Source organism: Lactuca virosa, chromosome 2 (genome assembly GCF_052849685.1).
Source record: "Lactuca virosa cultivar CGN04683 chromosome 2, Lactuca_virosa_CGN04683_v6, whole genome shotgun sequence".
Lineage (NCBI taxonomy): Eukaryota > Viridiplantae > Streptophyta > Magnoliopsida > Asterales > Asteraceae > Lactuca > Lactuca virosa.
Window position 1 is genome coordinate 232690967 of NC_136427.1, and position 70809 is coordinate 232761775.

A 70809-nucleotide genomic window follows, 5' to 3' on the forward strand; every position below is an offset into this window, starting at 1 on the left:
CTTTTCAACACCTTATCCAAGTAGATACTCTGACTAAGTCCAATTAGTCTTTTACTCCTTTCTCTTAATATCCTTATCCCTAGGATATAGGCAGCTTCCCCTAGGTCCTTCATAGCAAAGCACTTCCCAAGCCAGGACTTAACCTCCTGCAAGGTTGGGATGTCATTTCCTATAAGTAGTATGTCATCTACATACAGTACCAAGAAGCTAACTATACTCCCACTAGCTCTTACATACACGCAAGACTCATCTTCACTTCTCAAGAAGCCAAACTCTTTGACCTTCTCATCGAAACAAAGATTCCAGCTACGAGATGCTTGTTTTAATCCATAAATGGATTTCTCAAGCTTGCACACTCTATTAGGGTATTCTGCACTTACAAAACCCTCTGGCTGATTCATGTACACATCCTCAGCCAACTTTCCATTAAGAAAAGCGGTTTTGACATCCATTTGCCATATTTCATAATCATGAAATGCAGCAATGGCCAGCATGACCCTAATAGACTTAATCTTTGCTACCGGTGAGAAGGTTTCATCATAATCAATACCCTGAGTCTGAGTAAAACCCTTCGCAACCAGTCGAGCCTTATAAGTGTGCACTTTCCCATCCATGTCGGTCTTCTTCTTGAAGATCCATTTGCACCCGACTGTTTTACGGCCTGGTACATTGTCAACCAAGTTCCAAACTTGATTGTCATACATGGACTGTATCTCGCTGTCCATAGCCTCCTTCCATTTAGCAGACTCCGGGCCTGCCATGGCTTCCTTAACACTGTTAGGTTCATCCAGATTTACCAGTGAACTGTCACTGATAAATGTATCACCTTCCGTAGTAATATGAAATCCATAATAAAACTCAGGTGTGTTCCTAACCCTTGTGGAACGCCTCGGAGGTACAGACTCATCAGCTGGATCAACAGGAGTTTCCTCCTCGGGTTGATTGCTAGTATTTGAGGTTCCTTCACCAATTGACTCTTGAATTTCTTCAAGGTCAATTTGCCTCCCACTGTCTCCTTGGCTTATAAATTCTCTCTCTCGAAAGACTCCTCTCCTAGCCACAAAGACCACATTCTCACTGGGTCTATAGAAGAGGTAACCAAAGGATTTTTGTGGATAACCGATGAAAATACACCTTTCACTTCGAGGTTCGAGCTTGTCATGAGTCTCACGCCTCACGAAAGCCTCGCAACCCCAAATCTTGATGTGGTCCAAATTGGGAACTTTCCCAGTCCACATCTCATGAGGTGTTTTGGCAACCTTCTTTGTAGGGACTAGATTAAGGATGTGGGCAGCAGTCTCTAAGGCATACCCCCAAAAAGAGATTGGTAGCGAAGCTCGACTCATCATAGAGCGAACCATGTCCAACAAAGTTCGATTACGCCTCTCAGCCACACCATTCAGCTGTGGTGTCCTGGGAGGTGTCAATTGTGAGACAATCCCACACTCCTTGAGATAGTCGAGGAACTCAGTACTAAGATACTCACCACCTCGATCGGATCGAAGCATCTTAATGTTCCTGCCCAATTGATTTTCTACTTCCTGTTTAAACTCTTTAAACCTTTCAAAAGTTTCTGACTTATGTTTGATTAAGTAGACATAACCATATCTACTAAAATCATCAATAAAAGTCACATAATAGTGATTAGCATCCCTTGTGGCGGTTTTGAATGGTCCACATACATCAGTATGTATAAGGTCCAACAAACCCTCACCCCTTGCACAAGTACCAGTGAAGGGTGATTTTGTCATTTTTCCAAGTAGACAAGACTCACAACTATCATCCGACTTGAGGTCGAACGACTCCAAAACTCCATCCTTTTGGAGCTGGCCTATGCGTTTCTTGCTTACATGTCCAAGACGACAATGCCACAAAGATGCTTTATCCAAGCTAGTAGAAGAATCAATACCCAATACATTATTCCCTAAATTATCTACAACTGATACAACTTCATACACACCATCACAAGGTAATGCTTTAAAATAAAGAATATTATTAAAGAAAGCATTAATACTACCAACTTCATTATCAAAAGAAAAGGTAAAACCTTGTTTATACAAAGCATGAAAGGAAATAATATTCCTCGCCATTTCAGACAAGTAAACACATTTATTCAAATCTAACTTTAACTCACTATCTAGCAACAAAGTATAAACTCCAATCTTTGTAACAGGTGTAACCTTCTTGTTCCCCATGATTAAGTTTATCTTTCCGTGCTCCACGTCCTCACTTCTTCTTAGGCCCTGCAAGTCACAACATATATGAATACCACAACCTGTATCAAGCACCCAAGAATTAGAATATGGTGAGTTATTAGACAATATAGTGTAAGTACCTGCATGGGATGGTTTCACTTTTCCATCCTTGACATCCTGCAAGTACTTTGGGCAGTTTCGCTTCCAGTGCCCCTTATTTTGACAGTAGAAGCATTCAGCATCCTTAGGGATGGCAGAAGGAGTGATAGAACCACCTTTGGTTCCAGATGAGGAGCCTTCAAGGGACTTTCCCTTGGTACCCTTCGAAGGGTGCTTCCTCTTCTTCCCTTTGCCTTGCCCGATAGCCAAAACAGGGGTAGTAGTAGGAGTAGGAGTAGCAACTGACTTACTTTTAAGACCACTTTCGGCAGTCTTCAGAAGTCCTTGAAGCTTACTGAGTGTGACTTCCTCCTTGTTCATGTGGTATGTCATACGAAATTGATCATAACACGAGGGCAAGGAGTGCAAAATGATATCAATTGCCAACTCTTCAGGGAAGTTCACATTCAGTTTCATTAGACGGTCCACATACCTTTGCAATTTCTGCATGTGGCTCGTGATTGGTTCGCTATCCTTCATACGGGTAGTGATCATGGAGGAGATTATTTCATACCGCTCTTGACGAGCACTCTGATGGTACCTTTCCATCAGATCCTGATGCATCTCAAAAGGGTAATAGTCCTCATAAGACTTTTGGAGTTCAGCTGTCATGGTGGCCATCATGATGCATGCCACCTTGGTGGCATCTCTTTCATGTGCCTGATACTCAGCGACCTCCTCAGGAGTAGCAGTGGACTCATCAAGCTCCTTTAGCTCCTTATCGAGGACATATTCCTTGTCCTCGTAGCAAGTGACCATCCTGATGTTCCGGATCCAATCCATGAAGTTGGAACCATCAAAGATGACCCTCCCACAAAGGTTCATGAGGGAAAAGGAGCCAGTAGGGTTAGAGCCCGAAGCATTGTTGTTGGAAGACATCTGAAAAGAAGAAAACGAGTTTAGATTAGATATATGTCGAATCCTTAATAATACACCCAAATGTAATATTAAGGCTAGGATCCAACACAATATATTATAACTTAGAAGAGGGATGCCGTAATCTAAGCTATAACATATTTGAAGGTAGGTGAATGACGATTCACCAATTTCCACCATGAAAACGAAATGAATTACTAGGTTTAATTGGTTTTTGAAATTCCTAGATTCTTTTGAGATTCATTGAACTTTTCAATGGCATGTTTCAATCTCGATTGTGCCCTTCAAGTTTTGTGACTGGGATGCCGAGGATCACAAAACAAGGTGTGAATAACCATGCAAATTCACTTGGTACCCTTAATATTATCACCTAATCAATGTGTCGGTTAACCACACACGCTCCACCGATCTATGATAAACATTAAGTCACCCTTCGTGATCCTTACTAGTCCAAGTTAGTGTGCCGGTTAACCACACACGCTCCACCAACGACTTGGTAAGGTACAAAGTGTGAATTCCATGGGTTAGCACCATATTCACATTTTCCTAAAGTAACTAAGATTGGGAATTTATAAAAGGTTTAGTTACTTTATAATATTCATTATACTTTTAATGAGAATTTATAAGTCCTTGTCCTACCCGTTCGGCTAACGACCCTCCACCAGTCAAGCAAGCGGTGGGTGAGAGTGGACACCCATTAAGTTGCCATTTTATAGGCAACAACCTTATACCCACCTTATAGACTGGCTTCGTGAATGAGGCGTACTAGCGGTAAGACGACTTTGATCTTATACATATATATATAATAATTAACTATTTATAAATAATATAAGGGTTAAATTTTAACTTTTAAAACTCTAAGGGTTTGGAATTAAAGTATATTAAAGTGTGTGTAACTTTACAAATTCCAAAACTTGAGGACAAGTTTTGAAACTATTCAAAACTTTTCATTTCATAACTTATGAATTAAAGGTTCATAAAAATGAAGACTCTTCATTTCCATGTAACTTATGTGTTTTAAGTGTGTGTTTAAAAGAAGTGACCTTTGGATATCCATAACTTGAGGACAAATTATGGACTCCATTAAAACACATAAATGATCAAGAATTAATCCTAAACAATTCAGCAAATAATTCCTATCATCTTCTAAATTCATAAGAACATGAACATGATCATCAAAGTTTCAAGAATTATATGAACACATACAAAGCATGAAATTTTGATATAAGCTATTGTAAATGGATTAGAACAACCATTACACCAACTAAAACAAGTTTTAAAACACCAAAACAGTTTAGGGTAATGTTTCTAGTCCATTTCCAGCAGCAAAAGTCGAAAATCTGCATTCTGAGGCTCCTACTCGTCGAGTGCACGAACCTACTCGGCGAGTAGGATGAGTTTACACATGAACTCGGCGAGTCCCCCCATGGACTCGTCTAGTTCATCAGTCAGACAGCAAAAAATCGACTTTTTATCACTATTTTGCATCAAGTATCAAACAAACAAGCCTAGGCTCTGATACCACTGTTGGGTTTTGAGCATTCTAACACTTCCTAAGTGTACATGCAACCCTAATAAACCTTGGATTTATGTTTGTCTAAGGTACATGCAAAATATTAATTTCCAAGGTTTATAACCTATCTAGCATGGCATGGGGTACTTTTAAACATAAAAGAACTAGATGAATTACATACCTTTTGTTGATTGTTGATTCCTTGGAGTTTGAGAGCCAAGCACCAATAATGTGAATGCCTCAAATGAAAATCACAAATCACCACAAACTTGGAAAATGTATGAGAGAGTATACTAACTCTTAGATTTCGGCCACCACTATTACACACACACTTCGGGTGTTTTTCATGCAACATAAGCTTGTTTATATAGTGTACATGGTTAGGGTGAAACCCTAATAACCCATGTCTTTTCCTCTTCCAAGGATCCATGGGTTAAAAGCTCCATGGATCATCCATGGACTTCCATATAAGCTTAGCCCATTAACAAATGAGCATTAGCCCACACCATATAAATATAATAGCCCATGATTTAATTAGTCTTCCTTTTAATCACTAAATCAATTCATAATTGATTCAAGATTAAAACTAATTAAATAACATGACTATATATTAATATATTATAACTTATAATATATTAATAAATCGTAAGTATACAATTCTCATAAAATTATCCATAAATAGTTTGGGTGAAGTGCAACCCAAATGGACCATGCCGGGTCGGGTCAAGTATATACCAAATAAGTTATGGACTTAGACACCTTATCCAACAGAGTTCGCCAAGTTGGCTTGACAGTTCTTGCATCTCCGCAGGAGCCAACCTATAGGGTGATTTGGCAATGGGCGTGGCTCCCGGCACCAGGTCAATTCGGAACTCGACTTGTCTTTCTGGGGGTATCCCCGGAAGGTCTTCAGGAAAGACATTCGGGAAGTCGCAAGCCACTGGGATGTCTCGAATATTGACCTCTTCCTTGGACTTATCCACTATGTGTGCCAGAAATGCCAAGTCCTTCTTTTGTAGATACTTCCGTGCCTTAATGCACGAGATAAGACGAAGGTTCGTACTGGGTTTGTCCCCGTATATAATTAGGGTTTCGTGGTTAGGGAGATGAAGGCGAACGGCCTTCTCGCAACACATAATTTCGGCATGATGGGGGCTCAACCAGTCCATGCCGACAATCACATCAAAACTCCTAATAGTTACATGCATCAAGTTTATTTGAAAGGCATGTTTATTTAAAGTTAGGGTACATCCTACATAGATTTCCCCAGCTGATTCTGTTTTCCCATTAGCCATTTCCACCGTAAATGTTTCATTAATCTTTTGGGGTTGTTGTTTTAGCAAGTGTTTAAATTTGTTACTCACAAAGCTTCGCTCTGCCCCGGTATCAAACATGATGCATGCATATGAGTGGTTAAGGAGAAACGTACCGGTGACGACAGCGGGATCCTGAACCGCTTCTCCTTGACCAATAGTCAGCACTCTTCCTGCTGCTCATGTCGCCTGGTTGTTTGCATTGGGACAATTCCGCCTGAAATGTCCGGTCTTCCCGCACCCATAACAGGTATAACCGGCCCCATCCTTTGTGTTGTTGTTGTTGTTGTTGTTGTTGGGCATATGGTTTTGTCGAAGCTGGGTCCTACAATACTTTGTTGTATGGCCCTTCCGGTTGCATCTTGTGCACATCATCTCTCTGCATTCCCTGTGGTGATGGTAGTTACATTTGTTACACTTGGGAAGATTCCCTGTGTACTGTTTCGGAGCATTCGGCGTGGATGAGACTGGAGCATGTGGTGCTGTGGTAGCTTGGGTTGCTGCATGGACAGTTACTGTCTGTTGCTTCTTAGATGATTCTGAGTTCTGTTTACCTCTTCTCTTGTTGTTCTTCCCTTTCTTATTCTCTTCTTCCTTCTTAACATCCGCTTCCACAATCTTAACACTCTTGTTGCTGCCATGATCATAGAGTTTCTTGGCTAATCTTTTGGCGCTATCAAACGTCTCAGGGTTTGCCGCAATGACATTCCCTTGGATAGGTGCAGTCAATCCCCAGATGAACCTCTCAATATTTTTCCCTTCTGAGGTGATCATACCCGGACACAGAAGGGATAGCTCGCTAAACCTGGATATGTATGCGTCGATATTGGAGTTCTGAACTGTCAAGTTCCACAATTCTTGTTCCATCTTTTGTATCTCGCCTCTAGGGCAGTACTCTGCCAACATCATTTCCTTCAGTTCTTCCCAGGGCATTGCGTTTGCTACTGGAAGGGTCATGGCTTCGATGTGACCGTTCCACCATGAAAGAGCTTGATCAACAAAGGTACATGCTGCGAACTTGACCTTGCACCCATCTGGACACCCGCAAATTTCAAAAACGGATTCAATTTTCTCAATCCACCTCTTTATGGCTATGACACCTCCCGTTCCATTAAAGGTTCGTGGCTTGGCGTTGGTAAAGTCTTTGTAAGAGCATGTCTTGGTAGGCCCTTGATTTATTCCGTTGTTTGAACTTCCAGCCCCCTGCCCGTTTCCTCCGCCATTGTTCCCTAGGTGGATTTACACCATGGCTGCTGTGACTGCAGCAGATACAGCTGCTTGAAACGCCGCTGAGTTGACTTCCGGTGGTGTCGGTGGTTGGTTATTTTCGCGGTTTGGTCTCTGCGGCATCTTGCTGTTACGGAACAGAAAGATGTTGAGTATGTATTGTTTTTAAGTTGAGAATTTCGTGAATCGATTTTTGTATCTAATTGTTTCCATATATTCACACCAAACAATAATAGTATAAAACACATAGCAGGTCACAACATCACCATAAAACACATAATATTTTTCACTAATAATATCCGCACTTTGATACATGAAAAATTTGCTCGAAAGAGCATACATAGAGGTACAAGTTCGACAGCATAACGACTCTATGAGTAGTGTAATCACTTAAACATGGAGTCGGTAGTACATAATATAGCGAACATAAGAGAACATAGCACTAGTAGGGTAGTCTACTGGTCCGAAGTGCTCTGAGATGCGTCGGGTGGTGGGGCTGATGATGTGGATGCGCCCTGAAGACGCGCCACCTGTCGTTCTGTGGCTCGTAGTCGATCCTCCCACATTGCTTGACGTACATGAAAGTTATGGATTACTTCTTGGGTTTCTCACTCCGCCCGGGCCACTGCGGCTCGCATTTGATTCAGTTGCTAGGCCGTGTCCTGGGCCAGGTCACCAGTGTTCCGTAACCGTCTCACCATGACAGGAAGTGCTCGGTCAGCCGGTCCTCCCTCCCTCAAGTCATAGAACTGGCGAGCCATGCCAAACGGGGGTCGTTGTCCCTGTTGTCTGCTCCATCTCCAAATGTCGATACCCCAAGGAGGGGTAGGGCCGTTAGGGCCCATTCGGTGAGCTGGCACCCTCACTGGGTATGGGGGGGTTGATGACTACAGACTCAGTGTCCGAATCATCACTGTTGTCGCCACCCGACTCTTCCTCTTCAATGTCTGCCACAGGTTCTGCAGGTCCCTCCTCGATTTCCTCCTCCGGTTCCTCTTCTTCCATGGGATCCTCTTCAGGCTCCTCGTCGGATTCCTCTAGCCATCCGTTATTCCCCTGATTGGGGAAATACGTATCTCCAGGGAGATGGAACCCAGCCATACTGTCTGCAGGGGGGTATATCAATAAACTATTATTAATCCTAAAATATTTTTAGTTGTTATAAAAATTGGGTTGATGCATTCTTCTTGTTTAACAAGGGGGGGTATGCCTTTGGATTACTGACCCTCACGATCGTTCCAGGGCATGTGATAGTTGTACTACGAAGAAATGTAGTTGATCAGGCTACATTCATCCCTAATACAACTGTGAACAGCCCTGGCTTAACTGGGATGTCAGGTTCTCCCAATCATCTTCTTTGATTTGTTATTATGTTCATTTTTCTAAGTCACACAAGTAAGAGTGTTTATTAGCACATTTTATTTGTTTTGTTCAGAGTTATTTAGTCCATTGCTGGGTTTATAGTTGCATATATTGAGTGTGGTTAGATATGTCAGTTCACTATAAACAGAGCTCTGATACCAACCTGTCACACCCCCGAACCAGACGGCGGAAACGTCCGAGGGCTCGCGTGACTTAAATTGAAATATCATCACAATGAATATACATGAAACACAACATATTCATCACCAAACATTACATAGTACAACTGGAATTGTTTACATCAAGTACATGGTTTACATTACATGATCCCAAAATATAAAGTGTTTGGTGATTAGCAACTACAAAAGAAACTTTCAACACACTGGATGCTTCCTTGTTCTAACGACTACCGAAGAATACAAGTTATTTTGAAAACGGTCAGCATATATAATGTTGGTGAGTTCATAAGTATGTTTGATGTAAAATAGTTTATGTCGTTCGTAAAACCCAGAAAATCCGATATTTTCTGTAATAAGACTTTTCATGAAAATGTTGTGATGATCTTGTAAGTATATGCGTGAATGATTTCAAAACGTGTATAAATGATAAGTTTTGCATTATAGTTTTTGAAAGTACCAGTGAGTAAGATTGGTTTCCCCGGAAAACTCGATGTTTTCCGATAAAAAGTTATGATTGTTTTGTATTATTGTATCGTCACAGCGAATGAATATGATTTCCCTTGATTACTTAAATGGTATCAGATTTCTATGTGAGTCGTTATAACCATGCATGACAATGACTAGTTCGTCTGTCTTGGCATTCTATTGAACACCAGAAATGATCTTAAGATTTTGTCACCCTAGACTGACCGAGTCTAACTGTAGCGAACAGCTTAGGTGTGGGGGAGTCACCCCCGTATAGATATATACACAAACTCTCGCTCTCCCTCCAGGAGACTTTGATTACAACTACAGACTACGACCGACACCTATTGGTGTCACCCGTTGTTACTCACTTAATCCACATGAATTTGATTAACCTTGATTAATGACCTGATTTTAGTTTACTTGAAGAGAAGGTAGCCTAACAGACGAGGAGAAGAGGACTACTAGGCCCTACTAATTACGTATGTTATTTAAGGCTGTCGAGTATACGAAAGGGGCGTTGGCCCATTTCGCATAAGATTTATTTGGACCTTACTAGCAATGCTAATGGGCCACTCAGGCCCAATAGCATGTAAAAGCCATTGAGGGTCCCTTAAGCATTTAATTGGGTCACAGGAGGCCCAATAACATGTATTATTTATGTTGGCCCCAAAAGTCATGTTAATGTGTCACGAAGGCCCAATAAGCATGATTAGAATCTCTCAAGCCCAACAATTAAAATGTTTACTTGTTTTGTATAGTATTAGTGTTGCGAAGTTGTTTAATCGATATGTCGTAAAAATCACCAATTTGTTTTATAACGATTCATAGATTTATAAAAATAATTATTTTTCTATTTAAAACCCATAAGTTATAAAGTTTCGTATATTTTGACCAAATTATTTTATTATTAACATAATTGACCAAAAATATTTGTTTGACCTATTCAGCCCCTTATTTTGGTAAAGTTGGCAATTTTTAGCCCTTTTTATGAAAAATGACATATTAGGTCCTTGAACTCTTTTTCTTGACATTTTTGGCCTAAACACTTAATTAAATAATGTTTTAAGCCCAAAATTTTATTTTGGACAGTTTCAGCCCCTTAGTTAAAAGATTTGCATTTAAATCCACACTTTTCGTAATTTTTACAATTTTTACCCAAAATCCAAAATCTTTGCATTTTTAGTCCTTTTTGATAAATAAGACCATTTTAACCCCTGAAATAGGTTTATTTACGTTTATAGCCCCTGTTTTGAGAAAACTTTCCATTTCAGCCCCTTGAAGTTGATTTTTCGCATTTTTGGGCCTAAATAGCCGAAAAGCCCAAATTTTAGCCCATTAGGCTAAAATTTACATTTTTAGTCCTTTAAAAAGCCTACTATTTATAAAAACTCTTATTTTGGCTGTTTTGACCTTTTGATCCTTGTAGAAATCGTGAATGACATCTTTTTCCCCATCTTTTGTTTATTTATCAAAAATAGTCCAATAACAAATTTTTATGTTGTAGTGTGTTATTTTAAAGCTTGTATAGTAGTTTATCTTGACATGTTAAGTGAAATATGACCTAGATCACATATTTTTCCTTCTTGAACTATAGATCTCGAAATATCTTTCATTATTAGCACATATTTACCACAAAAACACAAGAAATCACACATAACATACAAATACACATAGATCTTCACATTTTACTTGTATTCTCCCCCATAAATCATATGAAAACCGAAAATAGAGGGGTATGAACTCACCTTTGCTTGTTGTTGTCGGTTTTGAAGAAAGAAATGGAAGAGTTTTGGTCCTAGTAAGCCTTCTTGGGTGGATCTCGAACTTAGTATGTTTCTAGGAGTATGATCATGAATTTAAGGTGGTAAGAAGAGTGAATGAGTGTAGAAAGGAAATATGTTTGCAAGATCTTACCACTAGAGTGTAGCTTGAAGTGATTTTTGGATGAAATCTCCTTGAAATGCTTTTAATTCTTGAAAAGTCTTGATGAGAGGGAAGGGATGTTCTTGAATGTTTTACTTAGAGAGAGTATGAAATGTTTTGCGTGTGTGTGTGTTGATTCTCGGCCGCAAGTATTAAGAAGAAGGAGAAGAGAGAGATGAATGCATGGGAACATGAGATTTGTCTTGGATGTATGTTGGATAATCCCATAATTAACCCCTAAACAACAATGAGGTGTCATGCGCATTTATTCATTTCTTTGCTCTTTTTTTTATTTCCTACTTGGGCCGAGAGAGAGAAGGAAGAGAATGGCTTGGCCCTTTTATGCTTGAGTCCATAATATGAGGCCCAATTTGATGGTTTTCGGCCCATTGGGCCTTTAGAGTAGATCACGACCCAATTTTTGTATAAGAGAATGGTTTTGAGTCCATTTAAGCTAATTGGATTAGTTATGGCCCAATAAGGCCCATTAAAGATAAACTAGTCCATTTTAGGCTTATAAGGCCCAAAAAGGTTAAGTCTCATGAGAGTGGGTCCAATGAGAGTCCATTTTAGAGTTCTAAGCCCAAAATAGTCAAATTGGAAGTTTATTGGCCCATTAGGCCCAATAAGGAAATCCTAGTCCATATAGGACTTAAACCGGGATTTCTAGGGTTTCCAACTTTTTATAGACTATTTGAGCGTTTGTATGGAGTGTTTAATGGAATTTTGTTGTCATTGAATAAACATCATACACGCTTTCAAGTTTTAGTTACAATGTTATCCTTGTTAATTGTTTATAAAGCATCAAAATTCCTAGTTGTGACATGTTGGGAGTTGGACGTCTCATTTGGACAAACCCTTTCAGATCTAGGCTGCTAGGGAGATCTTTTGGCATAAATGTGCCAACTTTATGGTCCCAAGGGCTCCATACATCCATTAGGCCTTTCTTCTAGCTTATTTTGAGCTTTTGAGCTTCTTCTACTCTTGCATAAGAGTAAAGTTGGAGACTTTACTCATCAATACAACCTTAAGGGACCAGATCTGCAATTTGAAGCCTTATCTTGTTGATTAAGTGGCTTAATAGATTAAGTGGGTTTGCTGACTGAAGAACTCGACGAGTTCATAGGAGAACTCGGCGAGTTGGGTTGGGATTGTCCCGATTCTGATGAAAATGAGGGGAAAACTCGACGGGTTGAAGGGAACTCGGCGAGTTGGATCGATTATTCGCGATTATGTGGTTTGTTGAGAACTCGGCGAGTTGAAGGACCAACTCGACGAGTGAGGTCACCTGGACCGTTGTCTTTGGCGTTGACTTTGACTTTTGACTTATGCTTTTGACCAAGTTTGTCCCAAGGGGTGTTTGAGGTAACCTGAATTGTATTCGAGTAAAATATGGGATTAGGATAAGACCCATATGGGATTGGGCCAAATTTAGAAAATTGGGCCATTAGTGGGACTTTATGGATCTTTTGGTTTTGGGCCTCAGTTTCGGTGTATGTTGGGTTCGGGGTAAAATGGTCATTTTACCCCAAGTATGGATTATGGATTATAGCGTGGGACCCAATTGTTAATTGGGTGTGTTATTGGTTTTGATAGCTCGGAAGCCGGCATGGCAGCAACTAAGGACTTTCTTTCGAGGAGTTTCTACATTCGAGGCGAGTTTTCCTCATTGTACTTATGGGTCGAATGCACCAATGCTGACCCTTTTGGATTGTTATCCTGGTTTATCGTATGCTTGTATGATGTAATGATATGTTAGATCGATATCCGGGTAGATAGGATGTTGCCATGCTGTCATGATCTGTTAAATTTGTATCTTGGTAGATAGGATGATGCTATGCTTAGTGATCTGTAAAATCTGCCTGTTTGTCTGTTGACTGGCTATATGTTTATTGTTATGTATATGTCGACATGTGTTTGTGTGGTTGGGTTGAGGCGGTTCTGCTTTGTGCTGAAGGCCAACAGACCCAGGGCGGTCCGGATAGACTGAAGGCCCTGCGAGGCGGTCCGGTTGGGCCGAAGGCCCGACGAGCGGTCCGGATAGGCTGTAGGCCCTACGAGGCGGTCTAGTCATGCCGAAGGCTCGGGAGCGGTCCAAACAGGCTGTAGGCCAGGGAGGCAGTCCAGGCAGGCTGTAGGCTCGGGGAGGCGGTCCAGACAGGCTGTAGGCCCGGGGAGGCGGTCCAAACATGCTGAAGGCTCTGTGAACATGCTGTTATTTGTATATGTTATCTGTTTGGGTGTTGGTGCTTTGGGGGAACTCACTAAGCTTCGTGCTTACAGTTTTGGTTTATGGTTTCGGGTACTTCAGTGGATCGTGGCAAAGTGAAGGCGTGACCGTACACATCCTCGCGTTTTGGACTTATGATTTCTGGGAAACTCTGATAATGTGAATGTTTTGAAAACTATGTTGAAAGAGATTATGTTTTTTAAATAATGTTTTGGGAACAACGGTTTTTGTAAACACTTCTATAGAAAAAGGGTTGTTTTGAAAAGTATAGATTTTATGAAAATTTTGGATGTTACACGTTATTAACAAAAACATCTCCACCTTTTCCATTGAATTCATCCCAGTCCCTGAATAAGTAACATAGAAAACACAATGTTACATCTTTGTCAACATTATATTCAAGCAAATTGTATTTATCAAACCATGTTGGAACAAAGCGACACATAATGCCTTTAAAAGCCTGTTTTAGGAAACTGATGATTATGAGGTTGGCAATGACCCCTTTGCATATATTCTCTGCTTGCTGCATCTTGATCGTTGTGATGATAATTAAGGATGCTCTTTCTCAGCCCAGATCATGTTGAAGTGTATTCACATAAAATTGATTTTCTCTCTCCATAATTGGAAAATTGGTGCTACCATGTGTAATACCATTATGCGTTGAAGTTGAATTATCTTGGGTTTTTGTTTTCTTTTAAGCGTTAACAAATCAATCTAAGCTCTCGTATTTCTTCTTGCGTTTTGATAACTCATTTTCACCATCATTTATTGTCATCGTGAAAAATAAATTTAACCTAAGAAGACTAACACAATTAATAATTAATAATCTAGAAATAAAACAAAGCTAAAACCTATAATATTCAAATTAGTTTATAGTATTCACAAATGAATACACTAGTAGGATTTAAAGATTCAAATAGTTATAATTAAACCTGATATCTAAAAAAATTATAAATAAAAAAATAATTAATTAAACTACATTTAATAGAAAATTACACAAAGAATGAAAATTGACTTGATAAACTGTCCAAATACTCTTTCTATTATTATTATAATAGATGTATATATACATATTTTTATACCGCAAAAGATTGCAAAAGAAGAAATAAATTTTTCTATACTAATTAACATAGAAAAGGAGCAACACATTCGCCCACTTTTACATTCACCCACATTTACACGTAATACATCTACTTTCTTTATCATTATTATAACAACATCGATTTTATAAGATAACCAAGAACTGGTTTCATCATTTCATTAACATTCATTTACAAACACAACTACATAAGTAACAACAGTTTCGAAAGAGGCAGAGACCGTGTCTTACGGTTAGTGTTTCTTAGGTTTTAATTTTTAGGATTTGTTTTCTTAGCTGTTAGTTGGTTTTATAAAAATTGTGATGAATGGTATTCATATTAAACTTGGATTCAAATAGTTTTAGCTTTTGGATTTAAATAATTATAACTTGATTAGGAATTTAGAATTTGTGAGATTTATTTTTTGGTTTTCGTTAGTTTTTTTTTATTAATTACAAATATTTAAATTTTTAAAAAAGTCTGAATTGAGTCAAATGTAGTTTGTCATGCCAAATTTCCGTTTTCTTAGGTTGGAATTTTCAATTGGGTATGCAATTAATTTGGAAGGGTAGCCGTAGCTGGGTTCTTCGTTATAGAAATCACTACTTCAGTCTCAACCTTTACTTGAATAGACTAATGGGCTTAAAAAGTGGTCTATTTCTAAAAACCTTTATAAGACCCTCAACGCATTGAACAATTTTCAGATTTGAAAGTATAAAAACCCTAGCCGACCTCTCTGTTCTCGGTTGTCTTGTACAGAGCACATCACTTCATTTTGATCTCCCCCCCATCTTGCAACCGGCTCTCTTCTCTGTGTACAGGCTCCCCAAATCGGCACAGCCCACAGGTCCTCCTTGAGTCTCTTCTCTTTTTCTCCATTTTTTTTCACTGTAAACCGAATTCTGATTTAATCTTGTTGCTGGATTTGTAAATTGACAGTAAATCCTAATTCCCGATTTGGATTTTTACAATTTTACTATAAGTGTGCTAGTTTTTGCAGCCCTTGATTTTCAAACATAATTATCAAAACCTAAAGCCTTAAATGTAAAAGGTAAGGAAAACAGGGAAATCTTGATCGTGTGATTCAGTGCTTGTTGCTTGCAAAGTTACATGTTGCAGCTTGTTTATAGTCAATTAGTATTATAATTTGTCCATTTTGATAGTACTGTGTAAATGCAGGCTATCTGTGCTGTTCATATTCGTTTTGTTGCCCTTACACTTTACTGCCTTATGCTCAAATTTTGTTTTTTCTTCACATTATGTTTATCAATAGTATCACTATTCTTCTTAATCAAATGTCTTTTTCGGTTTAAGTAGTGTGGCGCGCACACACACACACACACTACAAACTACATAGAGTCTTTTGTTTTAGTTGTAGGATGCATTGGTATTTGTTTATATCTGTGGTTTTGGTGCACATATCTATGTTTTTTTAACTCTTAAACCATGTCAATCTTTATACCAGAAAGCAGGAAAGCATGTTGGACATAAATCTATTTAGGGAGGAAAAGGGCAACAACCCAGAAATTATACGCGAATCTCAGCGTCGTCGATTTGCAAATGTAGAAATTGTTGATGAAATTATTGATCTTGACAAGAAGTGGCGAGAACGTAAGCTTCATTTTGGGAGTTTATATTACATAACTTAGGAAGCAGGCTTTACAATGTATACACATTATTTTGTTCATTCTTTACATTTTGATTTACAGGTCAATTTGAGCTTGAACAGTTGCGCAAGGACTTTAACAAGATTAACAAAGAAGTGGCTAAACTTAGAATTGTAAGTCTTTCTATCTTTGAAAATCTTGCCTTTCATTAGCATGATGAACTTATATAGTATCTTTAATACTAAATTGCAAAATTGGTTGATTTGAAGGCTGGGGAAGATGCCAGTTCCAAGATAAAAGACACAGAGGAAAACAAGGACTCAACTGCAAAGAAAGATTTAGAGGTTCAGGCAGCTCGTGCAGCATTATATTCAAAATTGGAGGTGGTTGGGAATCTTGTGCATGATTCAGTTCCTGTTAGCAATGATGAGGTGGACATTATTTTTCTTTCTTGTTTCTTCAAATACACATGTATGATGTATCCCATAACATTCATCATCTCTTGTCCATTGTGCATTTTGTACATGGTGATATATTTAGGCAAATAATGCTGTTGTCCGGGATTGGGGAGAGAAAAGAACAGAGCCAAACCTAAAAAATCATGTCGAGCTTGTCGAACTTCTTGGAATTGCAGATTTGAAAAGAGGTGTTATAATTCATTATTTGATTCACTTTTAACATGTTTAAGCAAATTGAAGGGCTAAGCTAACACAATGTTTTTTAATATTATATTTAGGTGCTAATGTAGCTGGTGGTAGAGGGTTTTATTTAAAAGGAGATGGTGTGCGTCTGAATCAAGCTCTTATAAACTTTGGACTTGATTTTCTTGAGAAAAGGGGCTTCACTTCGTTGCAAACTCCATTCTTTATGAGGAAAGATATAATGGCAAAGTGTGCTCAATTAGCTCAATTTGATGAAGAACTTTACAAGGTAAATACAAATATACATATGCCTCCAGCTTTGTGGAAAGTATTTAAAATGATTGTTGTGTTTGATTGATAGGTAACAGGTGAGGGAGATGACAAGTATCTGATTGCTACTGCTGAACAACCACTTTGTGCTTATCACATAGATGACTGGATTCATCCAACACAGCTACCACTAAGGTAAAGAGGGCTGAACCTATTAAGCTGATTAAGTGAGAAAGAAAAGAAAGTTGCTCATTTTTTTTTTTTTTTAAATTTTGAAAATTGTCAGATATGCTGGATATTCATCTTGCTTCCGGAAGGAAGCTGGGTCCCATGGTCGTGACACTCTTGGAATCTTCCGTGTTCATCAGTTTGAGAAAGTGGAACAGTTCTGTATCACCAGCCCTAATGCTAATGACTCTTGGGACATGCATGAGGAGATGATCAAAAACTCTGAGGACTTTTATCAAATGGTAATTAATTAATTAATTAATTATTTGTTTTCACTTCACCATAAATATTTATTCATATTCATATTTATTGAACACTGCAGTTGAATTTGCCTTATCATGTGGTGTCCATAGTCTCTGGTGCACTAAATGATGCTGCAGCAAAGAAGTATGACTTGGAAGCATGGTTTCCTGCATCCAAAACCTACAGAGAGCTTGTGTCATGTTCAAATTGCACTGATTACCAGTCAAGAAAGTTGGAGATTAGATTTGGGCAGAAGAAGGTTGGTTTGGTTTAAAATTTTGAATTGTATTTTGTTTGTTAATTTCATTAAATTATTAAGTGGAGTGTTGATTTTGCAGAGCAATGAACAAACAAAGCAATACTGTCATTTATTGAATTCGACACTGACAGCAACAGAGAGGACAATGTGTTGCATTCTGGAGAATTACCAAAGGGAAAATGGTGTTGAAGTGCCTCAAGTGTTGCAGCCTTTTATGGGTGGGAAGACGTTTATCCCCTTCATAGCTCCTCCTGCTGCTACTAAAGAAACAAAAGGAGGAAAGAAATCAAAGTAGTAGTTACTACTTGTTATTGCTTCTACAAATACATACACTTGATTTCTATGGTTTTTTATTTTGAGATGATACGATAGGTTTTTGGGTGTTTGTTGTTACTGATGATAGAATGAATTGCATGTGTTTTATTCGAATTTTGGATATGGTGGATGTGATATTTGCTTGAATTTGTACTACTAGAAATTTACGCCAAAGCTTTCTGAATTATTGGATCATTTGTTTGTGGTTTTGACTGTGAAAATATTAGAGATCGTGGGGAAATAAATTTCACAATTGACCTAAATTGCAAGAATTTAATGAATTAAATGACCAAGACTCTATTTTCTTTATTTATAGTATCTTATTATTATAATTGTTTTTGTTTACATCTTGATCAACCTCATTTACTTTTAACATATTGTTTATTTTATTTAATTTTTTGTTTTGTCGAATGTGATTTCATTGGTCGTTATTTTGATTGTGGGGATTTAAGTTTTAAGGCGAATGGTCCAATAAACAGTGAGGATCCACATTAACACCGTCAAGGAAGGTGCTACCAAGAAGAGGCTGACAGTGGTGAAACATATTCCAAGTCAAAGACTCAAAGGGTGTTATTTTTATGGAATAAATTACAAATTTGGTCTCTAATGTTATCGTTTTGTAGGTTTGGTACATCAAACTTTATATGTAAATATTTCATATTTATAAAGTCATCGCATCTATAAGAACACTGGTTCCTTCATTTGAAAATAATGTTTGTACAATGTATGAGTTTATTTTGATACATTTGTTATCAATTCGTTAATAATACTTAAACATAACAACGAATTTATAGTTTGAAGTTTTTTCAATATATAATTTAATTAAAATTAATAAACTATTTATAAATTTTTATCTATAAAATTTTGTTAAACGTGAAGAGAGGTGAAAAATAAAGTTGATCATGTGTAGTGCACATGCGACGCTATTAATTAATGGAAGCTTCGTTGATATAGAAGTGGAAGTGTACATACCTTAATACAAAAAAATGAGTAGACTTGAACCATGGGTTTGACTCCTTTGTATTTTAATTAAATTACACATTGCACCCTTGAAATTGTGTCTAGATTGTATGTATACAATGCTGTATTTGTAAACTATCAAATTAAGACTTAAATTACTCTTAAAAAGCATGCGTTTTTAGACTATATTTGATTTTACGTAATGTTAAAAGTAAATTTATTAATAAAAGTTTTAGTGGTAGCATTATCCTATATTGATCGTCACCTATTAATAATTAGACAAGAAAATTACGGACTAATAAATCCATGCATTCACTGCTGTTATAGCTAATGAGATACCATGATTCTTTTTTATATTATTATTATTATTTTTTTAATAAATATGTAAGATTTCTGTATAAATCTTTTTTAAACGATGAGCAGTAAGTATAATTGTCAAACCAACCTTAGACATTGCAAACGAGCAAAGTTAATCTGAATGCAATGCATACACTTTGAGAATCCTAGTCCCATTTTCTAATCAAGTTAAAAAGATTCTAAAACTTTATTCGTTTTTTTTTATATTAAACAATGTAGGAAAAAAAGTACACACAATTGTGAATGTACCCCACCATATTTATAATGATGAGATGTCGGTGCCACTAAACTTGAAGCCAAAAAAGCTCAAGCATTCGGGGAAAGAAATAAGTTTTCTTTGAATCTATGGTTCACTCTCTTATTTACTTGTGAAACTGCTAAAAATAAATTTTCTTTGAATCTATGGTTCACTCTCTTATTAAGGATCATCATATATTATCAAAAGCATAAAAGTATGGGCTAATGTCATAAAAATCCTTAACTTTTCAGGGTTTTGTCGGTTTTGCCCAAAGTTGAATTTTATGTCCATTTTTACCCTAACATTTTCCAAAAAATGTTCGGTTTTACCCTTTTACCGGTGATAACAGGATACCATTATATTAACTTCGCAAAAAAACCCTTAAGATACAGTTTTTTTACGTTTTTACCCTTAAGTTTATAATTTTTTAACACTTTTACCCTATGTATTTTTTTTTTTCATATTATACGTATTCAAGCAGAAAAATCATATTTATAAACGAAAAAAATTTAATTAAATATTGTATTTACATTTTTTAATGTTAATTCTTTATATATATATATATATATATATATATATATATATATATATATATATATATATGTGTGTGTGTGTGTGTATGGATTTTTTTTCTTGGATAAACCATTTAAGATGTAAAACAAACAAATTAATATGTTTTTAGAACTACAAATACGTATTTTTATGTATTTAAAAATATACATATCAATAAAAAAAACTAATTCATTCATAAACATGTTTATATAAGTATATACATATATTTTTAGAAGTGTAAATATGTATTTTGATATATGTTTTTTTTAAAGTATAAATATATTTTTAGAAGTATAGATACATATTAATATATAAAAATGTAAAAATATGTATTTATACTTCTAAAAACTATATCTATAAAACACATATTCATAATTCTAAAAATATTATTTATCTTTTTAAATGGTATAACCATGCAAAAACACAAACACACACAAACAAACAATATATATATATATATATATATATATATATATATATATATATAACATTAAAAAAAATATAAATACAATATTTAATTAAATATTTTTTCGTATATAAATACGATTTTTCTGCATAAGTATGTATATTATGAAAAAAATATACTTAGGGTAAAAGTGTAAAAAAAATTATAAACTTAAGGGTAAAAACGCAAAAAAATGGTAAACTTAAGGGTTTTTTTGCAAATTTAATATAATGGTAACCTGGAAAACCTGTTATCACCGGTAAAATGGTAAAATCGAACATTTTTTCGAAAATGTTTGGGTAAAAACGGACATAAATTTCAACTTTGGGCAAAACCGACAAAACCCTGTAAACTTGAGGGTTTTTATGACATTAACCCTAAAAGTATAAACATAAGTGAGGAGATTTTATTCAAATTATAAAAAAAAAACCTTTAGGAAGTACCCTCGGCTGCCTACAACGGATAATTTTTTTTTCCTAAGAATTCATGTGAGAGGAACACAAATGTACGGGAACCATTCAAATATTATTTTTATGAGTTACATAATATTGGAAATTATATTATAAAAGACAAATGATAAAATGACTTGTTTAATCACTTTCGATCAAGTTTTCTTCGAATCTAAAAGGCATAAAGGGTGTGTTTCGCAACAAGATTATTAGAACTTTTAAACAAAACTTGAATTGAAAACAATATATATTTGGGAGTAGATCTTAAAACTCTTATTTTACAACTTAAAGCTCAATACAAAAAAAAACTACTTCAAGTAGAATTTAGCTTACAAAAAATTCAAAGATTGATATCACTTATGGATCATAAGGTGGGTTTATGTGAACCGTTCAGAAAATAGACTTTATCATTTTTAAAAACTTTTAGCTTTTAGTTTTATTTATGTAAATTTTTTAAAAGTTTATATCTATCTTTTACAAACACTTATGGTCAAATAATTACTATAAATTCCAATTTTTATGTAAACTTTTCAAAAGTTTATATATATATATATATTTTTCAAACACTTCTAGTCATAATAATTATTAATTCCAAACTTCTAGCTAACTTCTTTATTTCTGCCATTAATAATTATAATAAAACTTGATGGGTAAAAAATGTTGAGAAACAGTTTTGAAGGAGAAAAGTGAAAGAATTTTACACCTCCCTGTCCATCTGCCAAATGCGTGTAGGTGGACGCGTTGAGCTGTCCACATCATGGCAAACGAGTTAGAAACAAAAGGGTTATCAGAGGGTAATAAAGTGTCATTCATTGAAACGTAAGGGAAAGATATTATATTTTCAACGATTATATAAACATGTCCCCGCTTTCTATGTTTCGTATTACACATAACAGATCTCTCTCGTTGTTTCAAAGAAGCACACCCTGTGATCGCGGATCTACAAGGTAACATTTCCGATCCATGATTTTGTGTATTAACTTCATTTGGTATTGCGTTTACCTTGTAATTCTTAGTGTTATTAGCACCAATTGCTCTGTTTTTTACCTAAATGACCCGATCTATTTGTTTACTTGTTAGATCCATTTTTTATTTATATGATCAGATCCATTTACATTTGGTTCATTGAAGATATTTAAGTTGTTATATCTTAGTGAGCTGAAATTTAGGTTGTCGGTTATAAATCGAAAGTGTTCGCTTTAGATCTGTGCGGTTGGTATTGTTTAATTGATGTGATCAAGGATTTTTCATTGTAATTCAATCAAAATGCTTCAGCCGCTCAAGCTCAAACTAGAATGTTTTCGCGATTTGTTTAGTTGCTTATATCTGAAGCAGATCTAAACTTTTACCTAAAATCAAGCAAAGGTGTCCAGTTTTTATAAAACTATAGCAAGCTACTGGACTGTTATTCTGTTAAGTAATAAGTACTCCATTCTATTACATCTAACCTAAAATCTCAGCTTATAGATTTTCCATACGCATCTTTAATTTTATGTTAATTACGTCCATTAGAAGATTTCTTGTTTGATCAGCGTCTAAGATACTTCGTTATATAGAGTAGGGCATGAGAAGGGCAAAATCTCGAATGATTCTCATACATGCAAATCTGGATGGATCTTTTTGGCATTTTTTCGATCTCTTGTTTTGAAAAGAGTAGCAATGCTGTCTGTCTATTGGATTGTTACTTGTTTGAGCATCCATTGATAAGTTCCACAATATAATTTCTTCTGTAACAATGGATAATGTAATTTAACTGTTTAAGTAAAAAGTAACTTTTCATCAACTTTATATGTGACCTGATATATTCTTATTCGGAATCCTGATCTACATTCTACAGTAGTAACTCAAGAAGATGGTGAAGATCTGCTGCATTGGAGCTGGTTATGTTGGGGGTCCCACCATGGCTGTGATAGCACTCAAGTGCCCTGATATTGAAGTGGCAGTAGTTGATATCTCTGTACCTCGCATAACAGCCTGGAACAGTGACCAGCTCCCAATCTACGAGCCAGGTCTTGATGATGTGGTGAAGCAACGCAGAGGCAAGAACCTCTTCTTCAGCACTGATGTGGAAAAACACGTTTGTGAGGCCGACATTGTATTTGTCTCGGTCAACACCCCAACAAAGACCCGTGGTCTTGGTGCTGGTAAAGCTGCTGATCTCACATACTGGGAAAGTGCTGCCCGTATGATTGCTGATGTGTCAAAATCCGACAAAATCGTTGTTGAAAAATCAACTGTTCCAGTGAAAACCGCTGAAGCCATTGAAAAGATTCTGACACATAACAGCAAAGGGATCAACTTCCAGATCCTTTCAAACCCGGAGTTTCTCGCTGAGGGAACCGCAATTCAAGATCTTTTTAACCCCGACAGGGTTTTAATCGGAGGAAGGGAAACCCCAGGGGGAGAGAAAGCAATCAAAGCTTTGAAAGACGTGTACGCAAACTGGGTCCCGGAAGAAAACATCATCACAACAAACTTATGGTCCGCTGAGCTGTCGAAACTTGCTGCCAACGCCTTCCTGGCGCAACGTATCTCTTCCGTTAACGCCATGTCAGCGCTCTGCGAGGCTACCGGTGCGAATGTTAGCCAGGTGGCGTATGCAGTTGGGAAGGACACAAGAATCGGCCCAAAGTTTTTGAACGCGAGTGTTGGATTTGGTGGGTCTTGCTTCCAGAAGGATATTTTGAACTTGGTGTACATCTGTGAGTGTAATGGTCTCCCTGAAGTAGCGGAATACTGGAAACAAGTGATAAAGATTAATGACTACCAGAAGACCCGTTTTGTGAACCGGGTTGTGGCGTCTATGTTCAACACTGTTTCCAACAAGAAGATTGCGATACTTGGGTTCGCATTCAAAAAGGACACAGGTGACACCCGTGAAACACCAGCCATTGATGTTTGCAAGGGTTTGTTAGGTGATAAGGCGTTGTTGAGTATCTATGATCCACAAGTGACGGAGGATCAGATCCAGAGAGACCTTTCCATGAAGAAGTTTGACTGGGACCACCCTCTTCACCTTCAGCCAATGAGTCCCACTACTGTGAAACAAGTAGGTGTTGTTTGGGATGCTTATGAAGCCACCAAGGATGCTCATGGTGTTTGTATTTTGACTGAATGGGACGAGTTCAAAAACCTTGATTTCCAGAAGATATATGACAACATGCAGAAACCTGCTTTTGTGTTTGATGGGAGAAACGTTGTGGACAGTGAGAAACTGAGAGAAATCGGTTTCATTGTCTACTCGATAGGTAAGCCACTTGATGCTTGGCTCAAGGACATGCCTGCTTTGGTCTAAACAAAACAATTTGGAACTTGAGAGCGCTAGTCAGTTCAGTTCAGTTCACTATTTTTGGCTGGTCAGTTCTTTTATTCTTATATTTGCACCCTGTAGTGAAAAAAAAACTTCCATTTGGGTTGGTAATTGGTTGCCATATTATATATGTTTACTAAGCTTTTTTTATGTTCAGTTCCTTCCTTCTACATTGTATCTGATGGATTTTTTAATATGATGACCCTTTTTGTTGAAGTAGTATGTTATTAATTTTTCTTTAACATCGACAAACAAAACAAATAACTCTTTATCAACCAAAATCAATAGAAAATAACAAGCTTATTGAGTATTGACCTATAAAGAAAACTATGTACTTACGCTGAACAAATAGAGCTTAAGTACAATGGAAAGAGCCAGCTGCAACAGAAAAATCCCAGCAACAATCCAAAACCATTTTTCACCTGTGGACACTATGTGAGTTTTTAGATTTGATGCCACAAACATTGCTGACATGAATCCAGCAACACCCGTAACCACCCACCGGATTGCTTCCACCGGAATAATAGACAGAAACTGCAATTCATATTTAATGATTTTGAACTTTTGAAGTAGCAACAAACAAAACTGAAATCTGAAAACTTTGAAAAAATTTGCTTACGACTGCGGGGATGAAGATGAAGAGGGAGTAGCCATAGAGGCAGAGTAGTTGAGCAAGGCCCAAAGGTGCAGAGAAGTACTTGAGAATTATATACAAGGCGATGGGTACAACAACAGCATAGCCATACAAAACACTAGCTGACCATGTCAACAGATGAATATCATAGTCCCATTCCAAATGATGGAGCTTTCGAGCAAGATAAGTCACACATGTACCAATCGAAGCTGATGCAAAGATCAATGTTGTGCATATCCAAAAGGGTCCATACCTACAACAAAACCGGTGTTCATTTACACAACACATTATGAATAATATATTTTCAGAAATAACTTACAAGTCTGGGGTAGTAGCAGTTTTCTGACTGAAGGTTCCTTTGAAGGGAAAAAATGAATCTTTAATCCTCTCTAGAATATCAGACGTGTCAACATCAAAGTAGGGCTGGTAAGCAGCGACTGTGAATATCTTAAGCCAACCTGGGGGAGCGGCTGCTTCTTGTTGTTGTTTTTGTTGATCTGATGAACCAGAAATTGGCTTTGAGAAGGGAACTGCACATACAAATCAATTCTCACAAAATAAGTAATAACGTACGGCTAAACAAATCACATATCTTCAAGTGTCATTATTTTATAAAAGTATACAACAACATATGGAAAAGTTATATTTAAAAGAAGTAAATTACATTTAAAAACAACACTTATTGAGCTTCTGAAATCAAAAGCAGAGTATGCACTGTTTCAAACTTATCGTTTCATCTTCTGATTTGAAAGATTAATGGTGATTAGAGTATGATGCTGAAGTGTGTATGCTTAATTCCGGCATTAAAATAAATTATAAATCGATATCAATGTAGTGAGCCAGTTGGAAACGAGATAGATAGATAGATTGTTTGAGATTTGAATTTGGAACATAAAATACCATCAGAATCACGAGGTATGCCAGAACTAGAACGAGAACTGGCGGAGATCTTCCCTCCTTGTGGTGTAGAAGAAGGTGGAAACGTTTGGAGTGTCGACTCTGCAATGAAAAACTTAATGGGCTTAGCAACGAGTCTAAAAAGATTTACGAAATTCTGATTAGATAAGGGTTACCGTTGAATTTGATGGAGACTTGTCCCGGCGGATCTGGAACAGACTGAAATATAAATCTAAGTTAATGTTCTGATTACTAATTAGGTATTTATTAAACACGATTAAATGCAAATGAAGAAGAACAAGAAGAAGAGGAAGACACGTACCGGAACAGATCCGGAAGTATTCTGATTATCAATGCTTGTGTAATTTCCTGACATCATTTGTCTGATCTTCTTATTCAAATATACGCGCCAAAACGATTGCAATTTCAAGACAAATTCTCATGCAGAATTGCGATTTCAACATGAATTTCTCTCTTAATCTCTTGTTTTGTCTGGTGTTTAGCTCCCGTGACGGGGACACAGATCTCTTTGGTTGCTCCCCTTTCTATTTCACAGATACAATACTCCTACTTTCACAAACTTTTATTACTTTACATGGAGTAATATATTTACCATGCGGTATAAACCGGCCTAATTGACCGAATTGCCCTCTCATAATAAATATTAAATGTAACGATTTTTTACTTTTAACTATTTTAAAATAAGGCATACAATTTCTTTATATGTACTGTACCATTGCAATCCAAATTTTTGGTGTCTTTCCATTCGTTGTAAAATTCATTATGTTTTTAGGTTCAAAATAATGATATTTAAAGAAACAACCGAAACTCAATATAAAATTATATTTTAAAATAAATATTGCTCACCAAGTATTAATTCATTTTTTGGGGGGTTTTAAGTTCAATCTTAAAATTAGAAGTTGGATAAATGGAACTATACTGTGATAGTATAGGGACTACTTTTGTAACTTACTTGCTATCGTAACTATTACCAAATTTCTGAAAATTGTCATCGTCTTTGCCTTTCCGTTGACAGATCTCCTCTTCCTCCTGGGACACACCACAACGGCACAACCACCACCGCGATTGATCGGTGAGAAAAAAATGCAACCAGCAAACACCACCTTGTCTGATCTTTATACTCACCATCGCCATCACGATACCTCTCAGTACTACTCGTATTTCCCCTCTCAAAACCCTAACCCTTATCCCCTTCATCAGCAACGCCACTTGCAAATTGAATCGCAATATAGTAGTGCCGCTATAAATCCTGATCCTCCTGGTTCCGAATCCTATTTGCCGTCATATTCCATTAGCCACGCCGGTGCCGCCTACAATGCTCTCCACGCCAGTGCTCTGACCTACGCTCAGACAATTACTGCGGCGCCACCACCTACTTATGCATCCGACTTGTTGGTGCAAAATTGGGCGACAGAGGAGTCTGTTCAGCCATATGGAAGTGCTCTATATGCAACTGTAAGTTAAAGAGTCCATTTAGTTTTTCAAAGTTCAGTTTTTTTGTTAGACCCAAATTGACATGTGTTCTTGGGAATTGAAATGTGTCACTTTTCTAAATTTGAGAGGATTTTAGATTCTGATTTTGTGCCAATAATGGACAGTAAGTTAGAGCCCATTTCGTTTTTCAGAATTCAATCTTTTATGTTAGACCCAAATTGATAATTGTTAGTATTTGATAGTGGAATATGTCACTTTTCTAAATCTGATAGTATTCTAGATTCTGATTTGTGCCAAGAATCGACAGAGCAGCAACTATTTCAGATTGAAATATGTTGGTTATAAATTAGTAACAAATTTCATATCAACTTATTTTTCATAGCAAATTTTAAGCGTAGGCTGTAGCTCATATTTCTTGAACAGAGAACATATAGGAGATCTAACTCATGTGGTAAGAGTGTGGTTGTTATTTAATGGCGGTGTTTAATCATGGTCCAAGTTGCATCTGTCATAAATCTTTAGCATTTGAAGTTACGTGGGTTTGCTGGGATAACTAAACATACTCTCATTGTTGGATATAGTTCTTAGTGAATATGTCATCTTAAATGTATACATAATTACTGAAACCAAATTTCAGCTAATTTCTTAGTTAGTGTCTTAGTGATAAGGTCAACCTTAATATTCCGAAAGAGCGAATGAGTTTTTAACCAATGTATTTGTAATTGGTCACAACTTATCGTTGTACATGCTCAAATGTTAATAAATAAATAAAAAAATACAGTTATACCACAGTTTTCTGTTCTAATCATCCTAGATTTAGTTCCCTAGAAAAATAAGAATTGGAAATTGCCAAAAGTAACTCACTTGGACGTATTCAACAACAACAATCTCCAGGTCAATAGGGGTAAGGGAGAGTTTAGATGTAGACAGTCTTGTCTCCACCCAAGGAAATCTTACAGATTCAAAATTGCAAGGCCCAAATTTCATGGACTTAAACTCACAGCCCCAGTTGTTATAAAAAACAACTAATAGCGAAAAACTTTGGGATATATACACTAAAGTCCCAATATTTTCATCGATTTGACAAGAAAGTCCTAAACTTTATTTTTTTGACAGTAAAGTCCAAATTACCGGCAGTTTTTGACACTTTTACCCTTTTTTTCCGGCTAGCCGGTAATTAGGACTTTTTTGTCAAAAAATAAAGTTTAGGACTTTCTTGTCAAATTGTCAATTAGGACTTCACTGTCAAAATAATAAAGTTTAGGACATTCTTGTCAAATCGTTGAAAATATTGGGACTTTAGTGTATTTTCGTAACCCAAGAACTTTTAATTGTGACTTTTCTTGCAGCACCACTGTCTTTCTTACCATCATCATCTTTACACTGACACAATCACGATCAGGAGAAACATATGCAAAAGAGAGAGCGAGAAAGGGTGAAAAGACTTGTAAAACTTTCTTCTTACTTCGCCGTCAAATCTTGAACTAAAAAGTGGAGACAGATTAAACAAACACAAACAACACATGCCTAGTGAAAAATGTGTGAATGTGGAGAAGGGAAAGAATGGTGAAAAGACTTGTAAAACTCCATTTTTTTCAATGTCGGTTTGTTGAAATAAAAAAAATGATTTAACTAGAAGCAAACGTTAAAGATTTCAATAGGATCTAGCTGACTAGAGAAGGTTTCAATAACTCTTATGCTTAAAGAGTATCATACCATTAAATTTCTAACCAAAAAAAGGGATATATACACTAAAGTCCCAATGTTTTCAACAATTTGACAAGAAAGTCCTAAACTTTATTTTTTTTTATAGTAAAGTCCTAATTGACGATTTGACAAGAAAGTCCTAAACTTTATTTTTTTGACAAAAAAATCCTAATTACCGACTAACCGGAAAAAAGGGTAAAAGTGTCAAAAACTGTCGGTAATTAGGACTTTACTGTCAAAAAAATAAAGTTTAGGACTTTCTTGTCAAATCGATGAAAATATTGGGACTTTAGTGTATATATCCCAAAAACTTTTAGTAAATACAACAAATTTAGAAGAAATGGAAGTCGATAATCACAAATTGGGAGTGAACAAAACTTCTTGTAAACGAGTCTTTATGATTAAACAAGACGAAAAAGGAAGAACATCAGAAGAAAGATAAAAAAATTTGATCAAGATTGGTGTATGCGAAAAAGAGTCCAATAAGAAAACAAAGTTCATATACAAGGTACAAGTCTCGTAAGTCTAACACTCTTCCTACCGATCTTAGTTATACTAAAGACGATGAAGATGAAGAAAAGGATGTGTTTGATGATATTGCTTAAGGAATTTAGGAATTTACAGTCGAATGACTCGAGTCGACACACCACTAGGAATCAACGGTTGAATCTTCCAGAAAGTTATTGTTTGATTGGGATTTCATTGATGCTTGATTTAAAATTTAGTAAAGTGATACAATCGTCCCTATGACCATATAGAAGCAAGCGATGGTGGAGCGTCGTCCAAAAACTAGGTTCCAACAAAAGTCATCAGCTTTTTTCTTCTTAAAGGCTGCCTTCAAAATTCCATTAGATTTTTTTTTACATCTCCATTTTGAATTAAGAAATGATATGGGGCTCAGTTTTTAGATAAGGTTTAATCATATAGATTGTGCAATGTTTATGGGTATTTAATTTTACTTCTTTCCTCTCTTTATGTATGTCATTGTTATGTGGTGGGGTGGGGTTGGGTTTTCTAAGCAGTTTCATCTTTCAAATTTCATTAAAGATATGGATAGGACAGTAGGATGGTAGTTGCTTTATTTCATATCAATCTTTTTAAGCAAATGGGAAAGATTGCCTTTGTAACAGCTAAGAACTGCCAACTTCTTTTCATGTTTTTCGATTACTATTTTATAACATTCTAGCTTCCTTGTTGTTTTATGTTTGTAATTTATGAATGGTTTCTGTTTAAGAATAGGGCATATAACACGTATTTTTGTATCTAAAAACGTATTTGTCATGCAGGCTGGATTGATAGGTCAAGATAGTTCACAACAACTACTAACTTCAATCCCCACCGGTGCCAGTAGATGGACCAATCCAAGCGCCCAACAACCTCGTGGGCCATGGAAAAAAATCCCAAAGAAAACAAAAATCGCCCAGTCAGCGTGGTGTGAAATCTGTAAAATCGAGTGCAACACCAAGGACATTCTTTATAAACATAAGTTGGGTAAAAAACACATCAAAAACATAGAAAAATTAAACCCAGCTGCTTCTATAACTATTGGCACTACTTCCACAAGCAACCCCAATCCAATCATAGGACCCTTGGAAAACCCTAAAAATCCCAATCCCAATTTGGGCCCAAAAAAGAAGAAGGTGGAGACTCCACAAGAGCTAGAAATGAAGAGAAGGAAGGTAGTGGAAGGTGGTGCAGCTGTGAATGCTGTGAGGACTTGTACAATATGCAATGTCGTTTGCAATAGTGATACGGTTTTTAGATTCCATCTTGGGGGCCAAAAGCATATTTCCATGTTGAAAAAATCACACCAAGGTAGTGGTACAGTTTGAGAGTTTGAACATAATCATGACTCATGTGTTTGTTTATCATCTATGTTACTATGATTGATTATTGATATACTATTAGTAGTGATATAAGTAAACATGTTAGATGTTTTTCTTGTTAGGAAACATAACATAAGATATTCATGTAACAAAAATGATGATTTAACATTTTGTATCAGCATGCATAAATCATGATGATATTCAAGTATCAAGTGTTTAAAATTTAGAAATATAATATATAAATTTGGTCTCAAGTCTGAAGTCATTAAGTCGATGCAGACAAAAAAACCTGAAAAAAAAGAGAGCATAAAAGGTCGTAATCAAACTATTCAAACCATGTGCAAGTCAGTTGCTTTTTCAAGACGTGAGTTGCGTGTTCCCGAATAATAATCTTTGTCCCCCACATATTTCTCTTTCTCTTTCTCTAGATATATTTGTATAGTGATACATAAGTGTTATAAAATTATTGATTCAACCATATAATTTTTTTTTAATTATTAATATTTTCCGGTTAGGTTTTGATAGAACCAATGTTTTAAAACCCGGATTGACCAGGTCGGTTGGGCTGTGTACCGGTGAAGACTGAAGAGACCAAGTTAACTAAGAGCCGGTTTTTGTCTGTTTATGAATCAGATTAAACTGACTTGTTTAAAATGGGTTGAACTGTTGACCCGACTTGTACAGAAATCCTGTTTAAACCTAATATAAAAAACAGTATCATGATGTTACATATATATATATATATATATATATATATATATATATATTTATCTTCTATTTTTTTAACAACAATGCACATATTTTAAAAAAGTATATCCTGAAACAAAATATCAAACAATTTCGAACTAATATTTTATTATTATTTTTTTTTATATTCGTTCACCATTTAATATGCCCACATTGAGCCCACTTTTCTTCTTTTTGAAACATTAATCTTTTTTCATGTTAAGTAAAAACTTTGTTAAATTTATATATTTTTATTTCATTAAACAGGATTTGATTGATTCAAAGTATTAGATACTTGGTTCAAAGCGTTAAGTGGACTGTCATATCTTGTAATCCTTCCTTTGTATATTTCGACTCTAAAGTATCTTTTACATTCAATAAAAAAAATTTACTCTTTGAATTGGAAATGATTCTTACATAATAATTTTTTTCTATACACAATAAATTATCCTTAATAAAGTTGTACAATACAATACTTTAATGCATAAATTGTTGTGTATGAAAAAAATTTATTATGTATAAATCAGCTCCCTTTTTAAATGAACACTTCATTTTTTTTGTTTGGTTGAAAAAGACATAATCACTTATGTTTGAAAGATTTTCAATAGTATATAAAAGTCCACTAAAAAATTCACCATTATGCATTGCATTTATAGAAGAATTACTCATATTTTGAAGATCGGATTGATCCAATAGTGGGGTTTTAAAACATTGGATAAAACACACTATTTTCATCGATTTATCATTCCAATTACTAAAGCATTTTTATCATGATTAAACTACTTTTGACAGTCGAAAAGTCAAATATCTTGTTATTGGGTGTTTCATGTTTAAATTTGTCCATTTCATTGAGAAAAAGTTTAAATCTAAAAACAAATCTATAGGTGAAGTCGGTGGAAGTGAACGATTGGAGGGATGTTGGACTATTTTCATACCAGGTCCCACCGTGGGACCCATTTTGCTTGCCTCAACCTATTAGTCTATTACAATTAAGAAACAGGTCTGCTTCAATGTTAATTAATATCGCCAAACATATCGTTGTAGCATTCTATTTTATTTTTGTTATTAACATGATTGCATTTCTTTGTTAAAAATAGTAATGTGTAACTATAAATTTATAAAATGCATTCAGTTACATATTACTATTTTCGGTAATAAATGTGTCGCTGTTATGTGCAAAAAGAAAATGTCAATACTTTGTTATTATTGATAAAAAAAATAAAAATAAAAATAAAAGTATAGTGCTATTATAAAAAAAAAATATTTTTTTTATAAGTTTCAAATTATATGTTACTATTACCGAAAGAAAATGTAATATTTTGTTATTATAGGTAGGGTCCTTATAGGTAAAAGTAAGCATTTTATTATTATGAGTAAAAAGATAAATAACTTATGTCGGTAAATCTTATCACATATAAAAATATGTTGTTATATTTCCTCAATTTGCAATAACCGATTAATTTTTTATATTTACAATTTAACATGTTTACTAGAAGTATTTACTTGATCATTTTATATTTAAGAGTATATGACAATAAAATCGATCAAACAAAACAATACAAATAATTTAATCTTATAATACAAATTCAACAACACCAACATATAATTTCGAATATTTCTTCTGCATTTTAATAAAACATGCTTAAGAAAAAAAATATAATTTATACAAAACAACATCATAGTTAAATTGTCTATTTTGATCATTTAAAATATATTTGGTGGTGTTATCTATAAATGACTTTGGCACTTGAACACAAGGTTGTAGTCGTTTTCTCTAATAAAAATAGAGTAAACAAATCATATGAATATAAAGTGTATTATTGATTTGATGAAAGAAACTTTACAAGTTCTACCAATAAACATATTTGGTTTCAAGATTAAGATACTAAGCATCTCGATTATGAGTTTTGATACGAAAGAAATACTTTACAGAGTTCGCTCAATAAACATATTTGGTTTCAAGATCGAGATACTAAGCATCTCTATTATGGGTTTTCATACATAAAATAGAGAGTTTTTCTTAAAAATGGCAACTTAATGATTAATAAAATAACTAGTTTATTTTAGACCATTTAAAAACAAAACCATCAAATATTATTTTACATAGGTTAGAATGATATTAAAACAACCATATGATGTTTTAGAGTGACAACATTTGGAGCTTTTGAATCCACTTGGAATTGAGGTGTTGATGTAGATAACAAGAATAAAGAGCTTGAACTTCTCTATAAATAATCCACCACCAAGAGTAAGACACAAAAAATGCTAGTTCCCTTTTTATATTAGTGATTTCTTATGTCTTTAAGTGCTTAGCTCAAATAAGCACTAAATGAGAAACACTTATTAACACCAAATGCATGCAACTAGCTTCAAAGAGCAAGAGAGGGAGATAAGATGATGCTCTCGACTTTAGTTATTTTCTAAGGGAAGAAGTGTGCAAAATGAAAACCTAACACATCTATTTATACTTACATGCAAGACTTAAAGTTCGTACCTTCATTTAATGCGAAGTCATGGTTGCTTACAGGTAAGATGGTGTAAGAGGGATGGTGGCAAGCAACCTCCCATCCCTTCTTAAAACCTACGAACATATGGACCTAAAGAGAGACCGAGATTAATTGGATACTATTTGATGATGTTAGCGCAGAGATTTTTCGGATCGGCAGACCGAGATTTTATCTGAGAGATTCAGCAGCTTGAGGTGAGTTTCCTCACTGTATTTAGCGGGTCGAAGGCACCAATACCAGCCCATGGTTTATTATGTTTAGGATGCTAGTTTTCTATGTGACTTTTGCATGTGTTATGTGTTATATGTATATCGGGCGGGGCCTGATGATTATATTGTATGTTATTTATATTTTTGTTTTTTGCATGTGTTTATATGTTTGTATGTATACCGGGCAGGGCCCGATGCCAGGCGAGGTCTGATGACTGACAAATCTGTTTCGAGCGGGGCTCGATGTCGGGCGGGGGCCATTATATGTTTGATATGTATGATATGTGATATTTTAGGGAACTCATTAAACTAAGGGGCTGTTTGGCAGGATCTGAATTTTTAAGATCTGAATTTTTAAGAAATCTGAATTTCTAAGAGGGTCTGAACTTTTATGATTTGAATTTTTAACATGCTGTTTGGTTGGAACCTCTTAATTGTTGTGTTGAATTATAAAAATGACAATTTTCCCTTCTGTATTACTTTTTGTTGAATTCAATATTTTTGTTTATAAAATAACGAACTAACTTCTTGAATAATTATAAAAAATATATACAAACACCATATAAAATGTAAATTAAACATAAATCAAAATTAGACACAAATTTATCCAATTATAGCAATCAAAATTGCTTGTTTTGGATAACATTGCTATAACAAAATAGAATCACATTACTATAAATCAATAAAAGTATATTACTATAAACACCCTCTTAAACAAGCTTACAAAAACAACCTGAACTATATGCTTATATGAATCACATTAGATGCATACAACCATGTTTTTGTGTGTTCCAAATCAGTGATATCCCCATAACCTTCAAATATACACCAGGGACAAAAATGTCAACGAAGATTCACAATAGGTTTGACTCTACATCAGTTTGATTTTTCTTCTTCAACTCCACCATTATCATTTGAAGTCATTGCAGTATAGTCCCGGTATCTTTTCAACTGTTGATTGCTCTTGGAAGTGGATTATCTTCCTTTAATAACAAGAGCAATGATGGTAACGATGAATAAGCATGGATAACTAGCTTCTAACTTCAAATATAAGAGAACTAATCAAGTTTACGAGGTAAAAAATTGATCAAACTGCAAACAAACACAAATCTACCTGTAATAAATAATAGAGCTGACTTCAAATCTTCCATACATCAAATGAAAAGCAAAAAGATCAATACCGAAAAGAGCATCATAATAAAAACCATAAAAGCCCAGCAACAAGAACACACCGAGAACCATTATTTGATGCACAAATAGGTTTCAGAAATAAACCCTAGAAATCGATTTTAAAAATTGGTTTCAGAAATTAACCCTATAATCGATTTTAGATACACAAATAGGTTTCAGAGAGCTATTACTTGATGTTGCTGTCGACGAGTTTGAGGGGGGTGGAAGGCGACGCATGCGACAACTCTGGTGGAGGTGGAGGCGGTGACCAAACGGTGGCTAAAGCAATAGCAGAGGGTAGCAGGTCGTCGAATATGGTTGGAAGGGAGAAAGAGGCCGTCTCGTGAAATAGAATAGGGAAGAGGGAATACGTTTTTGGGCAAAACCGGAAACACACGTGCTTTATTTTTTTTTTCAGATACAACTTCAAGTCTGAGAAATTAAGAGACTTTTTTTAATTTAAGAGGCAAAAAATAAGAGGCTACCAAACATATCATATCTGAATTTTTAAGAGATTGCCACTTAATTTTTCAATTAAGAGGTAACAAACAACCCCTAAGCTTTGTGCTTACGGTTTTCAGTTTATGTTTCAGGTACTTCTAGTTCGAAGGGAAGAGCCCGAGACGATTGCAGTACACACACACCACATTCTTCCGCTTTTTATATTACTCTGATGCACTGTGATGTTTATTGATACACTTTGATTCACTATGGTTTCTATGATGTTGTTTTGGATAATGATTTTATTAATTAAAAAATCGAAATTTTTAGTCTTAATTTTTGGGACGTTACACAACAAGAGGTCAAATGTGTTGAATACATAACAAAAAGTTATTTTAGGTTCATCATACAATTATATGACATGTGTAAAATTTATATTGCAATTTACATGCTCGTTTAATGTACATAGCTCACCATTTTCAAGATCTTTTCCACTTTGAGCATTGTACTTTGATTCTTTTGCTCCCAAACTTTATCAATACCTATATATGACTTAAACAAGTTATGACACCTTTTAATAACCTTTAATAAGTACTTAATCCATTCTTTACTTAATACGCGAAACTCATAATATCTTATGGATTCAAGGCTTCCATGAAGGCATCATTTATGTTCTCTATGTCATAACCAGTGAGTTGATTATCTAGGTACGGTGGAAGGCAACACATTTCATTTTACTTAAAGTTTCATCATGTTTCTTAAGGGAATAGTGTTTTGAGGTTTTGAGTTTTGACAAGATACGATGAGACTAGAGCCACTATGCAGTGATGCTCTAAGGGTTCAAAATTCAAATACTTTTTTTTTCTCCAACTCGTTTATTGTTTTCATGGTTTAGTGTTGGAAATAGTTTATTGACTCTTTTTTGAACCCTAGAAGGTGTAAACTTGTGAGGTTCAACATAAGTTCATTCAAATTCAATTTTAGAGTGTTTAAATTCAAATTGATCTCCACCATACCACATTGATGGTGGTTAACTTTTGGTTTTGGTTTTGGTTTTTTGAGTTTTAAGGTTGTTTTGGTCTTCTTATTTTGTAGACTTTTGTATTTGTGTAATAACTCTTTTTCTCTAAGTTCCTGCTGGAATTCTTAATTTATATTTTCTTCGTTTAAAAAAGAAATCATAATAATTTAAAATACATGTTTAAATTCCCGTCGAAAAGCAAATCGTTGTTACTTGTATAGTTGTATGGTGATATTTTTTTAGTTTTTTTTTATTAAAAACGCGCTTTTGACTAAAAAAGTATTATTGTGATTTGTGTCGTATTTTTATTTTATTTTCAGATGAGCCCAATATTGGATCGGAGGACTGTTTGACGAATTACTGAATCAGAACAATTTTCACGAACCAGGCTACGCAAAACAAGCGTAGTATAAATCTCCCTCCCTCTCTCTCCCTCTATCTCTCTCTCTATACATTCACTCTCTTTGATACAAGGGAGGAAAATCCAGTTAATCATCGAAAAGGATACTCTGATTCTGTCTGGATTACAGATTGTTGTAGATATTTCGCTGGTTTTTAGAACCCTAATTTTGCGCATTTGTTGGATGGGAATCAATTCAATACATTGGTGTTGAACAAAGTGATTGAATTATTCGCTGCAAGTATAATCTTGGTGGATCTGGTTATGATGAGAAAGTGGCTGGGGAGGTTTTTGTTTACATCAGAGAGAATTAATTTGAGGGGATTCATCGTCGGTGGTGCTAGGGTTCTCTTGTATGTTTGACAAGAAATTAGGGGATCATTATGCAGCTACACTTCTCACCTAGCATGAGAAGTGTAACGATATCGAGCAGCAATGGGTTTATTGACTTGATGAAGATCAAGGTCGCAGCTCGGCACATTTCTTATCGAACTCTTTTCCATACCTTCCTCATCCTAGCGTTCTTGCTACCTTTTGTTTTCATCCTCACCGCTCTTGTTACCCTAGAAGGTGTCAACAAGTGCTCCTCATTCGGTACGCCACTACTTTTTCTGTAATTAATCACTTCTTGATCTACTTTTCTCTCATCTAATTGTTATAATACACACACACATATATATATATATATATATATATATATATATGTGATTAATCAGAAATTAGGACTGCATTGTAGATCTTGATATCTTTTTATTGTTGTTATTATTGTTTCTTAATTCCATCAACCGGGATGTGAAAATTATGATTCAACCTCTCATCATCTTAGTGTTTCTAGATCTTGATTTGACTCTTTGGCTTTATCAAAATTTTGACAAGAAGAGTGATCTTAGGTAGAATTTTTGGATTCTTTTCAAGTTAAAAGTTGATAGGGAAAGGAGAGTATTTATTCTCAATATGGTTGCTTAGATGGGCAAGCAATCTGATATGCTTTCTAATCTTTTTAATTGAGTTCATCGAATCTTAAATCCTATATACTTAATCTATATTTCCATGATGCAGATTGTTTAGGCAGGCGTTTGGGTCCAAAGCTTCTTGGAAGGGGTGATGATTCAGGGGTAAAAATATTACTTTATAGTTTCTTTATTTTTTTAGTTGTTAGATACATTTCAAACTCTACATGCATACACTGTATCTAGAAACTTATACCATTGTCCTTCTTGTGAAAAAAAAACAGAAACTTGTTAAAGACTTTTACAAGATCCTTAATCAAGTGAACCCCGAAGAAGTTTCACATGACCTACAAATCCCTGATAACTTTACACAGCTTGTCTCTGAAATGAAAAGCAACAAGTACAGTGCCAAAGATTTTGCTATCATCTTGAAAGGAATGGTATGAAATTGAAAGCCAAGAGACAACATTGACATCTTTTTGAATTGAAGAAGTTTCACCATTATTGTTTAACACCTTTTCTAAATGAATTTGACAGATGGAGAGATCCGAGAGGGAGATTAGAGAATCTAAACTCCAAGAACTAATGAACAAACATTTTGCAGCAAGTTCAGTTCCAAAAGGCATCCATTGTCTCTCTTTGAGATTAACCGATGAATACTCATCTAACGCCCATGCACGCCGCCAGTTGCCCTCACCGGAATTTCTCCCTGTTCTTTCTGACAACTCATATTACCATTTTATCCTCTCAACTGACAACATCTTGGCAGCTGCTGTTGTGGTCACTTCTGCAGTCCAGTCCTCTCTAACACCTGAAAAGATTGTTTTCCATGTCATCACTGATAAGAAAACATATGCAGGCATGCACTCATGGTTTGCCTTAAACCCCATCTCCCCTGCCATTATTGAAGTCAAAGGTGTTCATCAGTTTGACTGGTTGACCCGAGACAATGTTCCTGTTCTTGAAGCCGTTGAAAATCATAATGGAATCCGTAATTACTATCATGGAAATCATATATCAGGCACTAATGTTGGTGATACTGTTACTCCAAGATCATTTGCCTCAAAATTACAAGCTAGAAGCCCTAAATACATATCCTTGCTCAATCATCTTCGCATATATCTCCCAGAGGTAACCAGTAATTTGATTTTCGCGTAAATTACAAAATGGTCCCTATGCTTTCTGATTTTTACCATGTTTTTGCAATTTTGGTCCTTAGCTCAAGTTTTCATATCGATTTTGGTCCTTGTTTCAAGGTTCTTAGTCTAGGAATCAAAATCAATATGAAACCTTGAAATAAGGACCAAAATTGAAAAAGTTGTCAAATTTAGGCTAAACACTGTAAAAATAGAAAGCACATGGACCCTTTTTGTAATTTACTTAAATTTTTTATATGCATCTGAAGTTTAGATTTGAAAAATGGTTATTATATGCAGCTATTCCCGAACCTTGAGAAGGTGGTTTTCTTGGATGATGATGTTGTAATTCAAAGGGATTTGTCTCCACTTTGGGAAGTTGACCTTGGTGGTAAAGTCAACGGGGCGGTTGAAACATGTAAAGGTGAAGATTCATGGGTAATGTCTAAAAGATTCAGAAACTACTTCAACTTTTCTCACCCACTGGTGGCAAAAAGTTTGGATCCAAATGAGTGTGCCTGGGCATATGGGATGAATGTGTTTGATCTGCGTGCATGGAGGTTGACCAACATAAGAGAAACATATCATTCATGGCTTAAAGAGGTATCTAATGTATCATCATAATTTCTTTCTTTCTTTCTTTCTTTCTTCTTGAGACATGTCACAAGCAAAGATATAATACTTTTTTTTTTCTATATTTGTTGCAGAATCTAAGGTCGAATTTGACATTATGGAAACTTGGGACTTTGCCACCAGCTTTGATTGCATTTAGGGGACATGTGCAAGGCATTGATCCTACGTGGCATATGTTGGGGTTGGGGTACCAGAAGAAGACAAACATTGAGAGTGTAAAGAAGGCGGCTGTGATACATTACAATGGGCAATCAAAACCATGGTTACAGATAGGCTATGAACATCTTCGACCTTTTTGGTCAAAATATGTGAATTACTCCAATGAATTTGTCAAGAATTGTCACATCTTGGAGTAGTGATTGCTTTGGGCATGAACAAAAGGATGTGTAAAAGAACATTCAGTCATATATTCATACATATATATATGGGAAGATCAAAGTATGTTGTCAATTATAGAAGAAGCAAGAAATCATAGCCACAAATAGAATGGCAAAAGTCAAAAGGACAAAGGTTGCCACCTGGAACAAAGATTAATGCATGCATGCATGAGTGAGAGTTGTGGCAGTGTAAGAAGATTGATTCTTTTTGCCTTTTTGGTATGGTATGTAACACAAGACTTTCTTTATTTTTGCCTATATTTTTTAGCCAATAGGAATTACGTTCAACTTTAGGCTAATTAGCTTAAGAAATTATGATGATTCTTTCTTAATTTTCTCTTGATTTTACATAATTGTGTCTTGAGTTTTTACTTTTTACTTTTTACTTTTTAGGCAGCAGTAGTAGTACAAGGTTGGAATTGCTTTGTTACAGGAACTTCACATATGCAAAGTATTTGTATTCATGAGAAACATTTATAATGAATGTGCAGTAAATTCTTTTTTGATCTTGATTTTACATAATTGTGTTACGTGTGATGCACTGATCGGAATTCATCAAGGAACTAGTTGTATGTTGTGCATGAACAATTGTAACATCATCTACATAAATCTATACAATGATAATTTCTCTTGAGAAACAATTGTAACATCAATCTTGTGCTTTCACTAATACAAATACATTAATGGGATGGGATGGGAGAGAGCTAGATCTTTGGTAAGAATTGAAGCATCATTGCTCGTGTCTTATGATCAGCCGAAAGCCCAAGTTCACGCATTTCCTGATACAACTTGGTGGCAGATTCCGTCTTTTCTCTCAAACAAAACCCCTGAACAGCAGCATTGTAAAGATGTGCATTTGGAGGAACAAGCTGCACATAGTATAAAAGTAAACCCATAATTGCAACTGATTTTTAACCAATTAAACAGAAAAGTTAAAACTCACTTTCAAGATTTCATGCACTTCATCATAGAGGGAACCCCATATGCAAGATCTAATCAGTGACAACAAAGTTAAAGTGTCAGGATTGTGTTTTTTATGAACCATATGTTGGTATACCTGCAATGCAACTTTTGGCTCATTTCCAACCTCACAAGCTCCAATCACACGGCAATATGATGTAACAGGAATCTCCAATCCCAAATCCTCCATCTCCCATAGTATCTGCAAACCTCTTCTCCAAGATCCAAGCTTGTTGCAGGCTGTTAATGCAGTATTGTATAAATGCAATCCCAACTCAGATGGGGATTCTTGCTGGATTTTCTCAAATAACCCAAGTGCCTCACTGTATTGATCCGCTCTACATAAAGCAATGAGAAGTGCATTCCAAGTGTATGATGTAGGAACATGCCCTAAACATCTCATGCAATCATACACTTTAAATGCAAGATTCACCTGACCATTGTTCCCAAGTGAATGAATCAATGCATTGAATACGATGATGTTTGGATTCTCTTTTCTTTTCATCATATCACGAAAAACACTTAACGCGAAATCCCATCTCCCATCTTTCACAAACGACATTACTGCAGCTTCCATGGTGCGAGTATCTGGTTCAACCTCGTTTTGAACCATTTCAAGATACGCTTCAACTGCTAATCCATACTGACAAAACCCTAGAAACATGGTGACTAACAACCGATATGTTACCAAGTTTCCTACACAATCATTCTCCTTCATCTTCCTCCAAATCCATTCGCTTTTAATCCAATCTTTTTCATCACGACATAATGTCAGCATCATGTTGAACAAAACTTGGTCGGCTTTTATTGTTTCTTCTTTATCGTCTATGAGCTCCTGAAACATTTGAAATGCGGCTTCAAAGCCTCTAGCTTTTGCAACTCCTTGTAAGATTAAGTTGTAGCTATGTCCACTTGTTCGACCACTTGATCTCATAGATTCAAAGACATGCAGAGCATCATCAAGCTCTTCCTTCCTCAACAAACATGAGAGAAGAGCATTGAAGGCATGTGATTCAGGTCTTAGACCCATGAAATCCATGGAGGCGTAAAGCTCCAGTGCGCTTCTAACCTTATCTGCTCTGCTCAGCTTCAAAAGGCGCCATGACAGATTCTTTTCATCCCTTTCTTCTAAAAACTGCAGTCTGTTCTCAGAAACAAGGGAAGAAGGCATACTAACATCGTCAACGTCTTCTTCTCCATCGTCCCACATGGGATGTTCATTAAGAACCGATCCGTATGCTATTGAAACCTTGGGTACATACCTGTCAAGTCTAGTACTTCTAGAATTACGGCAGGAAGACACTACTTTCCGTTTCGCACTCCAACTGTTCGATGTAATGTCTGAACTAGAAAATTCAGAAAATCTTGAAATATGTATGCGGGTATGATAGTATTCAGAGAGCCCAAGGGTCGGTACATGAAAAACAACCGAAGTCGTCAAAGATGCAGCCATAAATCACCCTAAGCAACCAAGCTTAGTAGCTTTCACTAATTCACTAAAAAAGGTCGAGAAGCGAACCAAGAAAATAAACTGAAAATAGGTCGAGATAGATAATCATATAATACAGACGCAAAAAATTTCGCGAATGTCTACGAAGGAAGCAGGGTTTTGTGTATTGCAACTGTGAGTAGAGCAGACTGCAGAGTTTCAAACCTGTTTGGACCAAAATGGAGAAGGCTCTGGTGACAAATGCGTGTTCCCATAAAATCTCTCTTTTCATATCTTAACAATGTACCATTTTTTATGCACAACGTACAAACCAAGAAACAGTCAATCTCGCCTTGACCTTTCCCTACATATAAAGTTCTGGGCGCCCCCTTTCCCTAAAACCCTCCTTTTTCAATCCCAGGTTCCCCGCGCAACGATTTTATTAATGGAAGAAAAAAACGAGCTTGCAGAAATGGGTAAGTTAAATTACGAGTTTCAGAGCGTAAGTATTAATTCTTTTACTCTGGGTAATGCTCGATTAGGTCAAATTTGATACTAAAGAAAAAACCCTTGTATAATTTTACCTCCGTTTTGATGTAACATACAGAAAAAGTAGAAGATGGTGAAGAAGTAGCAGTAGAGGACGTGGAGGATGAACAGTCGAAAATGGAAGGAATGGCATCAATAGCGTTGTTACCAGATGGGTCAATCTCGGGTCATTTTGTTCATCTTCCCCATTCCGTTTGTTACGGCATTCATGGCGCTGGTATTTCCGAACTTCATCGATGCATTATTTATTGCATTACTTCTCTTTCCAAATACCATTGAAGCTGTTTTGTTTGTCTCCATCTCTAGAAGATGTTTTTTGGGCATTAACGACTTTAACAGATGCAATGTTTTTTGGTAATAAATGTGTTGCCATGAAAACAGAGATAGCATGTGAAAGGGAATGTAGCAGGGGTGAAGACTACCGTTTGGTCAAACTGACTATAATAGACTTCAATGTAAGTTTAATCTTTAGCTTGCTCAATGTTAAGCACTTATATAAGCTTTTGTAATCAGTTTTTACATGTTGTTACAGAGCAAGAAAGAAAGGGATGTAGTGGTTGAACGAAGAGGCCATGATGCTGCACGCTTATGTAACATTGATCATGCTCATGGGTGGGGTATTCATTATGTAAATTAAGAATCTTTTTAGACATTATTTACGTTGTAAATATTCAAATAAACTCATGAATTTTTCCATTTCTTGACAGATGGGAGAAGGATGTGGTTAGTTTAGTTGCCAAGGAGCAAGAGAAGAGGAAGATTGCAATTTCTTTTGAGTGTGAAACGCTTAAAGCCGACGAAGCAGCAGAAGGGCATATTAGGCAGTTCATGCCCAAATTAACTGGATTGGATGCTGTTGGTAAGTATATCTAGTTCAAACTCACTGGGATTTGTGTTTTTGCAGTTGTTAATGGATACCTTAAAAATATGCAGTTAATATTGGGAAGATGAGTATCACAGGTTTGGACTTTAAAGCAGAAGTGGGACGTGTGGAGCCAAGTTCCTAAACTTATGATCCAAACAACATTTTTGATCCAAGTAGAAATCTACCCTTTGTTAAAATTTGTTTATATAAAATCCATCACTGTTAGAATTAGTGAATCGTTTGATGATAAACATGGTTGATGAACCTAAATGCTTGAGAGCGATTATATTGAAAGAGATGAATAGTTTATTATAGACTTAAGATGAATCTAACTATGGCAACAATGGTCCCTAAACTATATGGAAGTACAAAATCAGATATAAGTATCCTAACCATCAAATGTTAGGCTTTATTGTAGGAAAAAGGCAATCACATATTACAAGATTTGTCATCACAAACATTAGTTACATTTCAAAGTTTGTAGTTAGAAAAAGTAATCGATTATTTAAAACGAGTAACTTTATTAAAGTTTCTAGTCCAACTTGAATTGAAATTCTACGTGTATTATAATATTATAGTATTCGTTATAAACATGTCAAATCAAATGGTCGGAATATAGATTCCAAGTGATCCATATGATAAAAGTCTAGTGTGTGTGATCTAACTCATCTAAGTGATAAGATTTTCGCCTTTTCAAAAGAAAAAAAAAATGATAGAAAGATACAAGGTAAAACTTATTGTGGCCTTAGTCTATGTTATTATTTTTTAGGAAAGGGAAATAAACATTTATAAAAGAGTAAGTAAATTACACAAATACTCCCATTGATATGTCTACTTTTTTTATTTTGTTTTTGTATTGGTTTGGTCCATATCCAACTAAAAAGACTATATATATATATATATATATATATATATATATATATATATATATATATATATATATATATGTCACACCCCAAAACCAAGAACGACGGAAACGTTCAGGGGTGGAGGACGTCATTTAAGTATCATAACAGTGCAAAGTAGTAAACAAGCAACAACATCATCCATTGCATTAAAAATAAAGTTTTAATACATGAGTGTTCTTTCATAGTAATAAGACACCAAAATATGTAATCAAAATAAAAGACGAGTCTTGTCTGTGCTCCGTCTTCTCAAAACCTGGTCATCGTACCTGTCTACTGGTGACCTGAGAATACAAGTTATTTTGAAAGCGTAGATCAGCATAAAGCTAGTGAATTCATAAGTATTTTAGTGTCATTGATTTGTAAAGCTGTTATGAAAGACTTGCAAATGTTTAATGAAACATTTAGTATAAGTGTGAAAACCCTAGAAAATTCTATATTTCCTACTAGTATAAAAGGTAGTCTTCTACCAAGACCCGAATGCTTTGAAGGTTTGCATTTCTGTATCAATGAAGGTTTTTCCCATGTACAACTATTATTATAAAAACATAGTCTACCTCATCGTTTATGTGAATGTGTCACAAAATAAAAGTAATAGGGAAAATTATATAATCATTGAAATCGTATCCTTTTGCCTTAGGATAATCACGGCGTGGAAACTCGCCGAACAGTACAACCGAGAACATCCGTTGATGAACAGGTCCCGCTGTAGCTAGCAGCCAGGTGTAGGATGGTCAGTCTCGTATAGTATATATAGTATCTCTCTCTGTATATAGTATTTCTCTCTGTATAACAAGTAATAGTATCTCTTCATATAGTATTTAGTATATTTGTATAGACTCATGAATGAACTGACTCTTGTGTAATTCCTTGTACTAGGAATGGTAATTTGTATCCCCTAAACTATACCTATAATAGTTTACTGGAATGTAGATTGAATGTCCAAGTAGGTTTATACACCGTTGCTACTCAAGAGTGTTGGAACTGAAGAAAGAATGAAATCCCTCATATCAATACATATATACATGAAACATAAGTGTATAGATATGATTTTTATCAATAAGTTGAAAGAGGTTTTGTAATACATTTAAGAGTTTTGAACAATAAATAATAATGACTTCATGTCGGTTTATAAAACGATTCAAAAGTAGTTTATTTGATAACAAAGTATAAAATAACTGAAAACCATTGTATTTAACACATTTTGAAGTATGTGAAAATCAGTTGGTTGAAAACACCGTTATAAATCACATGCGATTGATTCTATAACTTCCTGTTTTCTACTTGTATTCCCCCCCCCCCCCCCCCATGAAAGCATTTAAAATCATTTAAAAGGATTGATTAAGGGGTATGAAATCACCTGTAGTGAGTAACTCGAATGAAAGATCGATATAGGATTGTTGGGTGTCAATTGGAGTCTTGAGCACAAACGAATCCTATTTAACATATAATTACACATATATGAATACATTCCATGTATATAACCACTAAAAGTGTTAGGGACACGCCTTAGGGACATAAAAACACTTAGAATTAAGTGTTACAACCATATATGATTGTATATAAGGGTTATATGGCTATACAAGGGAGTGTATGGTCAAAATGCACAACATTTATGTGTGTGCGGCTAGGGTGTGCGGCCAGGATGTGTGTGAGGCCGCACACTCCCTATGAAATGTGCCAAAACGTATTTTAAGGCTTTAGGACTCATCTAGGAAGGTTTCTTACTTCATGCCTTAGCCTTATATGGAGTTTATTGCCATTTTTGGACCTAAAAAGGGTGTGTGCGGCTACACATGGTGTGTGCGGCCGCACACCCTTTATGAAGATGATAAAATCGAGTTTTTCTAGTATATCATCAAGTGTTCTTAGCATATAACAAGTTATGATAAGTGTATACACGTTATAGAGGCGTGAAAGGGTGATTAAGGTCCAAAACTAGTGTGTGTTCTTGGTGTTCTTGGTGTTCTTGGCTAAAAATGGATGTTTTCATGGATCAAACCAAAGGGTTTTGCTAGTTAGGGTCGTGTATCAACAAATAAAAGGAAGGATTACTACCTTTTATGAAGATCAAGATGAAGATTTGGATGATACTTGAGAGGATTTCGAGTTCTAGCTTTGAAGAAGTGGAAAAATGTTCAAAAATGGCTAAGTGTTCTATATATAGGTGGGAGTGTGCGGTTGGGATGGGTGTGCGGCCGCACACACCTGTGTGTGGTCGTACACTCAAGTGTGCGGCCGCACATGTAACACCCAAATTTTTAAAACAATTTTTCACTTTTTAAAACCATATAAATTCATCCACAATTGCTTTCAAAAACAATGTATCAATTTTATCTCACTACAAATCCCAAGATCAAATCATAATAAACTCTGCGGGTGTGTGTACAGATCATGCCGGCGCCTCCCCGCGATCACCACTGGTACCTGAAACACATAACACATAACACCGTAAGCATAAAACTTAGTGAGTTCCCCAAAATACCACTCTAACACATATTAACCACTCGAGGCTATGACTCTGCTGACCCTCTGGTCAGTGTGTCTCAGTGGGACCCTCCAGTCCCAACTCTCTGTGGGCTCTCTAGCCCTAACTCTATGGACCCAAAGGTCCTAACTCTAACAACTCTGGATCATGCATATCACATATCACAATAAATCTCAACACATAAATAGCATACAAATACACTGGCACATAACTATAGAACATAACACACATTAGCCACTCGAGGCTATAACTCTGTGGGCCCTTGGGCCCTAACTCTGTGGACCCTCTGGTCCTAGCTCTTTGGACCTTCCGGTCCTAACTCTGGTATACACACAACATAAATCACATAGAAATAATGTCGTGCCACAAATCACATAAATAGCATACAATAACTCTGTCACATAACTCTGTTACCACTCTAGGTAAAGTATAGTGAGAAGACTCACCTCGGGTAACTCGGTAAAGCTCGAACTCTGTAAAATCTGGTCTAGCCCCCGCCTAATCATATGAAATATACACTCTAAATCAATACATCTCTCAAGGCTAGACTATTCCTCCTCTTAGTACTCTCAGAAGGGTAAAAGACCATTTTACCCCTCCCATGGCTCAAAGGCCCTAAAGTTGACCAAACCCTAAAAGTCAACAAAAGTCAACCCTCCGGGTTACGCTGCGCGTACCAAACACGTACGCTGGGCGTACCCGGCGTCCTCACAGAAAAGGGGTGCACGACCCCTTACGCTGCGCGTACTGAGATTACGCCCCGCGTAACTCTCAGTTTCAGTCCCTTAGCTCTTGAGGTCTTAATCAGTTAAGACTCTCGTCCAACTTTTAGATCTGACCGTTTCTAAGCCTCTTAATCCATAAAGTCGATAACTTTAAGCCTTTGCATGGCTGAACAAGTCACTAACACCCAAAATATACCACTTCTAGCCCTAGAAAGCTCAAAACTCTAGCATGTCCTTATATCAACGACCAAGATAGAAACTTTATGGATCTAAAACATAAATATCACTGAAAGGGGACAGATCTTGGACCATGGAGCACCTTACACTCATAAAGTCTCCACCTTTGGGACTTTTAACCCTAGAAATGGCCCATGCAACAACAAACCAAAAGAAGAGGAAAGCTTTGAACTTTATACCTCTAAAAGCAGCTCCTTCCTCTGTAGATCTCAGATCCAAACTTGCACTTCAAGCTCTAGCCTCCACAAGCTCCTCTCCTTCTTCTTCACTAACACCCCAAGGCACTTTTAGCTCCAAAATCACACATACTCACTAAGGACGATGGGAAGTTCTCTCTTAGGGTTTTACTCACTGCTAGGGAGGCTGAGAAATGAGCCTTAGCATCCAATATATAAGGCACAAGTCAGAAATTAGGGTTTGCACCTGGACACATTACGCCCAGCGTAACCCTGAGTACGCCCAGCGTACTCAGGCGAGTCCGCGTCCAAAATAAGCGCATGAGTACGCGCAGCGTACTCTTGAGTACGCCCAGCGTACTCATTTGCTACCAATTCCTCTTAAGGGCTTAACTTGACACTTTGAATAAAAGAAGGGCTAAATAGTTGTACCTGAATTTCGGGATGTTACAATTCTCCCCCACTAGAACTAGACTTCGCCCTCGAAGTCTCACTCAACAAATAACTCTGGATACTGCTCGCGCATCTCTAACTCCGGCTCCCAGGTCATTTCAGAACCCTTCCGATGTTGCCACTGGACTTGAACCAATGACACCTCCTTGTTTCTCAAAGTCTTGATCCTTCGATCCACAATCGTAACCGGTCTCTCAACATAATTCAGGCTCGCATCCACCTGAATGTCCTCTAACGGAACCACTGCCGACTCATCAGCGATACACTTCCTCAACTGAGACACGTGGAAGGTATCGTGAATCTGGCTCAACTCCGTAGGTAGCTCCAAACGATACGCTACCCTGCCCACCCTGGCAGTCACCCTGAAAGGACCAATATACCGAGGTCCCAACTTACCCCTCTTCCTGAATCGGATCACCCCCTTCCAAGGAGATACCTTCAGGAGTACTAAATCACCAACCTGGAACTCAAGCTCGGATCGTCGCCTATCCGCATAACTCTTCTGGCGACTCTGAGTGGTTCAACAACCTCTGTCTGACCCGCTGAATCTGCTCAGTCGTCTGAAGTACTATCTCTATACTACCCATCACACGCTGCCCGACCTCACCCCAACAAATGGGAGTCCGACACCTCCTCCCATACAACAGCTCAAAGGGTGGCATACTGATGCTCAAATGATGGCTGTTGTTATAGGAAAACTCAACCAAGGGTAAATACGTGTCCCAACTTCCTCCGAAGTCCAATACACATGCCCGAAGCATGTCCTCGAGCGTCCGAATCGTCCGCCCGCTCTGCCCGTCTGTCTGTGGGTGGTAGGCGGTACTGAAATGCAACCTCGTACCCAACTGGAGATCGACTCAACCCCGACCTCTATCATCTGATACTCATCGTTGGACCCTTCGGTCCGGTCTATATCGTTGGACCCTTCGGTCCGGTCTGTACAACACATCACCAGGACTCAACTCAACTCAAGAGTTTGGTCCGCCCGTAGTTGGAATCGCTCGTTCCAATGACTCATTCAACTTATAGCTTGGGGACCCGCAACCCATGTGTACTTTACTTATCCAATCCCTTCGGATTGGATGTCCACACTTACTCAGAATGTAATGATTCCCAATCATTGAGGAGATCCCGGTCTCACCCCTGGTCCAACCACCAGGCTCCCAAAACTCATGCGTAGGGCTTTTCAAGCCTAAAACCCTCCTGTATCATGCTCAGATCAAGAAGGCTTCCTCATAACAACCTCTCGCTAATTAGTGCGTATTACGGCTCCCCATAACATCACCACAACCTCCTACTGACTAGTGAGTACTACGGCTCCCCATAGTATCACAACAACCTCTCTCTGACTAGTGAGTACTACGGCTCCCCGTAGTATCACAACAACCTCTCTCTGACTAGTGAGTACTACGGCTCCCCATAGTATCACAACAACCTCTTTCTGACTAGTGAGTACTACGGCTCCCCATAGTATCACAACAACCTCTCTCTGACTAGTGAGTACTACGGCTCCCCATAGTATCACAACAACCTCTCTCTGACTAGTGAGTACTACGGCTCCCCATAGTATCACAACAACCTCTCTCTGACTAGTGAGTACTACGGCTCCCCATAGTATCACAACAACCTCTCTCTGACTAGTGAGTACTACGGCTCCCCATAGTATCACAACAACCTCTCTCTGACTAGTGAGTACTATGGCTCCCCATAGTATCACAACAACCTCTCTCTGACTAGTGAGTACTACGGCTCCCCATAGTATCACAACAACCTCTCTCTGACTAATGAGTACTACGGCTTCCCGTAACATCACAACACCCTTCCCTAGTAGCTCCTGAAGCTGCGAGGATAACTACTGTGTCTCTGGCGGCGCAAGGCGATAAGGCGCCTTGGCGATAGGCGCTGCCCCCGGAACCAACTCGATGCGAAACTCTACTTGCCTCTCGGGAGGCACACCCGGCAACTCCTCGGGAAAAACATCCAGGGACTCTCGCACTATCGAAACATCATCCATCGAACTTGGCCTCCCAGCGGCCTCTCGTGTGTCCATCACATAGGACACATACTCGCTGCAGCCTTGCTGAAAACTCTGTCTCGCTCTGGCGGTTGAACAAAACGCCGACCCACATCGGTTACCCTCGTTGTACACCGTAAGTACTCCCCGACTGGGGTCTCGTATCGTCACCAACTGTCGCTCGCAGTCTATGACAGCCCCAAATCGGCTTAACCCAACCATGCCCACTATGACACACACGTCCCCCATCGATATTGGGACCAGATCTATCGGGGACTCAACACCGAAGATCTCGAGTACACATCCTCGACTCACATTCATAACATACTCCGCTCGCTCGTCCACTATGGAAACTCGTAGAGGTCGACTCAACGTCTCTCGTCGGCTACTGATGTGCCGACCAAACGTTATTGACACAAATGATCGACTCGCTCCCGAGTCAAATATCACTAAAGCAGGTACATAACTCATAAGAAAAGTACCAGCCACGACATCGGGCGTTGCACGGACCTCCCCCGCCATCAACTGGAAGGCTCTCCCGCGAGCCTCGGTTGCCTCGGCCCTCGTTGGCCTGGCCTTGGTAACTCTAGCAGCAGGTGCGGCTTTCCTCCGATAGAATACTCGGTTCTTCCCCGCTTAGGGTTCGAACCATCCCCAATTGGCGTACCAACAATCTATCACCCCGACTGTCCCCACCAGTAATCATCGCACCTACTCTTGGAAGGTGATACACAACTCTCGATGATCTCCTGACAGAGATCAAACAACTCCAAATACCAGGATCTCGTATGCAACCTTCAGTACTTACCATCATGACTGCCTCTAGTCATTTAGGATCTCACACTATACCCTCACCGGACCTCCCAACTGTCCAGTGTTAACATTAACCCTGGATCTGGAAATAATGAACCATCATACTCCTCATCCTTGACTCCTTGCCCAACGTTCCAACATGCCCCTTATCATAAGAGCAGAAACCACATTTCCACTCCTTATACCTCTCAAGAACCATAGGAGTCACTGCCCTGATATACCCCTCTTGATCGCCCAACACTGCGGCTAACACATGCCCTATTATACTCAAATAGGGTGTATCCTGATCCTTGACCATTTCAGTCTTCACTGTCAACCCGCTCAAGCTATACCATTCCCTCGCGACAGACCTACTGCCGGATACTCTGATTGAAAAGTCACCATCAGTGCGATTCCACAGGGCTCACCCCAACTCAGAAACCGAAATCTCAACACCCCTTACGTCTCCCATAAGAAACGGAAATAGCACCACTCGGGTCACGGAAAGTGACATATCTACTATCGGCCGGCTCTCCAGCTCAGACCGTACCCCTCCATAATGCACCGTCCCTACTCATCTCTTAGTCTTGTGACTCCACTGGCATATCACCAACAAATCCCTTAGAGCTAACTCGTTTTCCCTATCAAGGGATGCTCCACTAAAACTCGTTCTCCCTGGCCTTCTGGGCCCATACTCCTTCACATCCGACCTTGGTCTAGATAATCGCTGCGGAATAACCGGCAAAACCAGAAGCACTCACCGCCACATTTCATGGTACTCGAACCATGTCCTCTCTTCTCAACCCGCCTCAAATCATGGTACTCGAACCACAAAATCACCCCTCGATCTGCCACCAATCATGGTACTCGAACCATGACATCACCTCTTGATCTGCTACCAATCATGGTACCCGAACCATGACATCACTTCTCGACCTGTCACCAATCATGGTACTCGAACCATGACATCACCTCTCGATCTGCTACTAATCATGGTACTCCAACCATGACATCACCTCTCGATCTGTCACCAATCATGGTACTCGAACCATGACATCACCTCTCGATCTGCTACTAATCATGGTACTCGAACCATGACATCACCTCTCATTTTGCCACCAATCATGGTACTCGAACCATGACATCACCTCTCGATCTGCTACTAATCATGGTACTCGAACCATGACATCACCCCTCGATCCGCTACTCACAATCCTCCGGATCGCCACGGTCATTTCGTCAAAATCATACTGCGAATCTCTTCATTGCTAATACCGCTGCCCTCCGGCGTGTGCGGTGTTCCAACCATGATGTCTCTGAAACACAATATGAAGATACCAGAGACTCGATCGAGTATACTCGCACTCGATAACTCAACCCTACTTGTTCCTGAGTACCCAATGGATTCTTACTTAGGGTGCGCGCTGCTCCGGTGTCTTCAGTAGTACGGGCCCTATACTACCGTCCACACCGCATCAGTATTCACTCTAAGTCCTCCTCCTTGGATCCCAAGTCCCAAGTACTCTACTCTCTTTAACCATATGCTACTCACTAGCAGCTCTCTCATAACTCCTCGCTGCTATCTAAACACTCTCAAGTATCCCTAGCAGCAAAACTCCTAGACTAAGGCATCACATATCAGGCCACTCTAGTCCTAATAAGAATACCTAGTCTACTCTAGCATGCATAGCATAACTCATCGCATATCATAACATAATATATCTCATAACACTAATTGCAAGGGTATTTTGGGAATTCACCGTTCGGGCGCTGGCTGATCGTACACACGGCTCTGCTCTGTTTGTCTCAAAACTCTTTACTCTTGTGAAAAATTTTGCAAATTTTATTTTAAAAATCTCTCAATTCCTCAGTTTGAGTTCAGATACGCTCGAAGATGTATCCGAATCCCTCAAACCAAGGCTCTGATACCAACTTGTAACACCCAAATTTTAAAAACAATTTTTCACTTTTTAAAACCATATAAATTCATCCACAATTGCTTTCAAAAACAATGTATCAATTTTATCTCACTACAAATCCCAAGATCAAATCATAATAAACTCTGCGGGTGTGTGTACAGATCATGCCGGCGCCTCCCCGCGATCACCACTGGTACCTGAAACACATAACACATAACACCGTAAGCATAAAGCTTAGTGAGTTCCCCAAAATACCACTCTAACACATATTAGCCACTCGAGGCTATGACTCTGCTGACCCTCTGGTCAGTGTGTCTCAGTGGGACCCTCCAGTCCCAACTCTCTGTGGGCTCTCTAGCCCTAACTCTATGGACCCAAAGGTCCTAACTCTGACAACTCTGGATCATGCATATCACATATCACAATAAATCTCAACACATAAATAGCATACAAATACACTGGAACATAACTATAGAACATAACACACATTAGCCACTCGAGGCTATAACTCTGTGGGCCCTTGGGCCCTAACTCTGTGGACCCTCTGGTCCTAAGTCTTTGGACCTTCCGGTCCTAACTCTGGTATACACACAACATAAATCACATAGAAATAATGCCGTGCCACAAATCACATAGATAGCATACAATAACTCTGTCACATAACTCTGTTACCACTCTAGGTAAAGTATAGTGAGAAGACTCACCTCGGGTAACTCGGTAAAGCTCGAACTCTGTAAAATCTGGTCTAGCCCCCGCCTAATCATATGAAATATACACTCTAAATCAATACATCTCTCAAGGCTAGACTATTCCTCCTCTTAGTACTCTCAGAAGGGTAAAAGACCATTTTACCCCTCCCATGGCTCAAAGGCCCTAAAGTTGACCAAACCCTAAAAGTCAACAAAAGTCAACCCTCCGGGTTACGCTGCGCGTACCAAACACGTACGCTGGGCGTACCCGGCGTCCTCACAGAAAAGGGGTGCACGACCCCTTACGCTGCGCGTACTGAGATTACGCCCCGCGTAACTCTCAGTTTCAGTCCCTTAGCTCTTGAGGTCTTAATCAGTTAAGACTGTCGTCCAACTTTTAGATCTGACCGTTTCTAAGCCTCTTAATCCATAAAGTCGATAACTTTAAGCCTTTGCATGGCTGAACAAGTCACTAACACCCAAAATATACCACTTCTAGCCCTAGAAAGCTCAAAACTCTAGCATGTCCTCATATCAACGACCAAGATAGAAACTTTATGGATCTAAAACATAAATATCACTGAAAGGGGACAGATCTTGGACCATGGAGCACCTTACACTCATAAAGTCTCCACCTTTGGGACTTTTAACCCTAGAAATGGCCCATGCAACAACAAACCAAAAGAAGAGGAAAGCTTTGAACTTTATACCTCTAAAAGCAGCTCCTTCCTCTGTAGATCTCAGATCCAAACTTGCACTTCAAGCTCTAGCCTCCACAAGCTCCTCTCCTTCTTCTTCACTAACACCCCAAGGCACTTTTAGCTCCAAAATCACACATACTCACTAAGGACGATGGGAAGTTCTCTCTTAGGGTTTTACTCACTGCTAGGGAGGCTGAGAAATGAGCCTTAGCATCCAATATATAGGGCACAAGTCAGAAATTAGGGTTTGCACCTGGACACATTACGCCCAGCGTAATCCTGAGTACGCCCAGCGTACTCAGGCGAGTCCGCATCCAAAATAAGCGCATGAGTACGCGCAGCGTACTCTTGAGTACGCCCAGCGTACTCATTTGCTACCAATTCCTCTTAAGGGCTTAACTTGACACTTTGAATAAAAGAAGGGCTAAATAGTTGTACCTGAATTTCGGGATGTTACAGCACACTCCATGTGTTGGAGTGTTTGTCCCGATTTTGCTTGATATGCATCGTGTTATCCCATTTCTAGGTTCCTACCTTAATTGTACTGGGTTTAGAACACTCAAATAGACCCCAAATAGTGATAAAAGCTAGCGAAATGAGTCTATCTTTGATTAAATTGATCCAATGATCGAGATAGAAATTTCGGGTTGTCACATCATCCCCCTGTTAGAAGGAATTTTGTCTCGAAATTAGAGTTTAAGCAAATAAGTAGTTACAAATAACTAAGTAAAAAGACGAGGATATTTATGTTTTATCTGATCCTCTCTCTCCCAAGTGAATTCAGATCCTCGCTTGGCGTTCCAGCGAACCTTCACTATCGGGATACGGCTTTGCTTTGTTTGCTTGACCTTTCGGTCCATGATCTCTACAGGTTCTTCCACGAAGTTGAGGCTCTCGTTGATCTCGATCTCGTCGAGTGGGATTACAAGAGTCTCGTCGGACTGACACTTTTTCAAGTTCGAGACGTGGAAAGTAGAATGTACGTTACTGAGTTCACGAGGTAAGTTAAGTTTGTAAGCTACAGGACCGATTCTAGCGAGAATCTCGAAGGGCCCTATGTATCTTGGATTTAGCTTTCCACACTTTCCGAAGCGTATCAAGCCTTTCCAGGGTGAGACCTTCAATAGAACACGGTCGCCCACCTGGAATTCCAATGGTTTCCTTCGTTTATCTGCGTAGCTTTTCTGTCGGTCTCTAGAGGATTTTAATCGTTCACGAATCTGAACGATCTTCTCTGTCGTTTCCCGAATGATCTTCGGACCTGTGAGAGTGCTGTCAGGAACTCGTCCTTTAGCTAACTGGGTATCACCCACCTCAGCCCAGCACAGAGGGGATCTGCACTTTCGGCCATAGAGGGCCTCGAATGGAGCAGCCTTTATGCTCGTGTGATAACTGTTGTTGTAGGAAAATTCGACAAGGGGTAAATGAGTATCCCATGCCTTCCCAAAGTCGATCACACAGGCTCGCAACATATCTTCCAAGGTTTGGATAGTCCTTTCACTTTGTACGTCGGTCTGTGGATGGTAGGCTGTACTCATGTCCAGCCTAGTTCCTAGGGAACTTTGTAGCGAATGCCAGAACCTCGAAGTGAATCTACTATCTCTGTCTGAGATAATGGATATGGGCACACCGTGCAGTCGTACAATCTCCCGTATGTAAGTTCTTGTAAGCTTCTCCATCTTGTCTGTTTCTTTGATAGACAAGAAGTGTGCGGACTTGGTCAATCTGTCGACGATGACCTATATGGTATCAAGTCCACCCGTTGTCTTGGGCAACTTGGTTATGAAGTCCATAGTGATCCGTTCCCACTTCCATTCCGGTATCTCCGGCTGTTGTAGTAGACCGGAGGGTTTCTGGTATTCGACCTTGACCTTGGCGCAAGTAAGGCATTTACTCACGAAGGTAGCAATCTCTGCTTTCATGTTAGGCCACCAGTATAGCTTTTTAAGATCCAGATACATCTTATCTGAACCTGGGTGGACGGAATAACGAGTGTTATGCGCCTCGGTCATGACCAAGTCTCTGAAACCACCGTGTTTCGGTGTCCAGATCCGATCCATGAGATACAAGGCTCCGCCACCTTTGACTTCCAAGTTCTTATCCATTCCTCTCAGGGATTCACTCGCCACATTTTCAGGTTTCAAAGCGTCGAGCTGAGCCTCCTTAATTTGCGTGGACAGGTGTGAATGGATAGTTAGAGTCAAAGATTTGACTCTACGATCATAGTATTCTTTCTGACTTAGGGCGTCAGCTACTACGTTGGCTTTACCCAGATGATAACGAACTTCACATTCGTAATCACTGAGTAGCTCGACCCACCGTCGTTGTCTCATGTTGAGCTCCTTCTGGTTGAATATATGTTGTAGGCTTTTGTGGTCTGTAAAGATAGTGCTTTTTGTACCATACAGGTAGTGTCTCCAGATCTTCAGAGCAAACACAACTGCTCCTAGCTCAAGATCGTGGGTGGTGTAGTTGACTTCATGTGTCTTCAGCTATCTCGAGGCGTAGGCGATGACCTTACCTTGTTGCATCAGAACACAGCCGAGCCCTTGATTTGAAGCATCGCAATAGACAACGAAGTCTTCTATCCCTTCGGGGAGGGATAGTATTGGTGCGGTGCACAAGGCTCGCTTGAGCGTTTGGAACGCTCTCTCATGCTTCTCTTCCCAGTCAAAGGCTACGCCCTTCTGGGTCAGAGTGGTAAGAGGTTTCGCAATTCGGGAGAAGTCCTGAATGAACCTGCGATAGTAGCCAGCGAGACCTAGAAATTGACGAATTTCTATAGGTGTCTTCGGTGCTGACCAGTTCTCAATGGCCTTGATTTTGGAAGGGTCCACGTGAATTCCCTCTTTACTAACTACGTGGCCCAAGAATTCGACTCTTCGAATCCAAAATTCGCACTTAGAGAACTTCGCATAGAGCTTCTCCGATCGTAATGTTTCTAAGACTCTTCGTAGGTGTTGACTATGTTCCTCCTTACTTCGAGAGTAGATGAGTATGTCATCGATGAAGACAATGACGAACTGATCCAAGTAAGGACGACACACCCTATTCATTAAATCCATGAATACTGTGGGCGCGTTTGTTAATCCGAATGGCATCACTACAAACTTGTAGTGTCCATAACGAGTTCGGAAGGCTGTCTTGGGAACATCCTCCTCTAACACTCGTAGTTGGTGATACCCGGATCGTAGATCTATCTTCGAGAAGTAGTTGGCTCCTTGAAGTTGATCAAATAAATCGTCAATGCGGGGTAGAGGATAACGATTTTTAATGGTAAGCTTGTTGAGTTCCCTGTAGTCGATGCACATATGAAACGATCCGTCTTTCTTCTTGACGAACAAGACCGGTGCTCCCCATGGTGAGAAGCTTGGCCTAATGAATCCCTTCTTGAGAAGTTCGTTAAGCTGACTGGAAAGTTCCTGCATCTCTGCCGGTGCCAGTCGATATGGAGATTTGGCTACTGTAGTAGCCCCTGACACTAAGTCGATTCTGAACTCGACTTGGCGTTGAGGTGGTAATCCCGGTAGTTCTTCTGGAAAGATGTCGGGAAAGTCGCGTACTTCTGGGATGTTCTGAATGTCTTTCACTTCTTGACTCGTATCGACTATGTGTGCGAGGAATGCATGATTTTCCTTTCGCAAGCACTTCTGAGCTTGGATACACGAAATGATGCGAAGGTTCGTACTAGGTTTGTCGCCGTAGATAACTAAAGTTTCGCTGTTAGGGAGGTTAAGACGAACTGCTTTCTCAAAGCACATGATGTCGGCGCGACGATGACTTAACCAATCCATGCCGATTATGACGTCGAAACTTTTAATTGGGACCGGCATGAGGTCTATTTTGAAAGTATGACCATCTAGAGTTAGAGTACAACCTACGTATATGCAGTTAGTACTTTCCGTTTTCCCGTTTGCCATTTCTACAGTGAGTGGTTCATCTAGTGCACGTGGTTTTTGTCTAAGCAAGTGTGCAAATTTCTGGTTTACGAAGCTTTTCTCCGCTCCACTGTCGAAAAGTATGCATGCATAAGAGTTATCGAGGAGAAACGTACCAGTGACCACTGTGGGGTCGACAACCGCTTCCTCGTGGCCTATGGCCAGAACTCTTCCTACTCCGCCAGCTATCCCTGTCTTAGGGCAGTTCCTCTTGTAGTGGCACACTTTGCCACAACCGTAGCAAGCTTGGCCCACACCGGCGTTAGGAACTTGAGCGATCGGCCTTGCTGGAGTTTTGCAGAAACGGGCAGTATGCCCCCTTCTGTTGCAGTTAGTGCACTGCATTTCCCGGCAAGGTCCGTTGTGGTGGAAGGTGCATTTGTTGCACTTCGGAAGATTACTGGCATAAGGCTTAGCTGGTAAGGGATTAGCAGGGACAATAGGAGTTACCGTGGCAACATTGATTGTAACTAGTTGTTGTCTCTTTGAGGATTCTTGCGAAGTCCCGCTTTTCCTCTTGTTCCACCCCTTTTTCTTGTTGTTGTTGTTGTTGTTGTTTCCCTTTTGTTGCTCGGGTGTAGTAATCGTTGGGTTCTGGTAGTTTCCGTGATCGATAATAGATTGTGCCATCTCTTTAGCGCTGTCAAAAGTAACAGGCCTTGATGCTAACACACTTGACTGGATCTGGGGTGACAGTCCCCAAATATATCTCTCTATTTTCTTGCTCTCAAGAGCAACCATATCCGGGCAAAGAATTGCCAGATCACAGAATCTATTAGTATAGGTTGATATGTCAGAACCAACCATTACTAGACCCCAGAGTTCCTGCTCGAGTTTTTGAATCTCCCCTCGTGGACAGTACTCTCTCATCAGCATGGCTTTCAAGTTCTCCCAGCTTATCGAATTTGCCACTATTAGAGTCAGTGACTTAACGTGACCATTCCACCAAGTTAAAGCCCTGTCAGAAAAGGTACAAGTAGCAAACTTGACTTTATTGTTCTCTGGGCAGGCGCAGATTTCAAAGACTGCTTCTGTCTTTTCTATCCACTGCCTTAAAATCATAACCCCTCCAGTTCCATTGAAATTTTTGGGTTTGGCATTCGTAAAATCTTTGTAAGTGCATTCTTGGGGGTGCCCATGACTCTCGCCATGGTTAGAAAGAGGTGCCCCAGTTCCCGATCCACTAGGGACAGGAGTATTGATGTGTGACATGGCAGCCGCTACGGCCGCCGTGACAGCTGCTTGGAACATAGCAGCGTCGAACTGAGGAGGTGGTGGAGGTGGTGGTGGTATCGGTGTTTCGTTATTATTGTTATGCCTTGGATTTCTACGAGGAGGCATCTTTTAACTTCAAGTTTAAAAGATAGAAACAATGATAAGAATCCAATAGTATAGAGAATGAAAGTGTCTTGTGAACTAAGTCGCCATAGTTCGATATCAAATGAGAGTATGAAATTCAGAATAGATTAGATAACTGCCGAAATTACTGGTATAAAAGATGTAAATAAGTTCGGGAAAATGACCTAACTATAGGTCTTACATCATACCATAAGGAAAATGTCGGCAGTTTAGAAGTCTAATAAAGTACTTGAGAGACAGGAATATTTTATAGAAGAGTGCTACTTAGAGCTCAGTTAGGAAAGGCTATTCCTTATATCAAAAGAAAAGATGTACTAGAAATCTTCTACCGGCGATGAAAGGTCCTGGGGAGAATCCTCATATCCGCCAGTTGATGTACCACTTCTTGGAGATGTCGCTCGTGAGCCCTTTGACGAACTCGAAGTTCTAGGATTTAGGTCCGAGATGCAGCTAACTGTTGCCGCAGAGTCTCATTGGTTCTTCTCGTCCCTTCGACAGCGTCTTCCAGATGTCGAATGCGGGCGGTGTTAACGCCTGAGTTGGCATCAATTTCCATGACTCGGTCGATGGCTGCTCGACCTTGCTCGACGTTCCGAGCAATCCTATGGATCATAACAGGCAGAGCTCGATCCGCAGAGCCACCTCTGCTAAGGTCATAGAAGTTTCGGTCCCTACAGTAGGGTAAGGGTTGACCCTGTTCGTCGCTCCAGCGATTCAAGTTTGTTGCCCACAAGGGTGTGGGACCTTGAAACGCGGGTTGGGGGTTGAGATTTGGGGCCTGACCCACTTGGGGTAGGTTGTCGACTTCAGGCTCTGAGTCAGAACTATCAGAAAAGCCTTCAGCATGGTGATCATCTAAAGGGATTGGGTGATCATCTTCTGGTTCTTCCTCTAGCCATCCAACATTGCCTTCGTTTGGGAAGTACGGGTCGCCGTGGGGATGGAATCCAGCCATAATATCTACGCGAGAAAAGGGGTACCTGAAGTAATTAATAGACGTACTAACTAAGATAATTATAAGATGATCTTTATCAGTTACTTCAATACTTGTTTAGTGCATACTAGTTATATGTACTCAAAACAGGATAGACCTTCGAATAAGTGACCCTAACTCTAAGCCCACAACCAAACAAGGAACAAGAAGTAAAGCAAAGATTCACAGATTCTAAGTCTATGACGCCCTAGATACATATAACCTTAGTGTATCCACTTAGCAACTATTGACCTACTGATAAAGACCTTTTTAGTTCGCAGATAAGTAATTATAGTAACACCAAATACTCCCATAGTATTTCATTGTGGTAGTGTTGGTAAGTTTTTAGACTTGTTGCCATATCACAACCATTCTTGGGCATATGCTAATCACTCCTCGGACCATCATAGTTGATCAGGCTATGCCACTCCCAGGACTGACCATACATCCCCGAGCTTACTTGTGATATTCAACAATCGTAATACTTTTGTTTTTGTCATTGTGACACTGATTTTAGTATGAATGTATGCATGTATACTTAGTTAAATATTTTATTATTTAAAAGTATAAACTCTTGGTCAGAGTATTTTAATCCCATTGTATTTATAGTCAGTATATCTTTTATGGGTTGATATACTCAATTCACTATAAACAATGCTCTGATACCAATCTGTCACACCCCAAAACCAAGAACGGCGGAAACGTTCAGGGGTGGAGGACGTCATTTAAGTATCATAACAGTGCAAAGTAGTAAACAAGCAACAACATCATCCATTGCATTAAAAGTAAAGTTTTAATACATGAGTGTTCTTTCATAGTAATAAGACACCAAAATATGTAATCAAAATAAAAGACGAGTCTTGTCTGTGCTCCGTCTTCTCAAAACCTGGTCATCGTACCTGTCTACTGGTGACCTGAGAATACAAGTTATTTTGAAAGCGTAGATCAGCATAAAGCTGGTGAATTCATAAGTATTTTAGTGTCATTGATTTGTAAAGCTGTTATGAAAGACTTGAAAATGTTTAATGAAACATTTAGTATAAGTGTGAAAACCCTAGAAAATCCCATATTTCCTACTAGTATAAAAGGTAGTCTTCTACCAAGACCCGAATGCTTTGAAGGTTTGCATTTCTGTATCAATGAAGGGTTTTCCCATGTACAACTATTATTATAAAAACATAGTCTACCTCATCGTTTATGTGAATGTGTCACAAAATAAAAGTAATAGGGAAAATTATATAATCATTGAAATCGTATCCTTTTGCCTTAGGATAATCACGGCGTGGAAACTCGCCGAACAGTACAACCGAGAACATCCGTCGATGAACAGGTCCCGCTGTAGCTAGCAGCCAGGTGTAGGATGGTCAGTCCCGTATAGTATATATAGTATCTCTCTCTGTATAGTATATAGTATTTATCTCTGTATAACAAGTAATAGTATCTCTTCATATAGTATTTAGTATATTTGTATAGACTCATGAATGAACTAACTCTTGTGTAATTCCTTATACTAGGAATGGTAATTTGTATCCCCTAAACTATACCTATTATAGTTTACTGGAATGTAGATTGAATGTCCAAGTATAGATATGGTTTTTATCAATAAGTTGAAAGAGGTTTTGTAATACATTTAAGAGTTTTGAACAATAAATAATAATGACTTGATGTCGGTTTATAAAACGATTCAAAAGTAGTTTATTTGATAACAAAGTATAAAATAACTGAAAACCATTGCATTTAACACATTTTGAAGTATATGGAAATCAGTTGGTTGAAAACACCGTTATAAATCACATCGATTGATTCTATAACTTCCTGTTTTCTACTTGTATTCCCCCCCCCCCCCCATGAAAGCATTTAAAATCATTTAAAAGGATTGATTAAGGGGTATGAACTCACCTGTAGTGAGTAACTCGAATGAAAGATCGATATAGGATTGTTGGGTGTCAATTGGAGTCTTGAGCACAAACGAATCCTATTTAACATATAATTACACATATATGAATACATTCCATGTATATAACCACTAAAAGTGTTAGGGACACGCCTTAGGGACATAAAAACACTTAGAATTAAGTGTTACAACCATATATGATTGTATATAAGGGTTATATGGCTATACAAGGGAGTGTATGGTCAAAATGCACAACATTTATGTGTGTGCGGCCAGGATGTGTGTGCGGCCGCACACTCCCTATGGAATGTGCCAAAACGTATTTTAAGGCTTTAGGACTCATCTAGGAAGGTTTCTTACTTCATGCCTTAGCCTTATATGGAGTTTATTGCCATTTTTGGACCTAAAAAGGGTGTGTGCGGCTACACATGGTGTGTGCGGCCGCACACCCTTTATGAAGATGATAAAATCGAGTTTTTCTAGTATATCATCAAGTGTTCTTAGCATATAACAAGTTATGATAAGTGTATACACGTTATAGAGGCTTGAAAGGGTGATTAAGGTCCAAAACTAGTGTGTGTTCTTGGTGTTCTTGGCTAAAAATGGATGTTTTCATGGATCAAACCAAAGGGTTTTGCTAGTTAGGGTCGTGTATCAACAAATAAAAGGAAGGATTACTACCTTTTATGAAGATCAAGATGAAGATTTGGATGATACTTGAGAGGATTTCGAGTTCTAGCTTTGAAGAAGTGGAAAATGTTCAAAAATGGCTAAGTGTTCTATATATAGGTGGGAGTGTGCGGTTGGGATGGGTGTGCGGCCGCACACACCTGTGTGTGGCCGTACACTCAAGTGTGCGGCCGCACACTCCATGTGTTGGAGTGTTTGTCCCGATTTTGCTTGATATGCATTGTGTTATCCCATTTCTAGGTTCCTACCTTAATTGTACTGGGTTTAGAACACTCAAATAGACCCCAAATAGTGCTAAAAGCTAGCGAAATGAGTCTATCTTTGATTAAATTGATCCAATGATCGAGATAGAAATTTCGGGTTGTCATAATATATATATATATATATATATATATATATATATATATATATATATATATATATATATATTGCACAAATACTCCTAAGGTTTGGGACAATTTGAGAGTTTTGGGTTGTTTGAGATTCGGTCCCTGTTTGTTGTATAGGTGACCCGTAGTATCGATTATTGGATATGTGATCAGTATTGTTATTTGCTAGACTGCGATGTGAGCTTTCTCATTATACTATATACTACAATATGTTTTCTTTTGTGTAGGATGTTGTTATGTTGTAGTGTTTTGTTAGACTGGTAGATCTGCTATGATTATCTGTGTTTGCTTGTTATTATTTTGTGCATATGTCAACATAGTATGGTTGAGTTGAGGCGATACTGCTTTGTACTGTAAGCCAACAAACCCGAGGAGCAATCCAAACATAAGCTGAAGGCCCAGGAGGGTCAATCCAGCCTTATGATATGGGCTCAGGAGCAAGCCAGTCATAAGCTGAGGGTTAGGGATGGGGCAATCCAGTCTTATGTTGTGGGGTTTATTGGTGATTTTAGTGTTATCCATCATATTTTGGTGTAATTATTATTAATAATGAGATAGACTAAGTTCCATTGACTAACCAAGATGGGAGGTGTGAGGTGCACACTCGGAATGATAAATGTGAACTCGGGAATACGGGGGCAGCGCCCCTGGGTGCAGGGTTCCAAGGGGCTGCGCCCCAGGCGGTGGTTCCGCTGAGTTACATTTCGGGGATGGGCTCGGGGCAACGTTTCAAATCCTAAACGGATTTTTATATCAGGTTTGATTCCAACCATGCATTTTCCCGCCAAAACTGCATGTAACCACCAATAACTACTTTTCCTTATTGTATAAGAACATGCTTCATGTTCCAGAAAACAGGTTACATAATATACTCTCAAAATCTGTTTATTAAGATTTGATCTATCTATTAAGAATACATTAAAAGGTATTATGTGTTTCACAATCTGAATTCGGTCTGCAATTCAGATCGGTTCATTCTTGGATTATCCTACTTCCGAATTCGTGTGCCCTAGGCAAAAGGGACGAATTGCAAATTTCGGAAAGTGTTTGAAAAAACAATCCTTGAATCTATCCAAGTTTGTATTTATTGTTATTCTAATCCCTCAAATTCTAACATTCAAAATCTGTAATTTCTGTAAAAGAATAATAGTGGCAGAATATGTTAAAGACTTGACTTCCAAATTCGGGAAGTTAGATAAGTTTGAAGGCACTGATTTTCGTTGTTGGCAAAACAATATGCATTTCCTTCTTACTACACTGAATGTTGTTCACGTTTTAAGCACTCATGCACTAGAACCAATGGTGGATGAAACCCTTGGACATACCAGAAGAAGATACAAATGGGAAAAATGATGATTACATATGTCGTGGGCACATTGTAAATGGTATGTCTGACTCTCTCTTTGACTTCTATCAAAATCAAGAATCTGCAAAAGATCTATGGGATGCCCTTGAATCCAAATCTATGGCAGAGGACGCTTAAAGTAAGAAATTTCTTGTCGGTAGTTTTAACAATTACAAGAGGGTGGATTCAAGGCTCTACAATCACCCTGGGCTCTTCCATTTCGATCCTGAAGTACCTGAAACATAAACTGAAAACCGTAAGCACAAAGCTTAGTGAGTTCCCCAAAATGTCACATACCATACATAAATAAACACATACTGGGCCCCCGTCCTTCCTCGGGCCTCGCCCGACATCGAGTCTCACTCGGCCTTGGGCCCCGCCCGACATCGAGCCCCGCTCGGATTACAGATCTGTCATTCATTAGGCCCCGCCTAACATCGGGCCCCGCCCGATATACATAATAAACATATAACATATAATCATGCTAGCACATGCGATAATCACAAAGCAAAAACATACAATACGATCATCGGGTCGTGCCCGGAATCGAGCCTCGCTCGGTAAACATATCAACACATAACACATGCAAGTGTCACGCATATTTCTAGCATCCTATCATAAATAATCATGGGTCAGCATTGGTTCCTTCGACCCACTAAACCTAGTGAGGAAACTCACCTCAGAATCTGAACAACAACTAAATAGGTCCTGGCTCCGAATATCAACTCTACCCGCCACCTATTCATCAAACAGTGACCAAACCTTAGATACAACTCAAAATACCTCAAATACCCCTTTAGTCAAACTTGGTCAAAGTCAACAGTCCATGTTGACCCAACACGTCGTGTTGCCCCTTGGCCACGTTGTGTTCCGCCAACATCCAACCAGTCGGGAAAAACCCCAACAAACACGCCGTGTTGACTTGCAACCACGCCGTGGTTGCCTGAGTTTCAACAACTTAATACATTCATGATAGTTTCATTTTATTTACTTTTTTTCCTAGTTTATTTTAGAATAAATCTTCCCATTTTAGTTAGTCTTTATGCGTATTTTCTCTTATTATTATTTTTTATCTTTAATCGGGTTCTTTCTAGTCTTTGAGTATGATTGCAGATTTTAAGAAGACTAACATGGAGCGAAGATGTTCGGGAATGCGGGATTCGAATGAGCGTTGAGGACGGTGAAGAAACATGGGCTTGAGAAGATAAAAAGAAGATATGGGCTAGTATGGAGGCATTTTATTGGCAATCAATATGGGCTTGATCTTAAAAGAAGATGGAAAACAACATTTAAAATTGCAGAATTGATTGTTCGATCGAGTATTCGAACTTTGGAGGATTTGGAAAAGACAAATTGGGCTCAAATTGAAGAAAACTTAAAGATTTGTGGGCTACAATATAATGAAGAAGAACTGGATCAGTGGGCTAAAGCAGTGCAGACCCAACAAATGAAAATGACCCATTCTCAGTCAGTTCACGCGGCCCGCACAAGAATACCATACGGCCCGTGTGAGTTCCTGCAGGGGTATTTTTGTGATTTTACTTTTGGTTTCTATTTGAGGAAGTTTGGTGGGATTCTTTTGGGACTTTTGCACATCCGAAAATTCATCACTTCTTAGGAGATTTTGGAGCAAAAGGAAGGCCAAGAACACCTCAAGAACATCATCTTTTTACTCTTGATTCTTGTTAAATGTTTGGTACAGTCTACCTTTACTTTGTTTTCTTGTGTTTAGCCATGTTAGGCTAGACTAAACTTGGTTGAATTTGGTGAAATCATTTGAATGTTTGTTGAATGTTGAAGATTCCATGAACTTGTTCTTAAATCTTTATGAGAATGTTTTGTATTTTTACATCTTATTACTACTTGTATGTTTTTATTCATGAGTTTAAATGTATTTGTAGTGATTAGTTGGCTAATTTCTTGATCAAGTAAAGGATCCTCAAATTAGCATTCAACAAGTGGTTCTTGTGTTATTTTTGCTTCACACAATCGTAAAAACATTTTCTCCAACATGGAAGTGAAAGCATTTGACTCCTCTTAGATTTGATGACTTTTTGGTTCTTAATTCTAGTTGACTTTAACTGATTACAAGCTTAATGAAAATTGTGACTTTGACTAAGGAAATTGTTATGAGTCTTTCTAACTATTTTAACAACTAAGAAAAGTCTAGGTAATCTCAAGCTACTTGGACTATTATAGCCAAATTAAGGATTTAAAACAAGTATTGCATCATTGGATTCTAATGATATGTTCATCAAATATTCAAGTGTGGAAACCTTTAGTGAACCATCTTCCCCTTATTGATTTTACATCAAACTCTTATTTTTGTTGAATTGTCTACTTAATTCTTAGTTTAACTCTAGTTTTATTTCAATTGTTTCAAAAGACCAAAACCTCCATGTTTACTTTTATTGTCATTTTACAATTATTTTACAAAGACATTTTCATAGATTTATAACCTTGAACCATTCTCCGCAGATTCGACCCCTTTACCACTATACATTATCTTAGTGTAAAAATTTAGGGTTATTTATTTTGTTGGCCTCGACAACCACCAAAGTTTTGGCGCCGTTGTCGGGCATTGGTTTTGATTTAATCTGTTTGTTTCTCTATGCCTAGATCTCATTGTGCAGGTACTCTAATTTAAAACCCCGAAATTAAAAAAAAATATGGTTCGGAAATGAACACTCCTTGCTTTGAATACCAACTTTCTGAGCTAGCTCAGTTAATTATGATGATTGGAAGTGACCAAAATGTGCAACCCACAACTCTTCCTTGCGATAATTACGCCTAAAATGGACATAATTCCGACATGTGTCCATATTTACATGGAGAATGGCAAGAAGTGCAAGAAAGGGGAAGCTACTACTGGTCAAACCAATGGAGATATGATCAACCTCAACATGATCAATGGTGGGACAACAACCAAGCTTGGGGATACAACCAAGACCAAAGCCCATACCAAGCTTGGAGAAATGACCAATACCAACCAAATCCACAATTCCAACATCCATATCCTCCACCTCCTCAACAACCTAAAACGCCAAGCATGTCCTTAGAGGACATTGTGAAGAACATTGCCAATTCTACCCAAAATTTCCAGGAAACAACCCAAGCTAGCCTCAAAAGCTTAGAGCAACTGTAACACCCCATTTATTAAATAAATAAATAAATAAATTAATGAATGTATAGTAGCCCAAAAATCAATAATTATATAGTAAGGTGTTGGTCTCGAGGAGCTAATCGTCATAATTTTTGAGATTAGGGGTTAAAAGTGTAAGTTTCAGATTAGTTTCGTAAATAATTATAAAGGAAAGGACTATTGGGTAATTATTGGGACTTAACATGAAGAGATGTTGGAAGCTAAGGGCTAAATGGTAAATTTCGGACTCAATTTGTAAAGAGTTTTGAAGGCAGGGGTTAAAAGGGTAAAATATGGGATTTAATTTGAAAATATATTTCTGGAGTGGGACCATTTCTGTCATTATGGCAATGACTTTTGAAGGACATCGGGTATACATCTAACTTAAGGAATCCTAACCCTAATCCATGTTACAGCCGTCACCCTCCAACCTTATACCTCCCTCTCCAGCCGCCACCCCTTCGCACACGATTCTCCGGTCGGCGAAACTATTCATTGCTGCTACAACTCTCGTCGCCGCCTTCTCTCTCCGTCCTTCGCTTGCTGCACCTCGTCCACGATCACCACCACTACTGCATCTACAGCCGGCGACGAACGAAGACCCACAGGAACCTGAATAAAGTGTAACCGGTTGGGGAGATCCGAGAAGACGTCGTTGTCGTCTCACCGCTGACGAAGACGGAAATGTCGCCGCCTATCGTTGTTTCAGTTGTGAGGATCGAAGGCCGACGACCTTGGAGGCCGCTGTGATTCACGGTGGATTCGTTCACCTTTCTCGTCCCTATTCTCCTGCCACGGCACTGCCCCCATGGAAGACGTTTTTTCCATCGTTCATTTGTCGCCGGTGGTGTCGTCGCTGCTTGTAACGCCCGTAGATCTGGGCAAGTCAATTTAGAGACAATGAGCATCACAAATGAGTTTTTGATGGAAGATTATTTTGAAGGAATAATCTTAACCAAGTATTAGTATATGTTACAAGGGTTCCGTACATATAAAGAACGCCGAAATCCGAGTTATAACGAAGAAGTTATGGCTCGTCGAAATTTTAAGGCAAAACCGGCACGGCACCGGGAGACGTAAATAGTGAATTTACGATAGAGGAGTTTTTAGCCTTATTAAGCTAAACAAAAGTTGTAGTATACGTTAAACCGATAACATACAAAAAAAGAACGCCCAAATCTGACTTCGTATGAGGAAGTTATGAATTTTCTAAGATTTGGCATAACAGTGCACGGTCCGAAACTCGAATTTTAGTTCGAGCGGTTTTTGGCCTACACAACCTAAATGAGAGTTGAAGATCTAATTAATAGGAACACAATGATAAAAAGTCAGACGAAAATGGAGTCCGTATGAAGGAGTTACGAATTTTTCGTGGTCATTTAACAGTATAATCTCCTCCTACTGTTAAATTTAAGATAGGTCGAGAATTAGCTGACGGAGTCAAAATGAAATTTGTAGATCTTGTTTTTACCTATGCGTGGATATAAATAACGTCGAAAACGGAGTTCGTATGCGAAAGTTACAGGGTTTAGAAGTCGGCAGTGTGCTGCTACAAAATGGGTGACGTGGCACAATATAGGCCACCCACGTTTTGCCACCGGAATGGTGACATGTGGCATGGACTCAGCGAGTCGATCAGATTTCCAGCCTATAAATAGAAGTTTCAGGTCATGCCATTTCCTCACACCTT

General features: G+C 38.1%; 7 protein-coding genes across 10 annotated transcripts; 5 read left to right on the forward strand and 2 right to left on the reverse strand.

Annotated features, from left to right (window-relative positions):
* The first annotated feature begins 15211 nt into the window (after positions 1-15211).
* LOC145160438 (serine--tRNA ligase) lies at positions 15212-18234 on the forward strand. Its single transcript, XM_079079625.1, has 10 exons — positions 15212-15371; positions 15990-16135; positions 16234-16304; positions 16401-16562; positions 16672-16777; positions 16868-17061; positions 17134-17237; positions 17329-17512; positions 17593-17772; positions 17852-18234. Exons 2-10 carry the CDS (start codon positions 16003-16005, stop codon positions 18065-18067), a joined length of 1350 nt encoding a protein of 449 aa, XP_078935751.1. The 5' UTR covers positions 15212-15371; positions 15990-16002; the 3' UTR covers positions 18068-18234.
* A 3672-nt stretch (positions 18235-21906) lies between these two features.
* Positions 21907-24614, forward strand: LOC145160439 (UDP-glucose 6-dehydrogenase 3). 2 transcript variants are annotated; one of them, XM_079079626.1, is made up of 2 exons: positions 21907-22035; positions 22926-24614. In XM_079079626.1, exon 2 carries the CDS (start codon positions 22941-22943, stop codon positions 24381-24383), a length of 1443 nt encoding a protein of 480 aa, XP_078935752.1. In that variant the 5' UTR covers positions 21907-22035; positions 22926-22940; the 3' UTR covers positions 24384-24614. The 2 variants fall into 2 exon arrangements, with proteins under 2 accessions (XP_078935752.1, XP_078935753.1); XM_079079627.1 differs by having other exon boundaries at positions 21974-22035; positions 22929-24614.
* Positions 24615-24702: 88 nt separating this feature from the next.
* Positions 24703-26495, reverse strand: LOC145160440 (uncharacterized). The gene is made up of 6 exons (XM_079079628.1): positions 26252-26495; positions 26106-26148; positions 25933-26031; positions 25352-25562; positions 25018-25285; positions 24703-24932 (listed from the first exon to the last, which is right to left on the reverse strand). Exons 1-6 carry the CDS (start codon positions 26306-26308, stop codon positions 24726-24728), a joined length of 885 nt encoding a protein of 294 aa, XP_078935754.1. The 5' UTR covers positions 26309-26495; the 3' UTR covers positions 24703-24725.
* Positions 26496-26923: 428 nt separating this feature from the next.
* Positions 26924-31125, forward strand: LOC145160441 (uncharacterized). Its single transcript, XM_079079629.1, has 2 exons — positions 26924-27405; positions 30378-31125. The coding sequence occupies exons 1-2, from the start codon at positions 27034-27036 to the stop codon at positions 30921-30923; spliced, it is 918 nt and encodes a 305-aa protein (XP_078935755.1). The 5' UTR covers positions 26924-27033; the 3' UTR covers positions 30924-31125.
* Positions 31126-37321: 6196 nt separating this feature from the next.
* Positions 37322-41009, forward strand: LOC145160443 (putative galacturonosyltransferase 14). The gene is made up of 6 exons (XM_079079633.1): positions 37322-37985; positions 38451-38506; positions 38626-38781; positions 38879-39472; positions 39778-40080; positions 40185-41009. The coding sequence occupies exons 1-6, from the start codon at positions 37775-37777 to the stop codon at positions 40464-40466; spliced, it is 1602 nt and encodes a 533-aa protein (XP_078935759.1). The 5' UTR covers positions 37322-37774; the 3' UTR covers positions 40467-41009.
* Positions 41010-41035: 26 nt separating this feature from the next.
* EMB2076 (Pentatricopeptide repeat (PPR) superfamily protein) lies at positions 41036-42908 on the reverse strand. 3 transcript variants are annotated; one of them, XM_079079632.1, is made up of 3 exons: positions 41545-42908; positions 41431-41479; positions 41224-41356 (listed from the first exon to the last, which is right to left on the reverse strand). In XM_079079632.1, exons 1-2 carry the CDS (start codon positions 42898-42900, stop codon positions 41453-41455), a joined length of 1383 nt encoding a protein of 460 aa, XP_078935758.1. In that variant the 5' UTR covers positions 42901-42908; the 3' UTR covers positions 41224-41356; positions 41431-41452. The 3 variants fall into 3 exon arrangements, with proteins under 3 accessions (XP_078935757.1, XP_078935756.1, XP_078935758.1); XM_079079631.1 differs by lacking the exon at positions 41431-41479 and having other exon boundaries at positions 41036-41356; XM_079079630.1 differs by having other exon boundaries at positions 41036-41356; positions 41431-42908.
* A 176-nt stretch (positions 42909-43084) lies between these two features.
* Positions 43085-44611, forward strand: LOC145160444 (uncharacterized). Its single transcript, XM_079079634.1, has 6 exons — positions 43085-43352; positions 43484-43642; positions 43807-43880; positions 43958-44037; positions 44133-44284; positions 44359-44611. Exons 1-6 carry the CDS (start codon positions 43178-43180, stop codon positions 44430-44432), a joined length of 714 nt encoding a protein of 237 aa, XP_078935760.1. The 5' UTR covers positions 43085-43177; the 3' UTR covers positions 44433-44611.
* Positions 44612-70809: the final 26198 nt, after the last annotated feature.

What these genes read in the sequence shown, in the direction of transcription:
- LOC145160438 (XM_079079625.1), top strand. Translation starts at nt 16,003, where the DNA reads ATGTTGGACATAAATCTATTTAGGGAGGAAAAGGGCAACAACCCAGAA. An exon ending in TGACAAGAAGTGGCGAGAAC is followed by an intron (nt 16,136 to 16,233) that starts GTAAGCTTCATT and finishes TTTGATTTACAG; the next exon opens with GTCAATTTGAGCTTGAACAG. An exon ending in AATTGCAGATTTGAAAAGAG is followed by an intron (nt 16,778 to 16,867) that starts GTGTTATAATTC and finishes TATTATATTTAG; the next exon opens with GTGCTAATGTAGCTGGTGGT.
- LOC145160439 (XM_079079626.1), top strand. Translation starts at nt 22,941, where the DNA reads ATGGTGAAGATCTGCTGCATTGGAGCTGGTTATGTTGGGGGTCCCACC.
- LOC145160440 (XM_079079628.1), bottom strand. Translation starts at nt 26,308, where the DNA reads ATGATGTCAGGAAATTACACAAGCATTGATAATCAGAATACTTCCGGA. An exon ending in ATACTTCCGGATCTGTTCCG is followed by an intron (nt 26,149 to 26,251) that starts GTACGTGTCTTC and finishes TTTATATTTCAG; the next exon opens with TCTGTTCCAGATCCGCCGGG. An exon ending in CATACCTCGTGATTCTGATG is followed by an intron (nt 25,563 to 25,932) that starts GTATTTTATGTT and finishes TTGTATGTGCAG; the next exon opens with TTCCCTTCTCAAAGCCAATT.
- LOC145160441 (XM_079079629.1), top strand. Translation starts at nt 27,034, where the DNA reads ATGCAACCAGCAAACACCACCTTGTCTGATCTTTATACTCACCATCGC. An exon ending in GAAGTGCTCTATATGCAACT is followed by an intron (nt 27,406 to 30,377) that starts GTAAGTTAAAGA and finishes TTTGTCATGCAG; the next exon opens with GCTGGATTGATAGGTCAAGA.
- LOC145160443 (XM_079079633.1), top strand. Translation starts at nt 37,775, where the DNA reads ATGCAGCTACACTTCTCACCTAGCATGAGAAGTGTAACGATATCGAGC. An exon ending in CAACAAGTGCTCCTCATTCG is followed by an intron (nt 37,986 to 38,450) that starts GTACGCCACTAC and finishes TCCATGATGCAG; the next exon opens with ATTGTTTAGGCAGGCGTTTG. An exon ending in TTCGCATATATCTCCCAGAG is followed by an intron (nt 39,473 to 39,777) that starts GTAACCAGTAAT and finishes TATTATATGCAG; the next exon opens with CTATTCCCGAACCTTGAGAA.
- EMB2076 (XM_079079630.1), bottom strand. Translation starts at nt 42,900, where the DNA reads ATGGCTGCATCTTTGACGACTTCGGTTGTTTTTCATGTACCGACCCTT. An exon ending in AAGTGCATGAAATCTTGAAA is followed by an intron (nt 41,357 to 41,430) that starts GTGAGTTTTAAC and finishes TACTATGTGCAG; the next exon opens with CTTGTTCCTCCAAATGCACA.
- LOC145160444 (XM_079079634.1), top strand. Translation starts at nt 43,178, where the DNA reads ATGTACCATTTTTTATGCACAACGTACAAACCAAGAAACAGTCAATCT. An exon ending in TGACTATAATAGACTTCAAT is followed by an intron (nt 43,881 to 43,957) that starts GTAAGTTTAATC and finishes ATGTTGTTACAG; the next exon opens with AGCAAGAAAGAAAGGGATGT. An exon ending in AACTGGATTGGATGCTGTTG is followed by an intron (nt 44,285 to 44,358) that starts GTAAGTATATCT and finishes AAAAATATGCAG; the next exon opens with TTAATATTGGGAAGATGAGT.